The sequence below is a fragment of the Emydura macquarii genome, unplaced genomic scaffold (genome assembly GCF_026122565.2).
Source record: "Emydura macquarii macquarii isolate MOO-44397 ecotype Brisbane River unplaced genomic scaffold, CSIRO-AGI_Emac_v2 contig_3517, whole genome shotgun sequence".
Taxonomy (NCBI): domain Eukaryota; kingdom Metazoa; phylum Chordata; order Testudines; family Chelidae; genus Emydura; species Emydura macquarii.
The window spans coordinates 6,916,293-6,988,076 of record NW_027133654.1 but is presented as its reverse complement, the minus strand read 5'-3'; the positions used below and the strand labels follow the sequence as shown (position 1 = coordinate 6,988,076).

Here is a 71,784-nt window from a genome sequence, read left to right as displayed (position 1 = left end):
GAAGACACCTTAAAGGGACCAGATTTTCAGAGGGTGGGCACTAAGCACGTTCTGAAAACGAGACTCCTGTATTATATCTCAAGTCGTCTATCCAAAAAAGGAGGCACCCAAAATCACTAGTCACTCTTGAAAGTCTTAAGAAAATCTGAAACATTTGTCCTCATAGCATTCCTTGTAATATAGAATTAGCATCATCCCTCTTCTGAAGGAGGGAATGAAGGCCTTGTCTATGTTACAAGGGCTACAGTGGCATAGCTGTGGTACCGCACCTATGCCTCTGTAACCCTGTAGTGTAGACACGTCCTACAGTGATGGAAGTGGGTTTTCCGTTGCTATAGGAACACCACCTCTCCGAGCAGAGTAGCTATCAACCTAGGCCACATTCACACCAGAGGGTGAGGTTGGCATAGCTATGGCAGTTGGATTTGACTACTGCACACCCCTGAAGGTCATAGCTATGTCAATCTAAAAATTTTTAGCGTAGACCAAGCCTAAGACATTGAGCAAATACCTGTCTCGCCTGAAGTCACACAAAAAGGCAGTGGCAGAGCTGGGAATAGAACTGAGGTCTCCTGATGGCTAGTCCTGGGCCTGCCCCAAGACCAGCCATCTTCCTTTGTTGTACATGGGCCTTTCAGTTAACTCTTCTTTTAGATGCACATTTATCCTACTTCCTCACAGATCAGTTGTTCTCAGTGTTGTTAGTTAGATAAATTCACAAATGCAGAGTCAGGAAGCTGATGTTATATAAAAATGCTAATTAAGCAAAAAAAAAAAGTGAGGGCCATATTACTTTACATTTTCTGCATTGACGCCTTGCGTTCCTCATTTTGGGTCATTGACCCACTTGTGGGCCTCAAATCTGTCTGAGAGCTCTGATTACACAGACTAGATAAACATGTGTGCTGCTGTAACCATTTTCAGGAAGACCTACTCCTTCCTTTCTTTGTAATCTGTTATCTTCTAAAGGAGATTGTCAGGAGGTACTTCAAAGTCCTTTGAAAATGGCTAGCGTTCTATCTGAATTAGAGAAGATACAGTTCTCCCTCCCCAGGATGTCAACAACTGCTAAATGCATAGGCATTTGGTGCCTTCTTATCATAGGTTTGAGCAACCATAACAAGCCCAGAGACCTCACCCCTCTGCTATCATAAACCAATTGATATCATTGCTCAGCAATATACACCCAGATCGGTTGTCTTCTTTTTTTTTTTAACCCATGCAGATTGATTGTTGCAGATTGACAAAAAGATAACAGTTTTCTCAGAGATGAGGAATAGCACAGTGTGCTAGGCTTGTAATTTAAAATATGAAAAGGCCGTGTCCAAGCTCAAAGGTGCAAGAAAGGGATACAGGACGGAGCACCAAAATCCTGAAAGCCACACAGTTGGGGCAAAATGCCATTGCAAATTAAAAATAAATTTAAAAATAACCCGTATCACTGGGAGAGAGAGAGCAGCCTTTGGAATTAAAAGATGACCTGGGAAGGCTTAAGAGTTCATTTGTTTCAGCCACTGTGTAAGAGAGATGCGATAAGAGTGATGGACTACAAGAAGAATTGCAGTAAAACTGTGTAGTCATTTTACGTAAATTTAACCTCTTCTGAATTGTCAGAGTGTAGATACCCATCAAAACCACAGCTAACAGAGGCAACCTTGCATATATACCCAGGACTCATGCCATTAATAGCTTTAAACAGGCAACTGAACTTAAAATCACTTTTCTATCTGATAATGTTTTATCCACCATTGTTAAAAATAGCACCTGTGATGACTATTGGTGAAAGAAGGGTTAAAAAAAAAAAAAAAACTCACTGAAGATAGTATATAGATCATGGTCTGGAGACTTTAAGCAGATATATTGGGTTGTTTTCTATGGGAATGCAAATTTTAAAAATTATTGTGCAGTATTATTTATGCAGAGAAGTGTAGATTGGGACTATGCTTGCTGAGAGCCTGAGCTTTCCTCAGATAAGGGATACCAACACATTTTGAGATAATGTGCATGAGGTAGCTACTTAAATCAGCTCCTTTATGTAAATTAACATTTATGTACAGAATTTGCATGTTACGATCTACAAGGGATGTTAGGGCAGGGGGTGGATTTGCTGCAGATCACTCCAAGAAGCACAAGAAATTTGAGGAACAGGAAAGGGCCAGCATACCTCCCTAGGAATGAGACTACAGGGGGAAAAGCTGTCTCATCCTGTTTTCTATTCACTGTAAGATACATCTTGAGATAGTGTGTGTGTGAGGGGGGAAGGGTTAACAAGGCACCTAATGAGTTAATTCTCTGTACATACACATGTCCACACAAGGTAAATGGAAATCTATGGGTCCAATTGTGATCTCACTTTACACTATTTTTATACACGTAAAATTCCACTAACTACAATGGATTTATTCCTTATTTACATGAAATAAGCGACAACAGAATCAGGTCCGATGTTGGTTAGACATGCCAGGGAATAGGCAACGGTTGTTCCTAATTGCACCTGTGTTTAATTGAGCAGGAGTAGGTCTACCAAGAAGAGCAGTTTGCAAGTTCAGAGTGAGATTTGTGCTGTCTTCTGCAAGCAGGGAAACCTGGCACTCCCACACCCTTGAAAACCATTTCTCTGCTGAATAAAAAAAACTAAGGCAATCCAAGTTGGGGCTTCGTGCCTTTTTAATACACAACATTGCTTTATTTCTTCCATTAAAATACACTGGAGAAATAAATTATCAGCACTGAAAACTGATCTATATCAGATGGTAAAATCCATTAAATCACACAACTGATTTTTTTGAAGTTTTTTTGCTCAGTTTATACCAGTGAGGGGCGAGCTGAAGTAAACGTGTAATAAACAACCATAATCACATTATGCCTCCATTCTTTTCACTGGCTGCTATATCTAAGTTGACCCTATTAGCTTATAAAGGGTTGCTATTAACCGGAATTCTAGTCACTATTTTTTATTATATAAGAGTAGATTCTGGGCCTACATTTGCCCCCGAGTCCCCCTTGCCAATTTTCTTGGCTTTACAATTACATGTTCCTGGCTGTTTTTTCCTCCTCATCTTGCTGCCCAAAAGGCCAACACAAACAGGAGAAATTGAGAGAGGCCTCTTTCATGCAAACACTTACGTACATGAGTTGTCCCACTGAGTGCAACAGGACCACTTGCATATGTGCAGTTACATGCAGTGTTGGTGCAGGCTGGGGGCAGAACTGACTATGCATAAGGGACCTGATTCAAAAGTCCACTGAAATCAATGTCAAGGCTCCCATTGACTCCAACCAGCTTTAGAGTAAGCCCAAGGTGCTGTCCAATGCACTAAGTAAACACACACACACACATTTTTAAAGGTAAAAGTGTATTTTCTCCCTCAGGAAGATAGGTCACAACTTTTTTTTTTTTTTAAACACTTAGGTTTGATATAACAAAAAAAAGTTCCTCTTTCGGGAACTTCTACCCATCACGATGTGACAGATTTTAGCATTACTGGAAAACCTTATTTACAATGGACTTACTTCAGTGCGTTATTATCAGCCTCGCTTGCCACCTCACCCAGATGAAGGGGCCTTTTGATCCTAACAGAATGCATGTGTAGGAAGTTACCATTGTGCAAAGTACACTCAGATCTGCTTAATCCACCCTTGGTGTTGTCCAGATGTCTGGGTACATAAAAAAAACAGTTTATATAGCAGCACAATGTACAAACCACTGGGCTGAAAATCTGAAGTTGTTTTTATCTAAATAATGTTTACATTTGCAAAGGAATTTGGAGAAGTAGTTAGAGCTTGAGTATTTGGATAAGGCAGGCTTTTTCTGAAAATCAATATGCAAATAGCACAATGGTTTCCTCTACAGGGAGTCAATGTTACAACATAGCATCAGCCCAGGGCCTCATCTCATTTCAAAGACTTATATGTTTCAGATTACTTGTGTAAACAAAGGGAAACCCATTCCTCAGAGCTATAGGCAGGGACAAATGCACTTAAGCAGCAGGTACTTGCTAGAAATTAATCCTGCTGACAGTTCAGACTACTGTCCTGTATTTTCACTGTGCAGATCGCTAAGGTAAACACTCCTTCTATCATTCTTCATTTGTCATTATATTCATAAAAGGAACTGGAAGGAGACAATATAAATATTTTATTCTCGACAGAGGAAACTGGCTATAGGAAAAATAGCATATTAATATTCTGTCTTCTCTGCTTCACACTGTATGTATATTTAGATGGTTTGAAACAGTTGCATATATAAAAAAATCTTCTAGGAGAGGGGGTTAAGGAGTAAAAGGGAGGAAGTCTGAGTTGTATCTTAACTTGCAGCACATGATCAGTAGATAACTAAAAACAAGGGAATTCTTTATAGCCTGAGTGTCAGACTAGTATACCCTTACTGACATTGAAGAGAACCTTACACCACCATTGACTTCAGTGAGACTACTTGGGCTGCTTAAGATTACATTCACCTGGTGAGGAGGAGTGACTGGTTTGTTAGTTTGCAGGGCAATGTTTGTTTGTAGGCCGAATGAGGATCTCTATCTTAGGACATCAATAGTCCAACAGTTTATATGAAGTGGCCAGGCTGACTCCGACTGAATCGGAGAAGAGTGGGAAAGGTAAAAAGCTACAGAGGCCTAAATTGTGAGTGGGATTTTCAAAAGGGCTGAGCATTGGCATTATGCAATGAGGGGAAAACAACACGACAATGCTCAGCACTTCTGACAATCCCAGTCCCACTGCCTATCTTTTCCCTTCTGTAACATAATGGCCGTGCATATAGGGTCAACAGGAGAGCTTAGGCTTCCTCAACCATGGGATATTGTTCTGGGAAGGAGGACTACCGGGACAAGATGGGGATCACCTGACCAAGGGGAAGAGCATCTTCACACACCGACTTAGCAACCTAGTAAGGAGGGCTTTAAACGAGGTTCAAAGGGGGCAGATGACAAAAGCCCTTGGGTAGGTATAAAAAAAAAGGTGGCCTTAACCAAGGGCTAGATTTTGGGGGGACATTAAAAATTGCAATAGGGTTGTAGGGCCAACAAAAGGGAAAACAGTGGGGGAAGCTGCTCAACATCTTAATGTCCATACACAAATGCAAGGAGTATGGGGAATGACAAGGATAAATTAGAAGTATTAATATATAAGATAAATTATGACTTAATTTGCATCGAGACTTTGTGGGATAGATGTCATGACTGGCATATTGGTATGGAGGGATATGGCTTGTTCCAGGAAGGGCAGGCAGGACAAAAAGGGAAGAGATGTTGCATTATACTTCAAGAATATATACACTTGTTCTGAGGTACAGAAGGAGGTGACAGGCAGACCAGTTGAAAAGTCTCTGGATGAAATATAAGGAGGAAAAAACAGTGAATGGTGCTATAGACCACCAAATCAAAAGGAGGAGGTGGATGAGGTATTTCTAGAACACACAGAAATATCTAAAACACAACACCTGGTAGTAATGGGGGATTTTAACTACCCAGACATCTGTTGGAAAAGTAATAGAGCAAAACGCAAAGTTTCCAGTAAGTTCTTGGAATGTATTGGGAACAATCTTTTGTTTCAGGAGGTGGAGAAAGTAACCGAGGGGCAGCCATTTTAGACTTGATTCTGACTAACAGAGAGGAATTGGTAGTTAATCTGAAGATTGAAGGCAATTTGAGTGAAAGTGATCAGAGTAAGAACAGCAGATTAAGGACAATGGACTTTTTTTAAAAAAGGCTTTAACCAACTCAGAGAATTGATAGATAAGGTCTCATGGGAAGAATATCTAAGAGGAAAAGGAGTTCAGGAGATCTGACAGTTTCACAAAGAGAGACAATATTTATAAAGGCACAACAGCAAACTATCCCAATGTACAGAAAAGATAGGAAGAATAGTATGAGGCCAATAGGCCTCCATCAGGAGCTCTTTAATGACCTGAAAATCAAAAAGGAATCCTACAAAAAATGGAAACGTGGGCAAATTGCTAAGGAGGAGTACAAAAGACTAGCACAAGCAGGTAGGGACAAAATCAGAAAGGCTAAGGCACAAAATGTGTTCACCTAGTAAGGGACATACAAGGAATAAGGAGGTTCTATAGACTAGGAGCAAAAGAGAGATAAAGGAAAGTCAAGATCCTCTATTTCGGTGGTTCTCGACCTTTGCAAACTACTGTACCCCTTCAGGAGTCTGATTTGTCTTGTGTAGTTTTACCTCACTTAAAAACTACTTGTTTACAAAATCAGACATAAAAATACAAAAGTGTCACAGCACACTCTAACTGAAAATTGACTTACTTTCTCATTTTTACCATATAACTATAAAATAAATCAATTGGAATATCAATATTGTACTTAAATTTCAGTGTACAGTATATAGAACAGTATAAACAAGTCATTGTCTGTATGAAATTTTAGTTTGTACTGACTTCGCTAGTGCTTTTTATGTAGCCTGTGGTAAAACTAGGCAAATATCTAGATGAGTTGATGTACCCCCTGGAACAATGGTTCCCAACCTAGGAGCACAGCTTCCTTGGGGAACACCAAAGATTACAGGGGTCCGTGAGGCTTCAGTAATATCAAGGTCATTTAGCTCTCCGAGCTCCACACCAGGAGCAGCAGAAGAGCAGCCCCCTCCAGCTTTGTGCCAGCCAGGAGCCTGGCCAGAGCAGAGCAGAGCAGCCCCGCCAGTGCCAGCCACCTCCATTACCCCCAATCCATGAGGGATAGGACGAGGCAGGGCCACACAGTGATGGCTATGCCAGGGAAGACAGCTTCTTACTCACATAAACGTAATTTATTATTTATTATTAATGTAATTTAGTGTTATTGTTATATTATATGTGTTTATAGGGGCTATATGTGTTTATGGCTGGTGAGGGGGCAGGATGAGGAATTTGGGGGGGGGGGGAGGAGTGTGTTTTACCTAGTATTAACTAGTGGGGCTTTCACTCAAAAAGCTTGGGAACTACTGCCCTGGGAGACCTCTGCGTACCTGCAGCAGTACACATATCCCTGGTTGAGAACCACTGCTCTATTTAGTGGGGAAGGAGAGCTAACAACAGAGGACCTCAAGAAGGCTGAGGTGTTTAATGCCTATTTAGCTTCAGTCTTCACTAAAAAGTTAAATTGTGACCAGACACCTAACACAATTACTATTGACAACAAAAGGGAAGCTCACCAGCAAAAACAGGAAAAGGATGGGTTACAGAATATTTAGGTAAGTTAGCTGTATTCAAGTTGGCAGGGCCTGATGAAATTACCCTAGGATACTTAAGGAATTAGCTGAAACAATCTCAGAACAATTAAAATATATCTTTGAGAATTTATAGAGGACGGGTGAGATCCCAAGACATTGGAGAAGGACAAACATAGTATCTATGGAAGAGTCAACCTAACTTGGATACCTGGTAAAATACTTGAACAAATTATGAAACAATCAATTTGTAAATACTTAAAGAATAATAAGGTTATAAGGAATAGCCATCATGGATTTGCAAATCATTCCAAACCAACTTAATTTCCTTCTTTGATAGGGTTACCAGTCTAGTGGGTAGGGAGAAGCTGGAGCCTGATATATCTTGATTTTAGTAAGGCTTTTAACACAGTCCCACATAACATTCTCATAAGCAAACTAGGGAAACAACCTAGGGAAATTACTATAAAGTGGGTGCAAAACCGATGAAAAGACCATAGTCAAAGTAGTTATCAATAATTCATGGTCAAACTAAAGGAAATGCATCTAATGGGATCACACAGGGGCCTGTCATGAGTCTGGTACAATTCAATATTTTCATTAATGACTTGGAAAACAGGGTGGAGAGTACATTTATAAAATTTGCAGGTGACACCAAATGAGCTAGCACTTTAGAGGACAGGATTAGAATTCAAAATGACCATAACAAATAGGAGAACTGGTCTAAAAATCAACAAGATGAAATTCAATAAAGACAAATGCAAGGTACTCCACCCATGAAAGAAAAATTAAATGCACAACTACAAAATGGGGAATAACTGGGTAGGCAGTAGTACTGTTGAAAAGGAGCTGAGGTTATAGTGGATCATAGATTGAATATGAGTCAACAGTGTTATGTAGTTGCAAAAATGTCTAATATTCTGGGATATATTTAACAGGAGTGTCATGTGTCAGGTAATTGTCTCCGCTCTCCTCTGCGCTGGTGAGGCCTTAACTGGAGTACTGTGTGCAGGTCTGACTGCCACGGTTTAGGAAGGATGTGGAGAAATTGGAGAGTCCAGAGCAGATCAACACAAATGATAAAAGGTTTAAAAACACTGACCTATGAGAAAAGGTTAAGAAATCTGGCCCTCTTTAGTCTTGAGAAAAGATGACTGAGGCAGCACCTGATAAGTCTTCAAATATGTTAAGGGCTGTAATAAAGAGGACAGTGATCAATTGTACTCTATGTCCACTGAAGTAATAGGCTTAGTCTGCAGCAAGGGAGATTTAGGTCAGATATTAGAAAAAAACTTTCTGAATAGAAGGATCATTAAGCTCTGGAATAGGTTTCCAAAGGAGTTGTACAATCCCCACCACTGGAGACTTTTAAGAACAGGTTAGACAAATACATGTCAAGGATAGTCTAGTTTTACTTGGTCCTGCCTTAGCAGAGGCCTCTCAAGGCCCCTTCCCCTCACCCCCGCCCCCACATATCTATGATTCTATGATCAGAGCAATAGATGGAGGAGGCTAAGTTCAAAGTTTCATAGCTGTCTGACTTATCTCATGCTCCTCCTTTCTGTTTCTTATAGACACCTGATATCTCTTGCAGTAGACTTAGATTGTAAGCTCTTTGGGGTAAGGACTGTATTTTCATTGTATGCAGGTATGGCACCCAGCACACTGGGACCATCTCACTTCTTGACTCTGGCCTCTACACACTACCTCAACCCAAATATTAAATGACAAACACAGAGCTGTCACTGACTCCTGTTGTAGCCTTGGCCAAGGAACTTCACCTCTCTCTTGACAGATGGGGAAACAAAGGGGATAAAACACACTTGAGGAGGCACAGGATCTTGAAAGTATTAGTTAACGTTTGTAAAGAGCTTTGCAGATGAAAAGCACTATTACAAAGGTTAAGTATTATTAAGAAAAAGAGTACTGATTATGGACTACCAAAATAGCTTACCGTTGATCCATCTATAATCAAGTGAAATGAGAAAGTGAATCCAGTCTATGCTCTCTTCTTTCATATGTGTGGGATCATTATTCATGTTGGGAGAGGCCTGTGCCGTAGCAAAGGGATCAAATTTAAAAATATAGATGTATTGGGATTCCATGTTCCACTTAGGCTCCTTATAGAGATAATCAGAGAACTGTGGCTCATAGGTAACATCCAAAACTTCACGAGTTCTGAACTGGGTGCAGGAAGAAGGGGGCTGGAAAGGGCTCCGCTGTTCTTGCTCAGACCCATCTCTAAATTCAGTTAATTAAAAAAAAATCTTGCTTATTATTTGTTAAGCACCAGCAACATACTTGACATTAATCTATGAAATATGTCCCTCAGGACATGAAAGTAGCCTTGTGCTGAATGTTATGTAAGACACAATGCTATGACAAGGAGAGGCTTTGAGCATAAAATGGTTGGTAAAACAGACAGGCAAATACACAGATCAGAATTTATTTTCAAATACCTCATTTATATCATTCTCACATGAAACATTTTTTGCAGTATAGTCTACACTTCGAAACAGAAGAAGAGAATTTCATAAGGCACATGAGATTATAGACTACATGGAGACATCTCCCCTCCCTTGCACTTGTAAAATACTGGTGATTTTAAAAGTTTCTAAATCTAGACTCTGTGTAGCCCCATGTATATCAGTATCCATGAAATTATTAGACCTTATTACACGTACACCTAGCAAAGGGCTATAACAAGTCTTATATACATCACATTTTCAGAAACAGTCACAGCTGGCTACATTTAAAGGCTATGCTACTCCAGATTTTATGAAACAGGCTACTTATAAAAATATAACTTTCAGCTTTCAGTATGGTATGATACAGAGCATCAAGATCTTATGGAACCAATCCAGTTATTTTTGCAATGGGTGCTGTTCACTTTCACCCCCTCTTCCAAAATCCACATTTTAGATCAACTGTGTTCATTTTACAGAAAAGTAAAACATAAAAGAAAAATCTAGCTTTGTCATCTTCAAATTGTCAGTATGATTCCATATATTTGAAATCATGTCAGAGCTATTACATTGAGGAATATCAAGACTCAGATGTTAATTTCACAAACATTAAACATTAGTCATTATGGACCAGATGCAACTAAGTTAAAATACATCCTCGCAATTCTATGTTATGGAAACTGATTTTCCAGACTGCCATAGTGCAGAAGCCAACATACTTTTTATTGAACAGGTCTCATGGACTTCAGTAAAAGGTTTCCACTGCATTTCTGAAATTCAGCTGTGGAATGTTATGCACTCTGCACTTATTTTGTTTTAACAAAGGAAAATGTTGCTTACGGCACTTAAGCCAATATATCCCAGAATGCATTTACATAATGTCATTTTCTCTAAGTAGGCCAGGAGGTAAATTGTGGCCAACTTTATCAATTCAAATGGCTTCCATAATTTATCCTTATAATCAGACATCCATTTTGTTATGATGAGAAAGGAATTGTGAACAGTTAAAATTCCAATTTAATTGAAGACTCTGAACAAAGGTTCAGGAAAATTAAAGCCAGAACATAACTGATCTTGAGGTACACAGAACAAAGCAAGCTGGGGCCATAAAAAAGTCAGACAATACAAACTAAGGCTTTTCAGTCATTGTGCAGACATTGGGCCTTGGAGTTAACTACTGCAGCTTGCAAATAGTCAAATTAACCTGCTGATAACCAGCTGAATTCTAATCTGCTTCGTTTGAGGATTTGTTAAACCAGGAATTTGTCTCATATTTGATGCTACAATAGACAAATCACTAAATGATATTGTAGACACACTTCACTTTAATTTGTTCAAGTTATCAAGGAAAGAATCATCTATTAAATTTCATTGGTTGCTTCAACACAATTCTGAGCCTAAAATCTAAAAACAAGATTAAGCCACCAACAACTGCTTCCTTTGGAAACTAATACGAATTTTGTTCAAAACAGCATCAGAAACAGGACACAGCAGTATCTCTTTTCTGGAGTCTGGTTATGGCACATCATCTGCCTTTTTATAGGCCTTTCATTTAACTGGCACCATGAAAATCTCTCTCCAAAGAGGAACATTCTGAAGTTCATATTTGTAGGCTTAAGACAGATACATTTTGTGTGGTGTTATATGGACACTTGCTGCATCCCTTTTAAAAAAAATCAGCATTTACATTCTTTTCAGTTGATATAAATGAACTGTCATGGTGTCTGTATAAATACAAAGGCACCCACAACTATTCAAAATGTAACAAAGTAGGACTTTGTAATGTTCATTGGGCATGCATATTACTGCATGTGAAAGAGACAGAAAAAGCGGGGGAGAAGGATTTCCAAGTCAGGAGGCTACAAATGAGATGTAATTACATCAGTTACTTAACGTGTTAGGAAGTCTAACAATGTGCTGGAGGTATATGCATGACCTTTCAAGCAGAAACATCTAGGGGCAGACACCACCTCTTGCTCCACATTCTTAAAGTTACCTCTGATCTGGTTGGGAGAAGGAGATGGGGTGGAGGGGGAGAGGAGTAAGTTTTTAAAGCTAAAAGGTCATTTTGGAGGCACAGTGTTATTTTTTAAAAATTGTCCATCTACAGAGCTCTCTATTTCCATAGTCTTTTGTTTCTTCTAAATAGCCCTATCAGTAAAGGCCTCGGTTTTGTTCCTCCCTCTTTTATATACATTATGATACAGGCAGTCAAATCCTTTGTACAATTTCTAACTTCACAAATATGTCTTTCTTGATGAGAGACTAGCCAGGAAACTCTGACATCAGACAGGCGAACGCTGAAAGTCCTTAACCTGATTTACAGGAATTGCCTATCCACGTGTCTCCCTCAAAAGACAAGGGAAAATTTGAGATTTCTAATAGCAACATATACAGACTTATGTATCTACGCTATACATTTGGAGGATACAGAGAGAGATTTAAGCTAATATAGCTTCTATTTGATTTCATTAGAGCAACATTTAGGTCCCTGCAAATACTATACAAAACAACAGTACTTTTTCCACCAAGATTTGGAGAGGTTTTTCATTTTGTCTGGAGTCCTGCACTTTGATTTCTTTGGTTGGTGCTGGGTATCCGAGTACTGAATGCCAGCGACAATGGCCGCATCAAAGACCTCTTTGAGATTTTTCTGAGTCAAAGCTGAGCACGCGATGTAAGACGCAGCTTTTATTTCCTCAGCACAGAGCTTTGCGGCCTCTTCTCCAACAGGCTTTTCTTTGCATTTGTCCAGCTCAATGAGAACTTTGACATCCTCTCGGAGATCCGACTGTGTCCCAACTAGAATAATAGGAGCTTTGGGGCAGTGGCATCGGATTTCAGGAACCCATTTTTCACTCACATTTTGGAAGGAGGAAGGGCTCACAACACTGAAGCACAGCAAGAAGATGTCTGTGTTGGTGTAGCACAGCGGTCTAAGCTTGTCAAATTCATCCTGTGCAAAGCAAAGCAAAGCAAAATTACTGATTTTTTAAAATTAAAAAGGTACCACTCTTATGAGTTCCTCACTACTTCTCATTAGAGAGCTTTGAAGGACTTAAGGAAAGGATCAAGTGTTACTGTTGCCCTCACATAGACACAAAGGTAACTTGTGTACAACAGAACATGATGCTTTCCTAGTAGAAGCCATAAATATGCCAAATTTGAACTTCATCCTGCAACACGGAAATCAATGGAAATTTTGCCATCAACTTCAATGGACACAGGATCAAATGATATCTTCTTAGGGTATTTCAGATTCTCTAACTAACACAGCTGCTTTCTTTTGAATGCATTAAGTCTTACTTCAGGGTTTGTGTCTATGCCCTTCTGTCCGATCTCAGCAGATCGAGATGGTGGAGTGGAGGCTAAGGTCCATAGGTGATGAGCATGCAGTGAATAGGGGGGTAAGAGGGAGGGCGTAAATTCACCTTTAACAGAGATTAAATCCTGGATCAACTCAAATTAAAATGCCCACACAACCACAATGCTGACCACCCTGACATCCATATGCTGAGATGCAGACAAGAGCACAGGGACAACCCAGCTGCAAGTGCTCCTACACAAGAATCATTATAAATAAATGAAGGCTTAATAGCATCCTACTAGAAATTAAAATAAAAGATGACCTCTCTACTATTTTGTGTTCATATTTCTTACTGCCATCTCATTTAATGACTTACAATACACAGGCTTACCATGCCAATGGCATAATATAAAGCTTCTCTTTACTTTTCATTCCTCTCTACACCACATCAACCACCTCCAAACCTGCATTGTTATATCTTTTTCCCCTCTCTCTCTCTTCCCCTTCTTTTAAATAAAGATCTACAATGCAAGAGTTTGGTTTTTAGCTTGAGGAATCAACTATCATAATGCAGATCAGTGATTTTTAACCTGTGGTCACGGACCCATGTCTAAGATTTCCAAAGGGGTCCACAGTGCCATTCAAAAATTTTTAGGAATCTTCAAATGAAAAAAAGATTGAAAACCACTGACATAGATGAACGTCTAAAAGGTAATAGAAGAATTTGCCATCCTGGCATTCTCAATCATCACAGCAGCTCAAAGAACTGTAAGTGAAGAATGCAAAACGAGGCAAGGATTAACTAGGCATAGCCTGATTTTATGCTGACAGCAGGATAAAAGTACAGTAACACTAACAGCCTAAACAGGTAGGATTTGGCTCAGCCATTATGACATTTTAATTAAAATTCACCATGCTCTCATGGGGTCTTAATTTAAGAAGTGCAAAGAGCAAATAAAGTCAACAATGCCTCTCTAGTACCAATATTTTACTGCTGAATTGCAAGTTACATGTTAATTTGTCAGTGTTTAAGATTTTACTTGAAAGTTTCTGAAGAGTCTAGGATACGCAGTTGTTTAAATCCCATTAAAAGTCTCAGAAGTCCCATTCCACTTGAATAAACGTCTTTCAGTGGTAACGCAAAGGTAGACAACAGGTTATAAAACAAGAGTCAAGAATGCAGGCTTCATTAGTTCTCTTGATTCTCAGATTAAGCCTCTCAGGAAGCAAGACAGAAATGCAGGACTTTCACCATTTAGCTTAAAAGAAATCCTGTCTTTACAAAGTTCCTGTGCAGCTCAGAGGCCAATTAAAAAAATAAATAAATAAAAGGCCTCTCTCCATGTAATTGCATGTTCTTGCAAGGCATTATGAAATTTTGCAGGACTGGATTCAATGGTTTCGAAAACCAAAACCAGATCTTAAGGGAGATTTCTGAAAAGTGGATCATGATCCTTTATATCATAAGTACAGTCTGAAGACATTCTTTGTCTCACTGACAGATCCAGGGACTGCAGAGCTGCACCTTTTGGCTCACAACACCAAATCCTCAATACTTCTGTCTGTTTTTACCTACTAATTTAAATGCTAATACCAATCTGAAACTGTCTCACACATACACAACAAAGATGTAATTTGATTAAGCATCCTTTACTCAGAAGGATTTTCCTCACTTTACTGGTTTTCACCCAAGCCATTCCTTTTAAAGGAGAGCAGATTCTGTGGTCATCTCACAAAGGAGTGTTTACACTCCTGAACTAGTGGCAATAACCGAAGCAAAAAGTTACTTGACTTTTCAAGTCTTCCTGAAACCAATGTTTTTGCCATTCCATGGGGCCCCATCACCAAGGATATGGTTACAATTACATCTGGTACGCTCTACTTCTGAATTCACATCTCAGCTGAAGCTGACAGCCTGTTGCCATGCCCCTCTGCCTCCCATCAGGGTATTTACATTATGGGACAACCCCACTGACCTACCTCATATTATTGTTCAAAGGAGGCTGTTCTGTAGTCTTTTAACCTGGATTAGGAGAACTGCAAAAAGCATAGGCAAAAGGCAGTGCTGGCATTGCACAGGGTTTAAGCCAGTAGTGAACTGAGCCCTTTGAGTTCACATTTTTGTTATAATGCCCAGTTACAACACTGCTCATTAGGATAATCTGTTTTGTCTACTGATGCCATCATACTCTTCTCGCACTGCTTCCACAAATGCTTGGCTCCCTCAAATAGTATTGCATTATATGGCTGGATGTATATTCCAGATGCTTATGTAAGGAATGTGAGTTTTCATAACTTCATGGGCGTAGAAAACTGGGAGCTTAGGTTGGCTTTAGCCCTCCCCACAAAAATGTAGGGAGTGTCTTAATAATGGAAGCACTGAGTTTAGAACAGAAGCTTGTTTATCTTACCTTAGTAAGAGTAGGCAAATTTAGTCGTGGTACAAAACTACTGATGAAATGGATATTCAATAGGGGTTGTGGTTTTTTGGTTTTTTTTGTTATTAATTCTAGCTTCCCCCCAAATAAAAAGAGTTGTCCACACCCCTGCACATGCCTTAGGAGCTGTGCTCAAAACATACAGAACCCCCCTCTAACTCCTTAAACCTACAGATAATGAAAAAATGGAATTAAGTCAGTGGCAACAAGTCTGAGAGAGAAATTCATCCTTACAGTGAAGTTAGCAGGCAGTCTGAACCAATAGCACAACACTCCTCAACCAATCTCATATAGTAGGTTAAGAATTACTTACTATGATGGCAATTTAATAAGATGATCAAACACTGGGTATCCTTTTAAATCCATAAAGTCTTTAGAAGGACTATTTTGGGTGACACTTCTCCCATCCCCCTGTCACTTAAATGAAATAAGGAGCTTCACTGACCTGACCAGCCGTGTCACAGAGCTGAAGTCTTACGGGTCTGCCATCCACAGACACAACAGCTTAAAGAAGGAGGGGGGAAAAAAAGTGTAATGAGTTCGACTTTACACATTTTTCATTTAAAAAAAAAAAAAAAAGAAAAGAAATATGCCTTCCCTCAACATTTGTTTTCCCTTCAATTAATTTAGATTTAATGACTTGAAGAACTGGAACCAAGTCTGTCAGTAACATTTAGGGCTTTCCAACTCATTTCACTTCAGCTGATGAAGCAGCAAATCACTGAACTAAAAAAACTCTTTGATGACACAAAAAGAGAGTGATCCCAAACTATTATGTTACTTCTCCTGCTACAGAGGATTTGTTTTCTTGTCACGTTTGTTTTCAAAGCTCTGGGTCCAAAAAACCCTTCCCAGTTTTAAATCACCGGGAAGACAATGCAAATATTTGTGTTTTCCCTTGGGAAGCTCCTCTTCTTGCACTACTGGAAAATCTGACTATAGAGTTTGCCATTAAAAACAAGCTCGCTTGATATGCAACCATGTGCAAACACTGGCTACGGCGGTTTCTTTTCTAAGAGAGATCAGCCTCGTTATTTCTTTCTCACTATTTAAATGTAAAATGCTTTTAGCCACAGCGTAGGTTTCATTTATTATTTTGTCACTAGGCTTCACAGTACTGGTTTACAATAATACAGAAAAGTCATGCCATCCAATCCATCTTCCAGCACTGAGAATGATTACATTACCTTTAAAGCCAGAACTCTAGCCGTTAATAATACATAGAATACACTCCAAAAGGGACCATTTGGATCAGTTTTATGAAGACTAAAAAACCGAGTATTGAAGCTGGACAGCCAGATTTGTGTCAGGAAGCTTAAAGTCTCCAACCCAGCTGAGCTCACACCACTTAAGGGAAGAGGGACTAGAGAGCAGTTTCACATACATTTAATACCCACATATGGCCCTATAGTCTTATTAAAACTTTCAGAGAGTGACAAAGATATGTACATTAAAAGAATTCACAAGGCAGGCTGCAGTTTCAAGAGACCCATCCCTCTCTGCAGCCACCTTTCAACACAGGTCTCTAAAAAATGGAGAGGAGGCAATCAGGGCTTTACTTTTCCCCTCCTCTGATCCCAACTAAAGGAGGGTGGGCTCTGACACTAATATTTCCAATAGGATCTAACCTACAGTCCTTTAAAAAAAAAACACACACACACCACACAAGCAAAGCCCTATCCTGGTTCAGGATGAACACAGCTGTAAAACATGAGCGCTGCACAAGTAGAGCTTAGAAAGCAAGGTCCACCACATGCTAACAACATGGGCCAACATACATTCATCACTGGGAAGAAGGGGTGATGGGTGGTCCTGATGTTTGCCCCGAGTGTGGGGGGTACCTGTGCCTGGCCCTTGGCAGCTCCCTTCCCCACTTCTGGGGAGAGGGTGGGAATTCCCTCTTTCAGCAGTGCCAGGGCATTTCCACGCAGCTCCCTCTAGCGGGAGGGCCCAGAGGGGTATTTCCCTTTCCTCTGACAGTTCACCTCCGGGGGGAGGATGGGAGACCTCCAAGCAGGTCCCTAGTGTTGGGGGGGGGGGGTGTCCCCTGGGGAATCCCTCCTTCCACCTGCCCCACGCTCGTCCCGCGGCGGCCCCTTACCCGAGAAGTTGTCGAAGGCGGTGGGGATGTACTCCGTGGGGTACCCGTTCGTGGTGTAACTCACCACCAGGCTGGTCTTGCCCACAGCCCCGTCCCCCACCAGGACACACTTGATGCTGCGGCGCGGCTCGGCTCCCGCCCCGGCCCGGCATCTACTGCCCAGGGCGGCTCCCAGCGCCGCCGCCCGGCTGCTGCGGACCCTGCGCGGGGGCACCGGGGGCACCTCGCAGCCGCCAGCCAGCGGCTTGCTGATGTAGCCCGCCTCCCCCTCCTGCTGCGGCGGCATCCGCCTGGCACCGGCGATGGGCGAGCCCTGGAGAGCGGGGGCCAGAGCCACGGGGCCCGGGGTGCGAGGGGCTCAGCGCCCGGCCTGGGTGTGTGTGTGGGGGGGTCCCTCGTTCCTTCACCGCCCGCCGCGCAGCTCCTTCGGCGGGGAGCCGAGTTCCCCCTCGCCGGTCTCCGCCGGCTCCGGATCCTCCCGCCAGCAGCCGGTGCGGGGCGCCCGGGGCTGCTCCTGCTGCTCCGAGCCAGCGCGGTGCCCCCAGAGCCGCTTCCCCGATTGCCCAGCGAGAGGCTGGAGGGGCCGGACAGCAGGCAGCGGCGGGATGCAAGGAGCGCGATCCCGGCCTCCCTCGGGTACCGGGGGGCAGCGGCAGCCGGAGCCCTGTGCGCGCTGACTCGCCTCGCCGGCGCACACTGAGCGCACAGCAGCAGCAGCAACAGCAGCAAGCCCGGCTCCTCTGGCTGCCACCCCAGGATACGATTCACCGGCCGCCGGCGGCGAGGGGAGGAGCCCGGCGCTCGGGGCTGCCCGGCAGGCGGCGCTACAGCGCTCCCAGCCGCCCCTCGCTCGCCCGCCCTCCGCGGCGGCCCCTGGAGAAGAAAGGAGCCCGCCCGCCCGCAGGCAGGAGCCGCCGCGGAGACGGGCAGTGCTGTGCCGCCTCTCATTGGCCAGTTCGCCTCCCCGGCGAACGCTGAAACAATCCGCCCCGCGACGATTGGCTGGAAGCGGCCGTCATCTCTCTCCGCCTGCCCTGTCCCCACCCAGGCTGGCCCGTCAGCTGCGTGTCTCTCCTCCCCAGTTCCCCACCGCTTGCCAGTAAAAGTGATCTTCTTCCTCCTCCTCCTCCTCCTCCTGTCTCCGCCACTCACTGCTTTGCCCTCTTCCCCCGGCTCCGTGGTCATCTCCCCCAGTCCCTCTTTGCTCTCCTCCCGCTCTCATCTCCCTGCTCTCGGTGATCTTGTCTCGCCGACCAGGCCATTTTCCGTAGTCTGTCTTTTTCTATCTGTGCCTTCTCCAGCTCCCTCCTCCCCATGGATCCCCTTCTCTCTATCTTGTCCCCTCCCCCCCCCCCCAACACTGTGACTCCCATTTTTTCTCCTTATTCCACGCTGTTCCTTTCCCCCACCACCATCCACAAGGCTCAGCTGTAATGTTTGTAAAACTGTCTAATCTGGTCAAAGCTCTGCTTGCTTCACGGGGAAACAACATTTCCGGAACAAATGTATCAGTATTAATGAGACAAAACATGAGAAGAGATTTATTCCAGCACAGCTAAAGGCTACATAAAAGGAACTGCATTATTTGATTCCTCCATCAACGTTTCTCTGTCTCTGGTTATATTTAGGATACTGGGTTGGTTGCAGAACATGGCAATGTCAGAAACAATAGAACTAATATAACTTTTTTTTTTTTTTTTACTGTGGAAGTTCTCTTAATTTTATTTGTGCATATACAATAGAAGAGCATGGGAGTAATGACTACTTAATATGCTTCCACCTGCTAACCGGTGAAAGGAATAAACTGGGACATTTGAGTTTTAACACCTTTAAAAGTGTCACCAAATCACAGGCTCCCCCTGTGGTTACAATATGATCTTTAAAGTGTTAATCTGTGTCTAGACAAGGCACTGAGTGATGTTTCAAATGAGAAAAGCACCATTTTTTCTAATCTAGACATATACTTTGTTACTATTTCAGGTCAAATTTGGGCAGTATGGAGGAAGAGATCACAGAACAAGAGATGTGTTCCCAATAGTATATTAAGTGACATCTGTCATGTGGGTAGTTCTTTCTCTCACCCTCTCCCTGGGTGGAGAGTTGTGTGTACGATGTGGTGTTTTGTTAGGGTAGAGTTTTGTTTTTAAATGTACACATTGCTATAAGTTTATGTTAGAGAATACAAGGTTAAAGAAATGCATCTTGCACTTAGAGCAGAAGGTGAGGTTCATGATGGTTTTTAGTTTCGGGGGAGTTCATTCTACAGTCTTAGGCCAGCCCCCCAAGAAATTTCTATCTCCTGCACTGATGAGCAGTATTTATCCTTATAATAGAAATGTCCAGCGTGCCTGAGGAGCAGAGTTGTCAGCCATAGTCTTTCTCCCAGTTTTTAAGCTCTTCCCCCTTATGCTTCTCTGCTCTTCCCCCTTATGCTGGGTTTCTGCTTCCAAACACCACATGCTAAGCATCTCCAACATTAAAAACTTAAACATTCCATCCTGGAGAAATAGAAAGCGAAACAAACTAAACAGACAAATGTAGATTCACTCCGGGCTTAGGAAAGCAGACAAAGAGAGAACTATAATTAGATTTCAATAATCTAGGTAAAATATTATTTGCAATAATTTTATTGCAAAATTTATTTTAATTTTGCCAGTGTTCCTTAAAGTAAACCACCCCAGGTGCTGTTTCAAATGGAGCAGGGTTTGATACCAAAAGGTGATATGAGGTAAGTAGCACAGATTTGATCATTTTGGCCAACATACCATGACACGTATTCATGACAGTGGATGAATTCCCATCATTTGTCGATGCAGCTAGCAATGCACCAGTTGTGGGCAAATGAACAAACGCTAAAATCTTTAATGCCAGGATAGGATATGACCTGGCTGAGGTCACTGATGACACCTATTAGATGTCCCTGTCTTATCTCCCATGACAAATGACAAAGTTGTGTCCCATATCAATACTATTATGAGATGTTATCAACAGTGAGGGCGAACAATCAGAGGCACGGAAAAGCTCCTGTGTATGGGAAATGAGACACTGGTTGATATACTCTCAGAGGAAAAACAGATGACACCAACTATTTTATTTGTGCTGAAAATAATTAAAGATTGATGTAAAAGCACTTAATGAAAATACTGTATACTCTGAGCAAAAATGCCATGACCACATTTTTAAACACCTTCAGCAGAGAAATACGGTCTATGTACTGAGCTAAAGGATCCAGTTAGCCAACCATAATTGCTTGTATTGTTCCCATACTTCAGAGCAGCAGCTATGTGAATTCATAGCTGCATGGCTGCGTTATATTGTAATACTCCCTGTTGAATAAAGTAGCCTTTTGTTAAAGGGGATGATCAAGCTGACTGTTGTGCAGTTGGGGAGTACAGGTTAAATCATTTGTATCATGATAGCAAATCAAAAAGTGTCAGTGATAGAGGTTACAATTGTGCTAAAGGGACATTAATGTGTAGGGTTTGTTAAGGAATATATAAATAGTTTGTTTCATGAAATTGAAACATCTGTCCCACAGCAATTGAATTACAATTACTTCACATATATTAAAATCTAGTTGTTTAAAAATACTGATTTGTGCTGTAAACAGGTTTAAATCCACTTAAGTCAGTGGAGTTGCACTCTTCTGCATTCTTCTGGCCCAATATCAGCTGGTACGAAGAAAAGCATTCACCCTATCTTAAGCCCTTGCACTAGTCAAATATTATTCTTTGAGAAAATGACAGAGAGAGGAAATTATTTCATCAAGACATGAAATAGGTCATTGTTATTTCCAAGCTTATCATTTTCCCTGAGACATCGAAATATGAGCTTGATGTTGGCCTTGCAGAACAAAAGATTATTTTTCCCCATAGAGTCTTTAGAGCTGAAAATGAGAGAGGCAAGGGAATGATACAGCACTCTGCTGTGATACACTGTTGTCTGTTTTAATGAAGATTCTGATTTGGGGAGCTTTCACCCAGCTCCTGTTCTTTGTGAGAGGAGCCACTGCTGTTTTGGAGAGATCCATCTCCATTACAGCCCCACTTCTTTTACGAAGGAGAAGACCTTTGTGGCTGTGCTCAGCTGGACCAGGGCTGTGGGGAGGGGACGAAAGGAGCAAGAGATGTGGGGCTGTCTGGGCCAGGAGAGGGAGTAAAAATGGGGCAGATATAGAGGGGGCAGATATAGAGAAGGGCCCTTACATTTCTTATTTTCCACCACACTGGTATGTTTTGAGGGTTTAATTGTATTTGTTCAGCACTTTTGTATTCTGCAATGAAAGATGCTATAGAAATGTAAACTCTTATTACTGTTACTATTAATTAGTATTGTATTAATTGTATTATTAATTAGTAATTAAGAACCAGGAAAAGATATTTAAAAAGAACCTTTCCACCTGCCAAAGCATTTATTTCCTAAAGCTTGTTCTAGGTTTGGAAAAATATTTCCAGTAATAGATACACATTTTCTACATAATATTCCCAAATAAAACATGATGTTAAACTGGAGTTAAGGTAAGAAAACATTAGCAGTAATTTAAGGGTAAAATGTTTCACAAGCATTAATTATCCTAAAAACAAGCACTGCAAACCTAGGAAATTCAGAGTTAATCAAGGTACCCAAACAACCTTAATCTTAGCCCTGCAGTAACTCCATGGGGAAAACCATCATGAAAAAAACCTAATCTCACTTAAAAAAAAACACCACAGTTTCCTCTAGTCTGGGGCCACAAATACCAAGGCAGGGCTGCCAAGTGTCATGCAACTCATGTGTCATGCATAAACTTGGGAGCCCTGTAAACCGCAGTGCCGCACCCCATCTGGATAGTCCAGTCCTGCATCTCTCTGGGCTACGAGATGGGAACCAAATAGTTCCTCCAGGCCGCAGGCAAGAGCTTCAGTTCCTTCAGCTGGCAGCTAGAGGCTCTTGTGAAGCCTGGCATCAGGCAGCCAAGTGGCCTCTCTGCCTCTCCTCTGGCTGGCATTGACAACAGCACCACCAGGTGGCCAACTGGCTGGGTAGGGACAGAAAGTGATGGGCTCAGTACTGACCAGCAATAATCTTGTTAGGAACCATGATAATGGTCTAGGTTTTACTGAATACAAGAACAACCAATAAATACATAAAGTCCCATATAACTTGTTGCTACATAAGTTCTGGCTGCAGGGCACCAGTAATATATTAAACTTCCCTTTCATTTTGTTGACTTGGTTTCATAACGTGCAACTCTTTTTAATATTGTATTTCTGTCTGTGGGTTCCTGCATCCCACATATTTCCCAAGCAAATGTGTGGAGAAACCATAAATGGCAGCATGAACTAGGAAATAAATCAAAGAAATAAGCTGGAGAGTTGTTCTGAGGTGAGAAATTACTGGGGCAGTTTTGTTTTGGTACTGTGTGCAGTCTGTTATTGGAGAAAATGGGAATCACAGATGAGAAGCTTACAGAGGAATGACATGTAGATTTGAATGCAAATCTCTGGGGGAAGCAAATTTCAGAATAACTGAAGATGAAAACAGATATATATGCTACATGTGAGGTCACTCATCACCACATACCGCAGAGCAGCTTATATAGGAACCCCTGCTAGTTGCTGCAACCCTGCCAATCCTCCAGGTAACTGGCCTCCTCTTCAGTCCTATTAGAACAGCTGTAAAATTCCCAATCCACACTCCTAGCTGTTCCCAATATAAGAGCCCTCTTTCTACTAATTGATATAATGGGGGTATAGGAAAGAACCGAGGCCGTAGCCCCCTTCTGACTCCTTTCAGCTTGACATGTGGTTTCTCAACCAAACCATTCCCAGTGCTTGTCGTCTGCTGTAGCACTTCAGTGGTAAAAGCCCCCTGCCTAGCACCCAGATCTCACAACATCCCTGATCGCCTGAGTGCTAAAAGCATCCTTCTTGACCCTCACTCAGCTACTTTAACTCTCCTCATACCCCAACAGGCTGCAGCCTTTGGGCAGCCCCCCCTCAGCTGAGCCCCCAGGCATTTTATTGCTGCTTTGCTTCATGTGAATCTCAACTGAATTCTCCATAGCAATCATGTCTCTCCCAGCACAGACCAGTCTTAGATTTCAATCCACATTTTCCCATGAAACCTTTCAGCCCATTCTTTATTATCATTATTTGCATTTCTAAAGCACAAGTGACTGTAGTATCTGGGCACTATCAAAGCCAGTGTCTTTCCTCTCTAGAAATCTGCTTTGCTAGGCTCTGCAAAATGCATTCATGTATTTGGATTCTAGCAGTTAAGACAAGAATGTGACTTGTTTTCATTTTGATTATCTAAATACATACCACATACGTGGTGGTGACGCCTCTGGGTTAAATTGCAGTCACATACTAGCTAGCATTTACCATGTACCTTTAACCATCAGACCTGCACTCTGTCCACCTATCCAACTCCTGCTGCCATGCCAAACCATGGAGCAGCTTCAAACAGTCACCAATTTTTAAAGCAACTTGCCAGAAAAATGTTTCCTTCTTTCCCCCAAATGACAGTCCTGGACTAGGAGCATATTTAAGGGTAAGCAATATCTCACAACCCTGATGAAAACTTTATAGCACTGGGAGGGAGAGAGATTCCCAGTCATTCAATGGGTCACACAGAACTTGCTTTTTGGCCTGGAAGGTCCTGAGAAGCTAGATCTAACAAATGGGGAGAATTTGATAAATGAAGTCATTTTGCTGGTTTTTATAAGCTCCCTCTGAGCCCTTTACATGGGGCTGGATTTAAGAATAAGAGCTTGATTTGCAAAGGAACCATCGGGGTGGGCCGTGGTAGAACTTGGCCTGGTGTTTGGGAAGGAGTGAGTTGGGGCAACGGCAGTGGCAGCCAGGAACCGGTGGAGTGGAAAGAGGGTAGCCATGGCAGGGGACAAAGGCAGGCCTGATGCAATTTAGAAACTGCTGTCCTCTCCCACTCCTCCATGCTCTATCCCCATGGACTCGCTAACCAGCTCGCCCTTCCCCCATCCAATTTTGCTTTTCACATGCAAAGACCAAACCTGAACTGTCAATCCAGTTGGCTATTTTCAGAAGAAAGGAAACAAAAAAGAACGAATATAAAGTTTGCCACAGAGAGTGAGCAAGCAGTGCATATCACTGGCGCACACACACTCTCTAAGAGCAACAGTCATCTTGGACAGCCTCACCGCCCTGGGTGAAGAAGGCCTATGAACGCTTACAGAAATCTTCACGTCCACACGTAAAAGCGGCTAACTGTGAAATGTTCAAATGCCAATGTGGATGAGATTAACAGCTGGATTAACCACTACTGCCTTTCTGCTGTTGCCTTGGATGCCTCATGGTGGCTTCTCAGGAGTTCCAACAGACTTTCTTGTTGGGTAAGAAGCATGAGCTAGGTGTTCTGCTTGGACTCTGTGTTGCAACAACAGTTTGAAAACTGTTCCAGATCAAGTGGACTTATGGGAATCCCTTTGTAAAAGCAGGTCCAAGGTAGGGGAAGGGAAAGAGACCAGTCTCTGCACTTCAGGGACTCCCCCTGCACCCCTAGCATTGCTTCCCCAGAGCGCCATAGAGTCAGGTCAGGAGTGCCAGGAAGAGCCTTTCAAGAACTGACTCTTTGGCACAGAAGGACCAGGAACTCCACCTGGTGCAGAGCTATATTCTCATCAACATAGGACAATCTACACACAGCCCTTCTTCTCTCTCTTTCTCCATCCTTGTGCCTCATGTACCTCCAAGGTCTTGTCCCTGCTTTTTAACATTCACTGAATCTCTGCCTCACAGAACCTTCTTCCTCCTTTTCTACCCAGACACCCCCTCCCTCCTACACACACACACACCCTCCACTCTCCTCATACTCCCTGCTGTCCCATTTGCCTCCAGTCTTCATAGATGATATTTCCTTTTTAAAAATTTTTAATATCTATTCCCTTTCCATATTAACAGTTAAATCTCACACTTTCATAGTTTACTTGGTAGGTTTGCCTATATATTATTTAACATTTTAAAAGTCCCCCATACCCTGACAACTAAACCAATCAGCAATTGTGAATTAAGAGCCAGATTCACCACTGCTGTTCTGGTGATTCATAGCAGCTGTAAACCCAGTTTAACTGGTCACTATGCTCTGGCTGCTTTGTGCTGCTCCTATAGTGGTGGAGAGCAGTTAAAGTATACGAGTGAGTATGGTCCTAAAACATTTTATTTTAATGCTTTAAAGTTGATACAACATATCTCAAGTTATTAGAAACATCATATAGTTACAAGCCTCTTTGGGTTTCTTGTTTAATGCTAATGTATGACATTTTTATCATTCTTTTTAAAAGAGGAAATTCCCGTACAATAAACTTGGTTAAGATAGAGTTAAAACAGAAGACATAACAATAATTTAGGTTAAAATACATTACAGGGATATTATAAGTATCCCCAAAACAAATATAATACTCTTTGGAAATTCAGGGTTAAGGTTAAACTTGAATGAAATCCAAACAAGTTGGAAATGCCCAGTTAAGGCACCCACCAAACCTTAACTCTGCCCTGTAGTGGCATCATGTGAGAAGTAAAAAACAAAACGAATATTGTTTTTTAAAAATCAGTTGAATTTAAACTGGGACCACAAATATATTAATCATGATTGTATGGTGTCACCAAAGGGCAGAGTAAGGCTGTTTGGGTGCCTTAACTGTTTTAGGTAAGTGCTGGGAAAGGCAAGAAGGAATATGAGGGACGGAGAAGTAATCAGATACACTGGGAGGACATGCATACCTCCCAGAGATGGCTCCAGGAATGTCTCCCAGATTCAAGGGGGTGGAAGTGCTTTTACCAGCAGAAACAGAGGGGGAAGAGGGAGTAAGCGGGAATGAGTGAGTCATGAATACCAAAGTATCTTATATTGGGCAACCAAAAATTGAGGCACCTCAAATGAGTATCCTCATCCATAAGAGACAATTTTATTCACAAGGGTGGAATTTCATTTCATGTTTATGAAGACATTGGAAGATGAAAAGTTCCTGAACTAGGACCAGAACCAGAGCCTCTCTCTAAAATGAGCTGACAAGAGATAAAGACAGAGAGACAGGTCCTCAGCTGGTATATATGGACATTGCTCCATGGACTGCAATGGAACTATGTTGATTTGCAACAACTAATGATTTAGTTCATGCAATTTTTGGTGATTATTAACTCTAAAAAATTATGATCTCTTACAGGTTTTTCTTTATTGGAGCGTGTTGGTGTCAGACATGGAAGAATCCCCTGGCATCTTCTGAAAAATATTTCCATTTCCACATTTTAAAATCTTTTCTAAAAGTAGCTGCAAGGCTTTTCTTTGGTGTGGATTAAAGGTATTGGACCAAGCTGGCACAAGTGTCAGTTGTATTGAAAATGAACAGGCTGTGTTCCCTGCTAGTGGCCCTACTTACAGCACACAGACATACAACAACACTACTTCTGCATCCAGTTTCATGGAAGCTTAACGGAGATAAAAAAGCCAAGACTGAGTCTTTTCTGTACATTGAAACAAAGGCAGGAGGGCAAAGGAGAAATAAAAAAGTCTTCTATTAAGAGCAAATAACTTAAACCCAACTGTACCCTCCTGTTCAATATAAACATGTATTTGATACCTAGAAATGATGGTGCATAGCACCTTGTAAATACCTACCATACATTTCAAGTCACATCAGCTCTTAGAAAAAGCTCCTCTCTGTCTTTTTTTCCTTACTGCCCTTGTTGCTTGGAGTTCTCTCTCAAAAGCTCTGCTATGTCTACACTATAGCCTATGTCGACATAACTTATGTTGCTCAGGGGTGTGAAAAAAACCACCCTCCTGAGTGAAATAAGTTACACTGACATAAGTGCTTGTGCACACAGCGCTGTGTTAGCGGGAGAGCGTCTCCTGCTGACTAGCTTCTGCCTCTCATGGAGGTGGTTTTATTATGCTGAAGGGAGAGTTCTCTCCCATCAGCATAGAGCATCTTCACCAGACGCGCTGCAGTGGCACAGCTACGTCGTTGCTGTGTTGTACATATAGACATGGCCTAGGTCATCTTACTCTCTCATTCAGACACCACCTGAAGTGTCATTTTGTCCACATTGCCCCAAGAAGTACATGCAAATGTAATACAATTAAATATATGAGTTATTCCCTCCTTTGGGTTTCCTGGTGTATCTTGTGTTTTGTGGGCTTGATTCTCATTTACACTAAGGTCCCTTTTCATTGCTCTGAAGGGACCTTAAAGTGGTGTGACTAGCCACTTTAAATCCACTTTTGTAGCCACTTTAAAGCCCCTTTACACTCCTAGAGCAGTGTAAAGGGGCCTTAGTGTAAATGAGAATCAGTCCGCATGTATCTGTCTATTGCAATATAAGTTCTTTGTGTCTGGCGCTGTTTTTATTTTTTTTATTTTAATCAAAATAGCTATTTTAGCAGACTGTGCTGTGCTTTACGCAAGAAATTTTGATGCCCCTATTATCCAATGGGAGGCAATGTGTCCATTGGCTAGAGGCTCCCAAACTGGTACGTGAGCTTAATGTTTCATCAAGTCACTTCACAACCCATTAATAAAGTGGTACATAAACCAATAAAGTTTGGGAAGCAATGTAAAGCAAATTATTGTTAAGCAATTATTTAATATTGCTTTCAAATTACCTTCTACCTCTCCCCTCCCACCAGTTCTCCGTACCAGAGACAATCATAGGAAAGAATGTAATACAAAATGCGGGGGTTGAAAATAAAAATACAACAGTTAACTAAAGTAGTTTTCATAAGCCAGTCATCTACTGGTTCCAAAGCCCAGAATCTGTTGAATATAAATAGATTAATTAAAATGCATTACAGCTGCCTTCCCTAGTAAAAGTACAGCCATCGGCAGCAGAGGATTAATAAACAGTTGGCTGTGCTAGTATGATAACCAAGCAAGTACCCAGACACTCTGAGGCATGAATCGCGTCCTCTACCAGGACCTGCTGCAAATCAGCAGAGAAGCCACATCATGGAAAATTGAGATAAATATCAGGGGAAGAAATTTCTTATCAAAAGTTTGTGTAAATAGAAGAATTTTGTAATGAAAGGGGCAGAGGAGTTTTCATTGGGGGGAGGGGAGTCAAAAAGTTTTGGATGTCTGTTTTAAAGTGCTGATGTTTTTCATAAAAGGGCTCATTTGAAATGCATGGAGCAAGGGTTTCAAAAGGGTTTTTGTTTGTTTCATTTTACTTTACTGTGCTGTGTTTGCAAGAATACCGCCTGGTTTATTCCATTCTACTGTCAGCAGTGAAAATATGGCCTATTAAAACAGTGTGGAACACAGCTGTGTTAATTAGTTTGATTTGGTATGGAATAGGACTCAGGGGAGAGACAGAACTCAAGATCTAGGGCCTTGTGGAGTCTTATGTTCTCTTTAGTGGTTTCTCAAACTTCCTAACTCCTGCTTCTTAAAAAAGCAGCCTGCCACAATTGCTTTCATGATCAGCTTTCACTTTGCTGTTGCTTTTACTGTTTTCATTACTGCTAATTAACAGAGCTAGAGAGGATGAAGCCTAGATTTCTTTATTGTTTTTAGCAGTTTGGATAACAGAAGAAAAACTGCTCTCGTCAGCCTGCACAGGACAAGGAACAGCCTCAGCAAGGATAAGAACAACAGAGATGGGCCCAGTGCTTAATTTGTAATGAAAGAGGTGCCGGGGCTCAAGCAATTTTTTTACGTTCACAGCTGATGCAGCAAGCCCAGAGGTGCCAGGGCCATGGACTGTCAAGCCAAGAGGTGCTGGGACTCAGCCCTGGCAAGCCTTGGCACAAATTAAGCACCGGATGGGCCAAAGCCAAATTCCACGTCCTTGTTCAGATCCATGTTTGCAGTTCAGACCTCTCTCTCTAATGGGCCAGATCTGTACATGAGATGTGCATGCCCTAAACTCCAGGAAGGTTCAGATTGTATCCCAACACACACACCATTGCTAGCACCAGCAAGAGTTGCACGGGTGGTAGCAACAGTGGAAAAACTTACGAAGAAAAGGTTAATGTAAGCATAAAGCCCACAGACTGGAGCTATGTGGGTGTACTCAGAGTTCCATTGACTTCTCCAGGGCTCTCTGTAGGCCCGGTGATCCTCCTAAGCAGAGTTCATTTCTGGGTCAGGGCCTAAATCACCACCCAGCGGCCATAAAAGAGGCACCTAGGATTTTACTTGGAAAAGACAAAGAAATTCTATAAGAGATCAAACCATGTCTCTCTGATAACAGAAGTCTGACATTCTTTATAAAAAACACTCAAAATACAAATGCATAACTTAATTTCTATAAAGAACTTGCAATACAATCAAAATTAAAACCACAGACTTATTGTATATAATGCCATCGACACTATGGTGAGGAGAATGGTATAAAAGCCTAGAGAGATTGACTTGCAGCTGAAACACTGATCAGACAGTTATCCAAGACACGAACATAGATGATGGAATGTTTATGATGCTGAACTGCTGTCTATTACTTCAGCATAAAAACCTAAAGCAATACGTTCAGCTCCCAGTGACTTTGGGCAGTCTCCGCTGTACAAATTGTACACAAATACCTGAATTTTGGATTGTTAGGGGCACCGAAGTCCAAAGGATAGTCCAGTGGTTAGGGCACTAGTCTAGGCCTTAGGAGACCCAGATTTATCTCCCTGTTCTCCTACAGATGTCCTAGTGGGCAAGTCACTGAGCCTCCCTTTGTCTCATTTTCCGAGCTGCAGAAGGCAAATAATAGTATTTCCATATCTCACATTAAAGACTGTGATGTGATCAGATACTATGTAATGAGGGCCATATAAGTACCTAAGATAGAAGTCCAAAGCATTTCAACTAGTGTAATAGGAGGGAGCGTTTCTGTGTCTAAGACCAATTCTGGTTGATCCCTGGTCACTTTGGAAAAATATTTTCATAATACAAGTAATTGAACATTGTAAAATGCTAGAAGAGATTGTCATTCGGTTGTATTCACCTGTTGTCTCTTTCATTTTAGATTGTAAGCTCTTTGGGGCAGAAATCCTCTCTTTGTTATATGTTTGTACGGTGCCTAGCACAACTGGTCGCATGTGCTACTCCAATACAAATGAATACTATTCCTAATAATAATAATAAATAATAATGTGGACTCCAACACAGGATTCGTTGCATGACTATAATGATGATAATGGCCAGCTGACACCAGGAAATAGAGAGCTGGTTATAGACTCAAGAAACAAGGGGAAAAATTAAAATAAAACAAGAAACCATTGATACAAAATACAAGTAAGTTAGGTCCAAAGCACCACTCCCTATCCTCAGAAAAAACAAACACATGACCTTGGAGGCAATTGAGCAGAAATAGAAAAGAAAAAAATGTCAATATCTAGAGACATCTGACCTATACAGAGTCATTTTGCTGTGCTTTATGTTTCCTTAGCATTTTGCAAATCTGGGACTTGATTCATACAGAGAAGTGCAGATAGCATGGAATCTGCATTTTTAAGGGCAAGCTACATGAAACACACAACTCAAAAAGAAGACAGAAAGGGAACAAACAACTGAATTTTAAAAAGGAACTTATTTTGGCTGATATTTTGCATTTTTTATAACACAACGGAATAAGAGAATGAAAAAAGTCACAGTGGAGAGCATCATAGCAAGTGGATAAGGATGCAAAGAGAACTGAAGGATGAAAACAATGCAACAGATAAGTAAAGAAGAAAAGTGTTCATTTCATGGGCTATTCTGTGCTTATTGGACTATTGTTTGGACGCTCTTTTGACCTGCTATTAGACAGCTGCAAGAAAACACTATAGGGCTTGTCTACACTAAAAAAAAATGACCCATTGTTGACAACAGCGATGGGTGGAGCTGAACTGGTGCTGAATGTGATTTGTTCATGCCTCCACTTGCAGCTAAGTTGTATTCAACACCAGTGCAGTTGCACCAATTGCAGGCATGTGTTGTGAACAACGGATCATATTTACATTGTAGAAAAGGCTAAAGAGGACCTTTTGTTCAGAACAGAGTACTACCCTTGTTCAGCCTCCCCTGACTGTTTCCAAGGTATGCGTTGCTAGATACTTTAAAGTCCACCCATCCTGGATCCCGCACTACACATCTTTATCAGAAATGTGTCAAGGCAAAAATGACACTCACTCTATCCATAATATTTTTGGGAGGGGAGAAGTGGGTTTGTTTTGCTTGTTTTTACTTTTTTTTTTTTTTTTAAGATGCTGCTATTAACCTATTATTCTCATATTGTTAGTAAATGGATCTCCTTGTACATCAATTCCTATCTTTGTCCCAACAATAGTAAAAAGTTTTTTGTTTGTTTTTTGTATAAAAAGTACCTATATTACATTGTAGAGCTCCGTACTTCTTCTTCTAAGATTCTATATTTGATTTGCACAGTTTGCAACTCAGATCAGTTTTTTCCTAACTGCTAACCCTGCAAACTCAACCTGCAACCTGCAAAATCAAGCTGTGTTCTTTCTACTTTTCACATTAACCAACAGCATTAAAGATTCTGCAGTCAAAACTTAGCTAACAATTTTGTAGAGGCATAGTAGCATCCCTATGCCTTTGCCCTACCTGCATTAGCTCTGCAGCTCTAATAATAGTTAAAACATCTTTTGTCAATAAATTGAGCCGATGTAACTTGAATGCATCTATGCATAACAGATGATACAATTTCTTTATGCTGTAAGGACCTCATTTTGCAAACCCTTAAGCACATGCTTCACTGTAAGCACATGTGTTTTCAGGATCAAGGCCTAACTTCCCTAACTACTACTACACTTAAAACGAAAACACTTTTGCACTTCTTGTGCCTCAAAAGCTAGCTGACAATAATGAATGGACCTGTCTAAGCAAGATTTATTCATACTTTTTCCTTTGCACTACACTAAGACAAACAGCAGTAACATGAAAGGTGCTTAAAGATCAAAGACTTTCTTAAAACCTATTCCCTGCACCAAAGTCCAATAATTGATGAGGGTTTTTGTGGATTTGTTGCAATGGAGTCATCAGTGTCACTGGTTTAAATATCAGTCATCAGCTGCTATGGGAGCTCACAGAAAAGTAACAACTACCGGAATATGAAAATATTCCTTTGACAACAGCCATTGAACAGTTAATGACTTTTTAAAAATTTTTTTTAAAGCTTTAGTCATCCTTAGCTTCATGCTTGGTTATCAGTCCACAAACTGATCATTAACTACATGTAATGAATGACTGATTGCTAAAGAATTTCTGTTTAATGCTATATATTTTCAGATGGCTTTAATATCTATCACCATTACACATACAACCTATTGAATCCCATTTAAGAATTAGAGCCTAAGCAAGGATGAACTTGTAGGTTATCTGCCTATGAACATGCTGCTCAGAGCTGATAAACTGTCTGTAGCAGTATCCTGCATTCTAGTTTAACTCTTCACAATTTAACTACTAATGGACTGGAATAATGTGACTACAGGTCATAGTGGGTGCAAGCTTGAGGTCCTTAATAACAATTCCCAATTAAGTCAATGGGAGTTTGCCTGAATCAACCTGAGTCAGGATCTCATGATTTATCCCATATTCCTTTGGAGCATATTTCAATAGTTGCCTCTGTCACACTGACTGGATTGGGGGGGAGCATTTATGACATGGCTTGACATCAGCATGTCAAAATCATAATAATTCATGTGAGATATGTCATGTCAGGTACTGTTAGAAAGGCTATAATGTGCTAAGTAAGATGATAATGTTTATGTTCATGTGTTATATGGGTAATGGAAATTATGGATATGTTTGAGATATCTGTATTTCAAATTGTGCTGTCTGGGACACACCCCAGACAGGATGGGTGCAGAACAATAGCCTGCTTAATGGCCCATTAAGGCATTCCCAGGTGCCAGATGATATATAAGGCAGAAGCCTTGGAATACATTTTCTCATCAATCCTGTTCAGCTTCAGCCACCTATCTACCTCTGGATCAAGTCATCTGCAACTGAAGCCGTGAAACAAAGGACTGAGACCCATCCAGGTACTGGATGTATACCAGAGGGACTATACAAACCTGCAAACTCCACAATTCTTCTAGAAACCTGATGTATATGGACTTTCAAATCATTTGTATGTATCTGATTGATTTAATCCTTTAACATTTTTCTTATCGTTTGTTCCTTTCTTTTTATAATAAACCTTTAGTTTTAGTTACTAAAGGACTAGCTGGCAGTGTGGTATTTTGGGTAAGATTCAAACTTGTACTGAACTGGTACTGTGGCTGACCCTTCAGGGTCAGAGGGAACCTTTTTAGTAAAGAGCATAGAGTTTAAATAATTGGTCTCTTTACTGAACCTAGTGGCTGATTGGGAGCCAGAGACTGAAATGCAGTAAAGGGGGCTGTGTGTATTTGTATACTGGCTTCTTGATAACCAGTGTGGAGGATCAGAAGCACGGTTTGTGGCTGGTTGGGAAGTCTGGCTTCAGTGCCACCCACCAGCACTGGGAAAATCTGCTCTCCTTTTGCAGCCTGCCCTGACCTTGGCATTTTCAGGTGGCTACCCTAGGCATGGAAGGGTCACAGCCTCCCCCCCCCCTTTTCTTTTAAAGTAACTAATTAATAACAACCCCAGAGCTCAATATTGCCGCAATGACAATCAAATGTCATGTACATTTTCTTCACCAATTTAAAAAAGCCTGTAGCCGGAATATGCCAATGAGGATTCACTTTGCCTGTTTATAGACATCTGCTAATAAAAGATAGGACTAGATTTTAAAAAATAAACTCTCCTGACTCTCTATTGTGTGCTTAGTCAGAAGAGCATCCTTCCCCTCTGACTTAAGATGCACAAGACTTACGGAGCAGACACTGACTCAAAGGAGTGCTGAGATGAAACTATATTTACAGGATATACATATTTCCTAGGTGCCCTGCTGCCTTGCTAATGTGATTAGAAGCATGAATTGTAGAAAGCACCCAGTATTCTAGGGTCTGATCCTTTCATGGAAGACACTGGGAGTTTGATGGCTAATTTCCATGGAAGCAAGCCTAGAAACATACTTTGCAAGTGGCAGCTGTACTGAGAAGCACAAATATAAGAGAATATATATTTATTTACACAGCATGTGCTCTTTTGAAATTGATCTCTGCCTTGTGACTGTGCATAAAATAAAAGCTGTGGATTCAATCCTCATCACAAGACATTTCAAGCATGCAGAGAACTTCTAGTTTGTCCTGGTTAGGAAATGTTGTTATGAGCTGGATGAAATCTCATGGGTTGAATTAAAACCTCTTCAAATGGATGTATAAACACACCCTTCACTTAAGATAGTTGTGAGACAGTTAAGGGGCCACACCTACAACTAGGCCTAATAGGGTATGTCTGCACTGCAACTAGACATCCACAGCTCACTGGTGCCAGCTGACTTGGGCTCGCCTGTAAGGACAGCATGACCCTGGGAAAAGCTAGAGAGAGAGCTTTTATGTTGGGTATTATGTTGACTAAGGAAGCTTAGGAAAGTAAGCTAAGCAACTGCTCCTTTTGTTCTGGGGTCTTCCTACCTTTGGAGAAGCAGGACGTGGTAAATAAAGAAGATTGCAAAGAAAATACCAGACTCCATCAATTTCTGCTTCCAACAGGCACACCCAACTTTGACCAGCTACTCAAGTCAAAATGGGGTAACACTGTTTTCCCATCAAAAATGCCAATTAATCAAAAGCATTACGGGAAAGGATTGATTTTTGAAGGATTTCTCAACTCAAAGCTTTGGAATTGTCAAGACAGGATATTTTGAGATTTCTCAGTTCAAAATAACTTTTTGTTTTGAAATTTTAACTAATTAGAGTAAAAAAAAAAAAAGGGGGGGGGTGAGGCTTACTGGTTGAAATAAAAAAAACTTCTTTTTGGGTTGTCAGTTTGCAAAAATTTGAGATGTCTCAAAATGGGAAAAATATCAACAAGAAGCTCTTTTGAAATTTTGACTATTTTCTCACCATGGGAAAAATGTTTCCCACCCAGCTCTACTTCTAGCCTGCCTTTTGGAGGGGAGTTATTTTATCTGATGAAGTGTCTGCTGACTGTCTGCTTCCTAAGCAGGATTATTTTACAAGGGCAAGCTACACCAATACAGCCAAGTTTAAATCAATATTACAATGGCCACACACAAAGCTGCACCAGTTTACTAAATCTGATTAATATCACACCTTTAGCTAAACTGGTGCAAGTTATAAATTTAGACAAGGCCTAAATCAACATGACTCTAATCGTGAGGCCATTGAAGTCAATAGGAAACTTCTAGTCAACTTCACTGAGAGCAGGATCAGGTCCTAGCTAAGAAAATTGCCAAGGACAGACAACTTCAAAAAAAAAAAAAACCACAAAAAACAAAAGAAACCCACAACAACCACCACCAAGCAGTAAGCAGATGTTATCTAAATGAATGAGAAAGGATGGGAAAATCAGAATGAAGTCACAGTATACAGAGTCCAGATGTGTAAATTAAATGAACGCCCATTAAGCAGGGTACCTGTTTCATAGTTGTGTGTATAGCTGGGTTGTCTTATTAGTCAAGGAGAAAGTGAGTGCGTCAGCAAAATCTAATACAGGGGTGGGCAAACGTTTTGGCCTGAGGGCCGCATCTGCATATAGAAATTGTATGGCGAGCCACACAGAGGGGCAGGGAGGAAGGGGCTGGGAGCGGCTCCAGTCAGGGTGTCGCTGGCCCATGTGGTGGGAAAGGAGTGGGGGGCAAGAGGAGAGGCTGGAAGGGGAGCAGCAGCCACCATGCTGCATAGCTTGTTCCGCAACCTTTCCACAGACCACCGGTTGAGCTGGAGGGCCTGATTAAAAGCTCAAATGGGCTGTATGCAGCCCACTTCATATCTAATATGTCATTGTGTTCATAGCTTTCCAGTAGAGAACAGCTTGATAAACTTTTGCAGCACGCTAAAAAAAAAAAAAGAAAGTGAGACACTAGAAGAAAAAGAAGTAGCAATTCTTGTTTAAGTCCTAATTTAATTTCATAGTGAGTAGAAATAATATCTCTATACACTGAAAGCATCAAGTTACTGGTATCCATTTCCATTATAAAACACTGAAGAAAATCTGGTAATATAGTCAGGGAAGGACTGTGCTCTAGTTGGACATATTGGCAGCTTAGAATCAGATCGCAACACTGCAGTCAGTAAAACTACAGATCTACTTGTACCTATACTGACCAAGGTTACAATACTTACCTTTTACTGTGTACTTAATTGTTTTCAGTAGGGCCCTGTTAACTTTAGATTTTTCCTACCACATAGTGAGAGACTGTTTTCTCAGACTGAGGCTGGGGAGAGACTAGAAAAGGTTGGCTGATATAGCTATACTGACAAAACCTCCTAGCATAGACACAGCGTATACCAGCAAAAGCAGTGTTTTTTCTAGTGGAGCTTATGCCAGTTTCCAGAGCACAATAAATTATACTGCCAAAAGCACTTTTAGGCCAGCATAACTGGATCTACACTGGGTTTCTGTTGTAATTTAAAAAAAAGGTGACATTACTGTACCAGCAAAAGCTTCTAGCATAGGGCTAGCCTGGAAAGTAATCATGATGTATCATTGCTCTTGTTAATGATTCAGACAGACAAGGCTGCCCTCTGCTGCATGGACTAGACAAGTGCTTCAGTTTCAGTTAGCCCAGAGGTCCCTATACTGGCATCTGTGCATTGTCTGTGAAGCCCTTTCTGCTCGTCCAGGGATAGCTGACTGGTCTTGTAGTGGTGGCTTTCCTCCCTTCCAGCTAAAAGAGAAAAAATATTTGGGAGAAGATGAAATGAAGATCAAAAGTGGACAGTCTGATTAACGTTTTTCACAAAGGACAAAACACTTCTCACTCATTGTGCAGATAAAAATACATCAATCCTCTCCTTTTCAGTGTAAGAAATTGCAGTAGTTGCCACTGGCTAGTTATGTGATTGCAGATGGGATGGGAGGTGTCATGAGACAATCTCTATTAGGGTACAGAGTTGCACCAGCATTAGCAACAGTCTGAAATTTGGGGGGTAATCTAGTATAGACAAGACCTAAAATGCTGAAGCACTATTTTTTATCACTGTTCTGACACGGTTTGGCCCTGATCACAGTCACCAGGAAAACTGTGTTAGAAACACATTTGTCCATAACTGAGCATAAAGCAAACTCCAAAGGTTATGTGGCCCTTAAGTGATAAATCTCATAGTATTTTCTTAGGCCTTGACTCAGCAAAGCATGTGCTTAAGTCCCACCGACTTCAGTGGGAATTAAGCATGGGTTTAAGATGAGGTATATGTCTGAGCACCTGGCCGCCTTGGGGCCAAAGCCAGAAAAAAATGCCACAAAGTAATCTCACAAGAAAGCTTCTGATGTTTTATTATTGGAATATCAAACTAGGAGACAAATGCAAGGATGTCCCCAGTTCAAGTTCAAATTGCCACTTAAATTTTACCTTCGGCGCTATTTTATTTGTTGCTAATAGCTCAGTCAATAAAGGAGATGCCAGTTTCCCTGCAAGCTGTCCTCTGTCCTGTCAGGTCGCTCATATACAATACCACTCACAGCTCAGCTATCACACTTCCACATTCCATTAAGAGTTACTCATACTTCCATTGAAGTTAAGGGGATTTTTGCCATTGACTTCAATGTGAGCAACAGAAGTCACCCACATACAGCAGATGGAACCTAGGAAAAGCAGCAACACCCCTCCATATCTACAGCATTATTATTAATGCTTGGAACAATGTCGTAGAAGTATGAACTTCACAGTTGTCAGCTCCAAGTGATTACAGGGACATGGAATTATTAGTGGGAACAGTACCCAGAGCCTTCAGCTGCAGACCAAGTGTTCCTACTACTTGAGCAAGGAGCTATATCTTATATATACACAAGATATTTCAGCAGATCTGACATTCCTTCTAAAAGGGGGCAGCAGTACACATTAGCAAGTGTACTGTACACTTTCCAGCAGGGTGGCAGTGGATTGTAGTTTTTATTCCATTACTTATTCATAGACTAGTAGATTTTAAGGCCAGAAGGGACTATTTATGATCATCTGGTTTGACTGCATATCTCAGGGCTTAGAATTCCCCCCCCATTTCTCCATCAAACCTCTTCCTTCTGGTTGAGTTAACAAAGAATCTAACACACCCTTAGGTAAATTGTTCCACTGGTTAATTAGCCTCCCTGTAGAAATATTGCCCTATGTTTCCTGCCTGAATTTGTCTAGTTTCAGCTTCTACTCATTCAATCTTACATCATTATCTGCTAGATTATAGAGCCCTATAATAGGGTATGCTACTCACTGCTGGGACACCTTTTGGTTTATGTGGAGAGTGGCACTCAACCACTCTGCCACCCCCTCTTTCAGTTGCTCACCCCATTGCCTCTCTCTCTGGTCTGGACTCTGGTTACACCCTTTCTTGCTTGGCCTTCTGGCCTAATCACTAAAGTTTTCTCCTTCTGGTATCAAAGTTCCACTAGACAAACCATCTCAGGCAGTCTTCAAATCTAGTGCCTTGACTGTGCTACTTCTCCAGTGACGGATATGGGTTCAGTACTACAGATTACAGCCAAGGACTGCACAACCTCTAACCTTACTCCTCTTTTGCTGGGCTGCTGCCTACACTCCCTCCCAAAGGCTTTCTTCTCCACCCTTCTGGGCAACAGTTCCCTCAAGGCCTGGATCCCAGGACATCTATCTTTCAGGGGGTTTTGTCTTTTTCCCCCACCCTAACCCCAGAGAGTGATTGCTAACTTTCACACTACAATCACCTCTTGCTTACTGATTCTTGGATTTATACTTGCTCAGCCTGCCTCTGCCCAGGTGGGCTTAATCATCAATTAGATCCTATCAGTCCTGCCTCACCTCCAGGTGCAGCCTGCTACGTGGTTAGTTGGCCCTTTTTTCTTCCTAAGGCATTGTGTGGGGGTAGACACCCCATTACAAGTCCTCTGCTATAAGACATTTCCCCATAAGTCTTTTGGGAGAATTGCTCCCAAGTGAGAAGAAGCTTCTTTGCATCCTATGTACTCCTCTGAACTCAGGGAACCATGATTCTAAGCATCTGTTACTTTGGTCATGCAAGGTAGAAAGGCTCCTCACTTCTCTCCTCCATGTCCCTCCCGCACCACCTGTGTGGTCTTGTAAAGGCTAGTGACAATCTAGCCCAAAGGTAGAGTTAAAAACAAACATATGAAAGTCAGGCTGTTAGAATGCTGCACTACCAGAACCCCTAAATATCAGAAAGTCTGAATTACCCTGCAAGGTGACTGTCCTCAAAACTGACCCAAACCACCATTTTCCCTGTCTCATTTCCAAAGGCATGCCACACATCCACCCTGTCCTATGTACTGGCCAGTAAAATACAAACTCACTAACTAAGCCACTATTATTATAATTTACTGGCTGAAAGTCAGGTCCCAAGAAACTTTTCTCTCCACACACAACTTCTTGTTTGATTATTCTAGTTGTATTTATTTTTCTCACCAAAGTTCTAAATAACACATTAGCCTCCTTTAAGTGTTTATGAAAGTAGCACTATAACCTCCAGATGAATTAATTTAGTCCTCTCTAGAATTTACATTCCTGTCACTTATTCACTTATTTGATCAACTTAATTGCTTAGAGGAAGAGTTAATTGGAAAATTAAATGCATTTACCCTCTCCACAGAGGGTACAGGAAAACAATGATACAGTGTTGGTCAGCACAATAGGCAGTGGTCTCAGTGCACCAATGGCTTAACCATTTTCACGTTTTTTGTTTTTTCCTGCAAGGAGAGTTTTGAGGAAGAATTTGAAGGTTGATAATGAAGTAGATTTGCAGATGTTTACAGGGAGCTTCTCCCAAGCATGAGGGGCAGCATGAGAGAAAGCACAAAGGTGATTATTTGAAAATGTAACCAGTAGGCAAGGGAGATTAGCATCCAGGTCCAATCGGAGGCAAGCACCAACAGATGGGCAGTGAATGAGAGATGATAGATAGGGTGGGGATAGGCCACAAAGGGCAGTGAAAGTGAAGATAAGCAGCTACGGCTGATGCAATAGAGAAGGGGTGGAGGGCAATAGAGGATTCAAAGAGATGGGGGTGATGCAGTCAAAGCAACAGACTAGGAAAATGATCTTTGCAGCAGTTTTATGAATGCATATGTGTGGAGCAAGGTTCTTGCAGTAATCAAGACACGAGACAATTAGAGCCTGGGAGAGAGTTTTAGTTGTGTGGATGGATCGGACAGGCCATATCTTAGAAATGTTATGCAGAAAGAAGTGGCAAGATTTAGATTACTAAAGAATTAGATGGCAGCTGAGCTGGGGTTTGGAGGCTCTGAATTTTGAATGTAGGCATCTAAATCCCTTTGTGGATCAAGCTCTTAGTTTCTAAACTAGTTTAGTTAAATTAATACAATTTTCTCATGCAGGCAAGACCTTAGGAGAATTAGTTTGGCTGTGTAACAAGGCAGCCAGGGAAACATAGGGATGTTCTGGGGTGAATGGTTATTTAAATGGTAACAGACTATAAGCAAAAAGGAGTGTTTCTTCACAGCAGGAGAGTGGCTATTGGGTGAGAAGATACTAGACAGCACCTAGGTCCTGTTTGTCTATTCACTTGCACCATTTAGATAGGAGCAAATAAACTGTGATTCCACAACTGTTAATAGAAAGAAATCTAGTTCAGCTGTGCTAATTGAATAAGATTAGCTGCTTAGGAGACTGACATTGTGTCTAAATGATCAGGAGGATGTGTGACACCTCAGCTTCACTATCCAGAGTATAAATAAGGGTCACAAGCCAAAAAAGGAGAAGGAACAGTAGGGGTAGGTCTATATTTCTCTGTAGATCACATTCAGGGGATTTAATACACTTTCATTTCAAAACTTTAGTTAATTCATGTTCACTTCTCTGAGTGTCTCCTTCTAGACGAGTCCTCAGGCATTTTACCTATTGTGCTGTCTAGCCCCTTTCAGAGATGGGTTACCCAAATGCCTGAATCCTGCTTACCCTCCAAACTGCACTGTTGTTGCTACTTCCTGTGAAGTGGCACTGATGATGAATTATGGGTCCTAGTTTTCCTACTGTAGATGAAGCCTAGGGGAAGGATTTTGCTGAAACGAGTGAGGCTACACTTAATATTTAGGTCACCATAGCTAAGCAGCTCAGGGACATGAACAATCCACACTCTTTAGCACCGTAGCTATGCGATCCTAATCCCCAGTGTAGATGTAGCTAGGTCAACAGAAGAATGCTTCTGTTATCTTAGCTACTGTCACTCGGGGAGGTGGTGGTCCTATACTGATAGAAAAATCCCTTCTTTTGACATAGGTTTCGATGACACTATGTGACTACACTAGTATAGCTACAGCTGTAAGCTAAGCCAGCATTCCTACAGCTGTAAGATAAGCAGTATGTTCTCTGTAGTGTAGACATACCCTGTGTCACACTACACTAGAGGTGCCACACAAATGTACGCTTAATTTGCTCATGTAGTTGCTGCAGTTTTGCATGCAGATCAGGTATTTGCGAAGAGTTAATTTTAAAAAGGCAGAAAAGCAGTGGTTCTGGAAGTGGTTCTGCATCATTTCCCAGACTACTGCACTGGGCAGCACAGAATGAGAAGGAGGTGAACATCCCGCAGTGCTGAAGGAACAGGTCCAAGACTATTTAGAAAGATTGGACATACACAAGTCCATGGGGCCAGATGCAATGCACCAGAGAGTGCTAAGGGAGCTGGCTGATGTGATTTCAGAGCCATTGGCTATTATCTTTGAAAGCTTGTGGCAATTGGGGGAGGTCCCTGATGACTGGAAAAAAGCAAATATAGTGCCTATCTTCAAGAAAGGGAGGAAAGAGGATCCAGGGAACTACAGACCGGTCAGCCTCATCTCAATCCCTGGAAAAATCATGGAGCAGGTCCTCAAGGAATCCATTTTAAGGCACTTGGAAGAGAGAAAGGTGATCAGGAACAGTCAACATGGATTCACCAAGGGAAAGTCATGCCCCTCTATTCGGCACTGGTGAGGCCGCATTTGGAGTATTGTGTCCAGTTTTGGGCCCCCCACTACAAGAAGGATGTGGACAAGTTGGAGAGAGTCCAGCGGAGGGCAACAAAAATGATTAGGGGGCTGGAGCACAAGACTTATGAGGAGAGGCTGAAGGAACTAGGCTTGTTTAGTCTACAGAAGAGAAGAATGAGGGGGGATTTGATACCAGCCTTTAACTACCTGAAAGGGGGTTCCAGGGATGATGGAGCTAGGCTGTTCTCAGTGGTGGCAGATGACAGAACAAGAAGCAACGGTCTCAAGTTGCAATGGGGGAGGTCTAGGTTGGACATTAGGAAAAAGTTTTTCACTAGGAGGGTGGTGAAGCACTGGAATGGGTTACCTAGGGAGGTGGTGGAATCTCCATCTTTAGAGGTTTTTAAGCTGCGGCTTGACAAAACCCTCGCTGGGATTATTTAGCTGAGGTTAGTCCTGCATTGAGCAAGGGGTTGGACTAGATGACCTCCTGAGGTCCCTTCCAACTGTATGATTCTATGATTCTATCATTTCTTCCCAGTGAGTTTTGCTGAATGCAACAGAAATTTACTAACCCCCAGTCCAGCCAAGCACTTCAACACAATAAACTCTGAGCCCACAAGTAGTCCTATAGACTTCAATGGGATTACTTCTGTGCTTAAATTTAAGCACTTGCTTAAGTGCTTTGCTAGATGGAGGCTTGAAAGTTTAATTATTACAAAAGGGGCCGTCCTCTATCTTTGATCATTATGCAAAACTCCCATTGTCATCAGTTACGTTTCCCCTGCAGATAGAGAGTAGTGTATGGCCCTAATATTTTTAGGCCTGATTTATAGACTGTAAATTAAACAATTTATTTGGCCATCTTCACAGAATGAGCTTAGCACTCCTGCTGTAAACTCTGTTACCATGGAATGGGAAGACAAACAGCCCTGCCAAAAGGGAATTTGAGGTAACAAAATGCAGGCACTGTTTACTCATAGGAGGCACATTTTGTGAGGGAAGAAATCAAACCCGTGAAACAGGAGGAATGTCTCTGGAAACTGTTATTCAAATACTCTTCTAAGAAATTCATTTTGTGGGAATCAGGACAATTAAAATTCACTTTCCCATCGCCTCCCACTCCCATCTGTTTCCAGGCTCAAACGATTATTGCAGAAATACGGTTCCAGCTCTCCAGTTACTTTTTAATCAAGCGAAACACGCTCTTTTCCAGCCAATCTGATGTCAAAATCGACAAAAAACGTAACAAGAGAAGCCCTTGTTCTGCCTTCATAAAGTGTAAAAGGTTTTAAACTGTAATAAAAATGCAGCCTGAGCTAAAACTTGCCAGATCTGGCTGCAAACTGGTGACAATTTTAGATATACTAGAGATGAGCCTAAGCTGCAAAGTTCAGAACCAGATCTGAACGTTGCCAAAGTTCGGCAGTATTTGAAGCAAGGGTTTGGTTTGGTCTATTATAAAGCTAGAGACCAGCTGGGAAGTTTGGATCTAGGCTGTGTAAGAAATTTGGAGGAGTTGGTACGCATATCTGACTTCACTCTAGGCCCAACTGCACTCCCTTGTGAACCCCATGGGAGTTTTGGCATTGACTTAAATAGGAGCAGATTTTACAGTTTTGGGATGGTGGAGGGAGGGAGAATGTTTTCCATATAGAGTGTGCACTTGTAGGGGCAGATGGCCAAATCCTGAACAGTGAGGTTATGTTGTTAATAATTTGGGGCATTTTTAAAGAGCCTTTCATCTAAGGATCTCAAATAACTTTATAAAAAACATTGGTGAATTTAGGCTTACAACTCCCCGGGATGTAGTTAAGTATTTTATTATTCCCACATTACAGATGAGGCAAGAGCTTGAGCTTCACTGTAACATTTTACCATGTCTGAACATGACTGCCATCAATTGCAAGGCCAGATTAAGGCAGAAGTACTATAGGCCTATACTTGGGCCTCTAGATCCTGGGATTACATGACGAGATTATAATCTCAGTTTTCATTAAACTATTTATCTTTTTAGCTTTCATGGTTGCAAAGAAAATTGCGAAAACATGAACTGAATGTAACCAAACTGCCTGAGTGTGCAGACAGCCTGAAACAATAGCTCCAAGAGATGCAGCCTGCCTCATTGACTTAACTATGGAATGCCAATACCACCTCAGGACTCATGTGTGGTCCTCATCGATGAAACCCCAGGCTAGCTTTGCTGGGATAGTTTTGGTAGGGTCTCTACACAAACATTCCTCTTCTCAAGTGAGTGGGGCTTGAGTCCTGCGTCCTCCATGAAAGACTCCAGTCTGGCTGAAGATGGAATGGGGAGAGGCCTAGCCCACAGAAAAGCAGTGACACATCCCTCACCAGCCCAGCAGGCAGCTTTTGTTTGGGTGGCCCTTGCCTCTTCCATCCCAAATAGAGGTAGGATCACAGCATGGGGAAAAGGTCACAGCATGGGGGGGGGGGCTCAGATTGCTTTTGTCTGGTCCCGATCTATCATGTTTTCTGGCATGAAGGTGAATGCAGTTCAGTAAACAATGCAGCCCATGATCCCTGATGGCGCCTGCTCTCTGCTGTGCCCAGTGGAGCTCGACCATAACAGAGAATCTTGTTCAGAACGTGATCCTGTAATTAAAGGCTGTATCATGCCACCTGCTCAGTGCGGGGCACGTTAAAGATGCCCAGGCAAAGGTTCCTTAAACATTCAGAAGTATTCAGACTGTGTTTGGGTGCAGCGCATTCTAGAGAGAGATCTCAGCTGCAGTATTTGGATCTGGATCAGAATTGACTCAAGGTTAAGGGAGAGTCTGACCCACTGTTGTAAGGCCCATTTCTAATTAGACGTATGAATCACATTACTTATATAAATGTGTCTGTAAAAAGGTAAATACATTTTAATAAAACCATTAGGAAAAGAAACACCGGGAAATGGGTTTCTATGTGGCTTGCAAGGTAAATATTATTACATTAGTACTAAGGCTTTTCAATACAGGTAAGTACTGAAATTAATTGGAATACATGAACCAGCACAATAGCAAAGAGTGTGACCAGAGCTGTATTTTAAAAGCCTTCTTGTAGGCAAGCCAGATTCTAGGTTTTAGATTTTAATTAAGAAAACTTCATTGGGAATTGAGAGAGCTACTTATATTTTTCAGTAAAAATGTATATTATGAGTTGCATGGCATGGGCATGTTAGTGTACGTGAAAGTTGAGCCATCTGGCAAGCACAGAAATTTCAAGTATAAAATACAGCATATAGTTAAAGGTCTGTATGACTCTATTGTTTTAATCTTAGCAATTGATCTATCTACGTTCTTATAGCATAATATTAATATGTAATATTTAAATGACTAGAAGCTTCATATATATTACATATGTGCAACTAGTGAGCATCATAGTCAGAACTAGAGGACTGAGCACAGGACTGTGATCCAGGAATGAAAAAATTCTAATCCTTGTTCTGCCCCTGAGACCTGGGGTGAATCACAACCTCTGCGTGTTCAGGGTTTTTTAAGGATTAATTAGATTGTTTTTGGTTTTAGACTCATGTAATAAAGGGCAGAATTTGGCTCAAAGTGTCAAGTATTTGCCTAAGACCCCAGTGAGCCATGGATTTAAGCAGAATTAGAATTAGGATGCTTCTGACTCACAGTCTTTCTATAGACCACACAGCCTTCTTAGAACATTTATTTAAATAATTACACTAATCTTATTTATGTGGATGGTCAATGTATCAGTCTCAAAAACACCTACACCATTGTTTAGTAAAACATGGTACCTGCTTATTAGTCCACACATTAAAAATAAAAACTCAACCCCACTGAATATGGAAACCCTGGAGAATTAGTAGGGGAAGCGTTTCCATGGTAGAAATCATGGTTCTCTTGAATCAATAGGAGTTGCCCTTGATTTCAGTGGGACTAGGATACCACCCGACGAAATCTTTTTCCTATTAGAGAGTCCACAGAACTAAATGGCTGGAGAACTTCTGTCCTAAACAGTGCAACTGTACCGTTCACCATCTTGCCCCACCACTTCATTCTTAAGCTCCTTCAGAACTCTTGGTTGTATATCATGTATATATGTGATATACATGGTGGCTTATTGCTCTATTTTACCAGTGTGTTTCCTCTCTTCTGACAATTCAGTCTATAGCAATGCTTCACTTTTATTTAATCTAAAGTAGCACTGGGGTAGCAGACATCTCACCAACATCCTCTGTGATTAAGACTGATACAAAGAAATCATTTAGCTTCTCAGTAAAGTTTTTATCTTTCTAAATGGCTCTCTTTACACCCTAGTAGTCCTGTGGATTCATCAATTTTCTGGCAGAGTTCCGGCTTCTGACATACATTAAAAATGTGTCTTTTTATTCTTCGTTTGCTCTTTGCCTTTCTCATTTCCATGTTATCCCCTATTGTTTATGGTTTCTATTGGTTTCACTGGGGCTGGAGTATCATTTTCTGACAGACACCTATTCAAATAACCTCTTGAAACTTATTTAATCATACTAGGTTTTATTTTCCTGCTTCCTTTTTGGTTTAAGGGTTGTGTTTGCCTTCTAAAACTCTGTTATGGAATGTTTAAAAAGTAACAATTTTACTTCCCTTTATTTTGACTTTAGAGCAGCTTTCCCATTTTTTTTTAAATCTCCCTTTTCAATATTTAGTGTCATGGTCCTACATTTTCTTCCCAGAGGATGTTGAATGTAATTACGTTGTGGTCATTATTATTTAGTGATTCAACTAGTTACTTCTTGAATCCAAGCTTGTGTGTGACTTAGAACTAAATTGAGAATAGCATCTACTCAATTCTAGAATTAGATGTTTCAGGTAGCAATCATTTAAGGTATTGAGAAGTTGTTTCTCTAAACTGTATCCTGTTGTGTCAATTGCCTAGTCCGTATGCACATTACTGTACTGAACTGAACTGACACATTACTTCATTGCCGTTTTCATCTCTCCCAAAAGTGTGCCCTCGAGCCTTATCCAAAGTCCGCTGAAATCACTGGTAGTCTTGCTATCGACTTCAACAAGCTTTGGATAAGTTCCTCAATAGCCTTTTCTCGATCAGGAGGCTGGTAGTATAACCCTACTACTATATTTCTATTCATATAATTACGAATTTGGGTCCATACAAATTCTATTGTATGGTCCTCTCCACTCAGAAATGTTACAGCATTAAATTATATGAAACACATCAACTCCCATGAGTAAAAGTATCTTGAATGTATGCAGTTCACAATTTCAACAAAGCAGCTAAAGAAGTTATCAAATTTTACATGCAGTGTCCTCTCAAAATGAAAACATTACAAAAGAAATTTGATTATCTCCACCTCAAACCACCAAAATTTGCAAAATTGGTATTACTTCATCTGAACACTTAACCCAGATCCAAATACTAAACTAAAAGCTGAATACTCTCCCTACCTGCATGCACTTTTAGGAAAAGAAAAGTGCCACCTAATATTACTGTAAGCAAATCTGAAATTTATTTACTAAAAAGGGACTTTCAAAATACTTTTATTTTGGATCATAGCTAGTCAATGTATAAAGCATGTGTTCAATTTAATTTACACATCACTTTTCTCAGCCATAATTTATTTTGCCCTACATAAACTCTCAGCCATGACTTAACCAGAATCGCAAGTTACAAAATACCAATATTACATACAGCGGTTTAGACAGCCCAAAATCCACATGCAAAAATTAGTCTGGATTTGTAGCAGCCAAGTGAACACAAGATTTGGTCACCAAAATGAATGAAATCCTGGATTCTCTGGTCTGCTAAAGTCACTGGCCAGATTCTGCCTCTTCTATCCAGGTGCTTCCCAACCTCTGGCATAAAGAGGAGGGAGCATGTCACAGGCAAGCTGGGGTCATGTCAGAGGCAGGAGAGGACATGGCAGAGCTGAGGTACACCCAATCCTCTGTTGGCAGTAAGGAATGTTACACCGGCAGCACCAACAGCATAAATTAGAAGAGGACACCCTTCCTACTCTCTTATCTGGGAGACCTAAATCAGGGTGCTGCAACCTAGCTCCTTACAGCAACTCCTCACTTGCAGGGAAGAATCAGAACCTCAAAATTTAGTCTCACATATTACTCTTCTTGAACTGCAACAATTCAAATGAGCTTTAAGTCAATGATTCTGTATTCCTAAATGAAAGTGCTATGTTCTGGAATGGGAAAAAAAAAGAGAGATACAGAATATATACCATTTTAAAAAAATAACCATAAAAGATGCTCTTTGGTTCTCTTTTATAACCATTTTGAAATGTTTCCCAAACTCATTAAGGCTGAAGCATCTAACATGCCCTGCTGTATGTTTCAAAGAACTTATATATATAAAAAAAAAAACCACACCAAACTACCCTTGTTAGATTCTGGTTTTCAGGGTAATCCCATGAAATAACCTCAGAACATGCATTTAATAACGATATATGCTTGAGCAGTAACTCTCACTGTCCTAATTTGGCATAAAATACAATTATTTTAGTGGCCTTCAATTGCTTTCAACTAACTTATATCATGGAACTGGTTCTTACACTGTAAAAATGCACTCTATGTTTTTCATGTGATTTGACCAGCAAAATAATTGTATAGTGACCGCAGAAATAACCTTGAATGTGAATGCCTGGGGTGGGAGGATGCCTTGCAGAGGTTGGAGGCTCCAGAGCTATCCAAGAGTAACCAGCATGGAAATGAGCCATTAGAGAGATGGATATGTAGGAAAATGCAGAAATGGGTAGGATCGCTATAATCCACTCTTCAAGTGCTTTTACTAATTCAATGTTTTGTTAGGCACCTTATAGAAGCATGTCATATCACCCCAAATTGCTAAATCTCATTTAAGAGAGACAAGTTCAAAGGTGCACAAGTACGATTCTCAATTATTCCAGTTAAGAGCCGATTAAGATTCTAATACAAAATTATTTGTAACAAGAATATTGTTTTCTCATGCTTAAGATGATGTAAGGCTACAAGAGGAAGCCCAGATAATTCAGAAGACAGGACAACAGTCTGTGTCCAAAGTTGCAAGTTGTTTTCAGAGACCTATATAGAATGACATAGTAGTCACATATCAGATCCGAGTGAACTAGCAGCTACATAAAATCCTCATGAAACTGGTACTCCATTTGGCAGTCTCAGTAGTGAAACCAAATCTCATTTCTTACTGTGGTCCCTTCTACAACAGGGATAAAAGGCACTATCTGTGATGTGGATAAAGGATTCAAATTTTCAGTGTAATCAAGCTCACACAGATGACGGTTTGGTATTTTTGTTTGCTAGGGAGGGAAGGTAGTAAAAAGACTGAAACGGGTAATTTTGTATAATGAATTACTACACCAGAGAAAGCAATGTTAACAAAGTAACAGTCATAGGTATGTGTTTTTAAGAAGAACTGTATAAGCATCATTCTCTTTATCAAAAATGTTTCTTCCTGTCTCCACCATCCATGCCCTTGCACAAGCAAAGCTGGAATGTCGTCTCCTAATCATACAGTACTTCAATGACGACTTTCCTCCATCCTGCACAACTCAGTCTCATTTATGTTGAGACAAGAAACCCTCTTTTTGCTATGGTTTCTACAGCTAGATAGGGGATGGTGATGTAGTTATACCCACACCTCAATAACCTAGCTATGTGTATTGACCAGCTTCTGCTCCGACTGAAGTCAACAGGAAAACAAAGTGAAAACATAACATTAAAACATTCTTGCAGTTAGAAAGAACACCTAAGATTATTATAACAGTTGATAGAACATTTCTTTATTTAACTAGGTAAGGAAATGTTTTCTTTTTAAGTATCTTTAATCTGAGAATCTCTCTTTGACCTCAATATGTGCTCTCTCTGTAGTGCTGATTGCCTGTCTTGTTATCAAAAAAATCTCTGCTTTAAGATTACCAAAACGTGAATTCTGCAAATCCATTTGTTTTTCCATAGAGTTGAGTCATGTTTGGAAAGCAGATGAACTTTACAAAGAACCATACTCACAGAGTGCTTCAGTAAACCTAGCAATTATACTCCTTCAGGAATATATTAATTTTCTTTGAATCACACAATTTGAAATGTGATTAGGTTATTTTTTTTTACTGCTACGTATAGTACAAGTATTTAGATATTTCACTAACATTTTATATGGCCCAAACCAGAATGTAAAACTCACAACAGAGGCCATTAATGGGGAAAGGAGACATGCAATATAAAATTATGGGATCCCAATGCTTTCTCTCTAATTATTTGATTTTTCTTTCCCTTCCTGGTCTTCAGATTTGGTTCATGAGTCTTTAGCTAAAACAAATTTGCAGGTGGAGTTTTGCAGCTTTCAGGGATTTGGAAAAGATTTACAAGATATATATTCATAGACAACATTATTGGTAAGCACTTTGTAGACTTTTGAAGAGAACACGTGGGTTTCATTTTACACTACAGAGGTTGTACTTTCAGGATTTACACGAATCAGTCTTGAAGTACTTCTCAGATCCTGTAGTTGCTTTGCTGGCTTTCCAACTCCTTCCTCAAACCTTTTCTCCACAACAGGAAGGACAGTTTCATAAAGAAAGGATGCATTTTGCCTGATGAATGCTTTCTTCTCAGGGTCCTGCTCACACCGTAAACTGTAATCAACATGCTGGACAGCCACAAGGATGATCTCAACTAAACTTTCCAGTAGAACCATGTGCAGTTCTGGGAAGTACAGCTTTAGTGCTTCCTCCAAGAAGGCCATAGTCTGCTTGGTGAAAGCCACCACAGTATAGCTAAGATTCACCCAGCAGTCATCCCCAGTGTATTGGTCAAAACTGCTCACCCCACAGCTCCTCATCTCTTCTTTGAGTTTCCCCAGAGCCTCTGGGGTCATCAAGTTCATCCTTCTCCACATCTCTTCAGAGTTGCGATGCTTGGTGGCCTCGATGATGATATCCTTATAGCTCTGCAACGCTCCTTTAATATCCTTCACCAGCAGGGTATGAATGATGAAGGTAAGGTCCAGTCCAATCTCACTGAGCTGCTTGCAGTGTTCTTTTGCTACCTTCAATAATAAAATGTATTAATATTTATCTGGATATCACCTTATAAACTAGTCAGTCACCAAATCACCCTTAAAAGTATCAGCCCTATTTTATAGATATGAAAAATAAGGCATAGACTAAAGGTGTCTTAAAAAGAAAAACAGACTGATTTTATTAATCTTATTTTTTTAATATCAGAAATGCAGATCTTTTCTGCCACAGAACACTACGGACAACTAGAGAAATGACAGGATTCTGTCAGAAGAGCCTGAAAGCTGACAATTATTACTTAACTGATTTTTATTATATTTTTTTAAAATGTTTTTGTTATTCCAACAACAAATTCAATATTCCAATAAACTCTTTGGAAAAATAGAGTATTGAAACTTTAACAAATAAATCCTACCCCTTTAATTAAAGTGTAAAGTGCTGACAGACTTTTGCAATTTCCAATCAGTTTTTGGGCAAAATATGGGAAGCTTGAACTTGGCATTCCTATTCAGAATCAGTTTAAAAAAAAAAAAAAAAAAAAACCTCAAGAAAAACTCTTGCACACATCACAAAGAAGCAAAAAGGAACACAAACCCATTTCCCCCCCACAAGACACCTTTCAAGTGATCAGACTAAAGCCACAGAAGCAATCAGTAACTGAACAAGGATTAGAAACCAGAAGTTACTGGTTCCTTCCAGCGATGTGGTCAATTCACCAGACCACACTACTTTCCTTACACACTTACCTTCACACACTCAGCTGCAGTGGACAAGCTCTCTTTACTGTCAAAAACCTGCTTGCTAAAGGCATCTACAAACATCCTCATAGCAGAGCGGGCCCACACAATGAAGGCAGAGTAGCATCCACTGTTGCCAGCAAAGTCTGTCTCAAACTCCCTGGCAGTCTCCAGCAGGCTGGTAAAAAAGACATGGCAAAGTTTGTGGATGTAGAGCAGAGTGGCACCCTCAATGCGCAGTTGACGGATGGCCGTGTGTACCGCAGCTGCCCGGTTCTTCAAGAAAAGCTCACATGCCTTGGTGGACTGACCCAAACGAATGAGCTGAGACACAGCCCGGCGAGTGGCCCTTGGACCACCTCGTAATGACCGATCGGGAGACAGCTCAAACACCAATACATCGGTGAGCTGCCTGACTCTCTCATCTACCTTGGCTCGTAGCTCCCTCACTGGCTGGCTCACGGGCTTGTCTCCCAAATACTCATTCAGCTTATCCAACAGGTCCACTGCCCCCTCAAAATCTCTCTGGGCAATGCAGACATCTAAGTCTTCAGGCAACTCCTGGATCCACTCCAGGGACAGATCTACTGTCTCTTCCTCAGGTGGGGGGTCCTTTTCATGTTCTTGGTCAAAGGGATTGGTGGCCTCAGGAGGTGGCAGAGCAGCCCGTGGCGGGGCCTCCTGCTCCAGCCTCAGCTTCTCACTGAGGGCGCGGTTGCGCTTGGTCTCCTCCAGCACCTCCAGCCACTCCTTCTTGATCTTGGCGTTCTCGGCCTGGAAGATGCGGCTCTCGGGAAACATGAGCAGCTTGAACATGTCCTTCATGGGCGGGTTGTCTTTGACGTTGATCACGGCCAGCCCGTCCAGCGGGTAAAGGGCATCGTAGCGGTAGGTGCCGCGCCGGTTGGGCAGCCAGGCGGCCACCAACAGGCAGTCGTTCATGAGGAAAGCGTGCACCCGCTGGACATGCGCCATGTGGTCGGCGTCGTACTCCACCAGGTCCCCGTTGTAGACCAGGTACTTGCCGGGGCTCTCAGGGAGCAGGTCCCGGCAGCCCTCCACCTTCTCCAGCAGGGTGGTGAGCGTGCGCTGCCGCCCTTCCTCGCTGGCGGCGGCCTCCTTGGCCGAGAGGGGCAGGAAGGGGTTGCTGTGGGGGTCGGCGGCGGCGCGGCGGGCGCCCAGGGCGGGGTCGTCGCGGTCGGCCTGCAGCAGCAGGGCCTGGGTGACGGCCTCCATGATGCCCTTCTGCTCGGTGAGGATGTGGCTGAGCTGGTACATCTCGCTCTCCAGGTAGCTGATCTCGCGCGCCGTCTCGATGAACTGGCGGTAGTTCTGGTAGACGTTGCGCTTGAGGCTCTGCGCCGTCTCCTCGCTCAGCGCCTGGATGCGCTGCCGGTGCTCCTGCAGGTCCCGGTCGCCGTCCGACTGCTGCGACAGCTGCTTCACGTACTCGCCCGCCGCGAAGCCCCCCGACTCCAGCTGCCGCCGCAGCCGGCTCCCGCCGACGCCCTCGCCCAGCGGCAGCGCCATCGCTCCCGGGGAGGCCGCGAGTGTCAGCAACACCTCGACCGCGGAAGACGGCGACGGCGGCTGCTGCTACTACTGCGCCTGCGCGGGGCACAACAAGCCGCATGCGCCAGGACCGCGACCCACCTACTTCCGGGTATCGCCCCGTGCCCGCGCGCCTGGAGAGCGACGCGATTTCAGTTGAACGCTGTACGATGCTTGCGTCAGAGGCAGGCAAGCCGTAATGCGCTTGGCGCTGATTTACGACACCCCTGTAGACGTCTAGTAGGCGTGCGACGGACAGAGCGGAAGTGGAGTGTGGAACGCTGTTGGCGCACGCGCCAGAGGAAGAAAGCTGGGTAGAATACGCATGTGCAGGGAAAGGGGCAACGGGGGGGCGCAGCGCGCTCACTGCCTAGCTGTCTATTGCGCGTGCGCCGGAATTTCAGTCCGGGCGGGGGCGGTTGCCGGTTGGTTGCCTGTGCCCGAGCCAAGTGTTTGCAGTTCCCGCCCGCGCCGTGACTGCGCTCGGGGACGGTCCTGGGAGCTGCTCCTCGAGCGGCGGGATGGACGGAGACTTCCTGCTGGCGCTGCGGTTGCAGGCGCAGTGGGAGGAAGAGGAGGCCGCGGCAGCGGCCTGCAGCGAGTCGCCGCCGGGCTCCTCCGCGCCGCCGCGGCCGCTCTCCGTGGTGGACGAGGCCTGGGAGCTGCTGGACCCGAGCCCCGACGTGCGCGGCCTCTTCGTGCAGTTCAACGAGACGCTCTTCTGGGGGAAGCTGGCCGCCGTGGCGGTGACGTGGAGCCCGCGCATGACGCTGTACGGTAACGGCCGCGGGCGGCGGTTACAACCGGCCGCATCGAGCGCTCCCGACCCGCGCCGCCGGGGAGCTGGATCCAGCGGGCCCCGGTTAAAGCGCAGCGAGGTCGCTGCTGCCGGGCCGGGCCGGGCCGGGCCGGGGATCTGGGTCGGGGGCTGGGATCGCAGCTCCGGGGACCTCGCTGGCAAAGCGGTGCAAAGTACAACCCCGTTACCGACCTGCCCCCGGAGGCGGGGAGCGATGTGGGGAGAAACCAGCCGCGCCTCTGCCAAGCGAGCGGGTCACCCAGCCCGCCGAGAACGAAGCGGGACCTGGGTCCGCAGCGCCCGGCCATGGGCCGTCCGGTGACGGGGGGCGCGGTCAGGTGCTGGGCTCTCCCGGTTCTCTGGTCTCTAGCCGCCCTCCGATTTCTGACTTCGCCGGGAATGGTTCGGTCTTATCACCTCTGCCCTGTGCGCTGACACCGTCTGTCACACACCCGCGTGGCCGGGCACTTACCCACTGAGAACCCCCCTTGGTTTCACATGCCGGGAGCGTTGTTTCCCACTAGAGTAAACCTGGCGGGACATTATAACAAGAGATACAGCGAGTGCTGTTAGGCTGCGTGTAACTCGGGGTCTGGAGGACCGCCTGTTACACTTACTATAACATGTAGCCATTCGGTTTTGTTGTCACCGGGTATGTTTGCTTTGAAAGACTTCAGTGAAAGGGAAATGAAAGCCTAGCAGTATGTTCATGTGTTTCTAGGACTGTTTTAGAAGAAACATATTTTCACAGCCTTGAATTGTGAAGAACAAGTTCTGAGACTTCTGTAAAGCTCTTAAATCCTCAGGGGGACTAACTCTGAATTGGGTGTTTCTGAAAGACATTTAGAAAATTAGTTCCATTTTTGTTTGTATAGACTAACAAGAGTTGTCATTTCCTAGATTGTGCTGGAAAATGATTGGTTCAACTCTGGATAATGCTGGCTTTTTGAACTGTGTATTTTTCTTTGGATAGCTGTTAAATTCTTGGTTTACTTGGCAATCTTAAGAGGACCACTATTTGTATGTTTAATTCTCAGTTCTGTCCCACCAGCTACAAAAACAAATAAGTCTACATTCTGCTTTTTCTTTTTTAGATGTGCTGGAGTGTGCAGCTATGAAGGAAGAGGTGGGATGTGTTCCATCCGCCTTAGTGAGCCTCTCTTAAAGCTAAGACCAAGAAAAGATCTTGTAGAGGTATTTTAAGACAGTTCACCTATGTATAAATTTACTGTAAGTCTCCTGAAGTGTATCCTATCTTAAAGTTTGCACTAGAAGTCTTAATGCACGATGTCATCTAGATTATAAAATAGTCTTTGCTTTATTTGAGGAGAAATTTGTGTTCCTTACTTATTGATAATTATGTAAATATGCAAAATTAAGGATATCTGTCAGTCACAACTTTTCTGAACCGTGACACCCTTATGAGTGAGGCCCAAAGTTATCCACCACCCATCTTACTCCCAAACATAGGAAAAATATTTTGGGGGTTTTTAAAATACCCCTTTCCTCAATGTTAAAAATATAAGCTAAGCTTTGGAATGCAGAATAAAATCATTTCAATTCCATCTCCTGGCTGAGCATCCCAGTAACACAAAAACTGAGATGCAGAGAGTTTGATCATACATGTTAAGCTTCAAGCTGTTCCTTCGTTCTCTGCCAGTTCTGCTGTGAGCTGATTGGAAATGAAGGCTTTACAAGATTCCTATTGTGAAGTGCTCAGTGAGCCGAAATCTTGTAAAACCTGCATCTCATTGCTGGCTCACAAGCATCACTTTTCTCCTGAGGACATTTTTTTTTTTAAAAAGCCTAATTACTGTGAATAATGACATTCAAAATTAGCCAATGTCTTTTGGGCAACATGGTGAGAATATGTAGATTTTGCAGTTTGGAGAAAGGATGATTTTTTTTTTTAGCAGAGATATTATTGTATTCTTATGATCCATACTTAGGTTGCAAATTCCACAGAAAAGGTCTGTATCAAGATGTATATAAAGTAGTAAAGACAAAACAAGCTATTAGCTTTAAAATAATATGTATTTTGGAAAACATCTAGCAATTACATGATTTTTGTTTCAGACACTCTTACATGAAATGATTCATGCCCTATTATTTGTCACTAATAATGACAAAGATCATGAATCTCATGGGCCAGAGTTTTGCAAACACATGCGTCGCATCAATCGCCTGACTGGAGCCAATGTTACAGTAAGTGGTTTTTACTTAACAAAATACAATCTAGCAAACAAACTATTTTCTATTCAGGTGCTATGTAACTGGGTATTTCAAATACAGTATGTAAATATATTGGCATTCCATGGTAGCCAGTCCATAACTAGTATAGACAGCTTTGGGTAGAGTTATGTACCAGCTGCTCTAGTTATTGGGGGTGGAGAGGAATAGATAATTTTAAAGAGTTACATATTCCCAAACAGGTTTCACTGTATTCTCCTCAACCTGCCAGATTTGACCCAACAATTTTCCTTTAGCTGAATCAGCAGATAATGTAAAATTCAAGAAGATTCTGTACTTCGCTTATAACTTAAAACAAAGATGCGGAGAGGGGAGTTGATTTATTCCTCAGTCTAGGTGCAGAATAAAGCTTCATGAAAGGAAGCTAAGTATTGATCCTCATTGCTTAATATCTCTTAATGCACAGAGTGCTCGTTAATATTTAAAGGTTACTGGTATGCAAGATTGTGCTGACTATATAAAGTTTTTTTTATTGGGGTAGGGAGGAAAAAGATTGATATTTACTTTGAAAGTGGTTTCTATGTATACAGTAGACTAACTCCTCCAGCAGATAAACTCTGTGCTGTTTTCCTCCTGGTTCTTTGAGGATTTTCCCCATGACCAGCAGCAGCAATTAGTTAAAGAATGCTAGCACACCTCAAACATATAGAGATGATTAATATGAAATGGAAATGAATCTTGTCTTTGTTTTGTTTTATGCTTAGATCTATCACAATTTTCATGATGAAGTGGATTCTTATCGCCAACACTGGTGGCGATGTAATGGCCCATGTCAGAGTAGAAAACCCTACTTTGGATATGTGAAACGTGCAATGAATAGGGCACCCTCTGCGCGAGACTTCTGGTGGTCTGACCACCAACAGAGTTGTGGAGGCACATTCTCAAAAGTAAAGGAGCCAGAGAGCTATTCTAAAGGCAAGAAAACCCAGCTGGCAAAGCTTTCAAACTCTGAGCCATCTGATGACAAAGGTACGTGATTCTTTCACTTCTCTTCAAACTCACTCCTATACAATATTCCAACGAATGCAAATAGATCAAATGCTGGAGAGATTTAGCATTAACATTTTTTGTAATGTTGGACTTTGTTCACATGGCTTCTTAATGCTGATGTATCATTAAAGTTATAGCCTAGTTAATGGTCTGTGCAACAGTATGTGGTATCAATTTTTTTGCTCTAAAATATAAAGGATCAAATAAAACTGATTTCTGGATAGAGCATAGGTAAATCTTACTATTAGTGAATCATAATTAGAATCATAATGCTTGTCTGTTCAAAGGGACATAGTTTATGAAATTGTCATTCCATTGGTATTAAGTTTCCTGCTTGAAATCCTGAGATGAAAGGAGTTATGCAGCCATGGCCCTGTATATTTCAAGGATGCAAAACTTGGAGCAGAATCTTCACCCTGTAGAACCCTGCTATACAATACTATTAAGTTTCTTGTCCTTATGATTATGACAGCCTAGTAAGCAGTGTTATCTTTCTGAATCTGTAACCAGCCAGAAATAATACAAGTGGAATAAACCACCTTATTTATCAAACTGGGTTGCTAATTCCTGTAACCTGGAAATGAGTCTAAAATGTCAATATTCACTATTTCACAGGTAATGACTTTAGTAGAAACCTTCACAATCCCCACCTCTCTCCCCAGCTGCCAAATGGTACAACTGTCCTCTGTCCAGTTTCCAAAATCTCCAACATTTTCTCACCAGCCCCACATGACAACTTCTGATGCATTTCTTCATATCCATATGAAAATGTACAATACATTGAAAACTGAAATATGGTGGCAGCATAAAATTGAGTACAAAAAACACAAAAGCTACTGCATTGAGCCTATTTATTTCCTACTTACATTAATTGAAAAGCTTTTTATTTAAACGAAGCTTTTGCAAAATGTTTTGTCTGCCACACCAGAGTTTGGGGAATCTTACCACAGACCTTAGCTCCAACCTGCTGTGGAATAGCTCAGGCTGGTATTCAAGTCCTATTTTAACTTCTTAACTAAACAACTTGCTGTTTGAACAGACTTGGTACTGAGCAAATGTAGTAGATTTGAACAAAGTTATTAATCGCTCATCTTTTACAGGAAGGATACATGGAGGTGATATACGAAGCCTAATTCCCTTTAGTGGAAAAGGATATCAGCTTGGAGGAGCAGGCCTTTGGTCCTCTGAGAGATGCACAAGTTCCAGCAACAGTATTATGGGCAGAGAAATACCCAGGCCACAACTTTATTCAGAAGCTGGAACCGCAAGACTAGTTCCTAAAAATGAACTAAAATTTGAACCAAACACATTCAACACCAGCTCTTCCCATCCAGTTTTTACTGCTAGCACCAATCATAAAAACAGCTTTGCTTTGAACCACAAGTCTCATAAAATATCTGTTGCTAATACGAAAGCTTACAGGAATGTTGATGGGTCACCTGTTAAAATTCCTCCTGTTAATGGAGGAAAATTGAACCAAAGTCCTACCAATGCCAAAGATTTTTTCCCACCTTTTAACGAGACACCAAAACGAACTTCCTTTGAACATGCTGAAACAACTCCAAGAGCCAGGGTTTCATCCCAGGGAAATAACAGCTTTGAAAGTGCTGGTATACCACAGAAACGGCCAAAAATGGAAGACAAATCTGCCTTTGCAAACTACTTTATAAAGAGAGAGAGTACTGCTGGCACGTGTAGAACTAGCATGCCTATAAAAAGCAATGCTGAACCAACGGTTTCCTCTGCAAGTTATAGTTCTGCTGTTGGTCAGGATAAAAGAGTTAGCTGTCCTGTTTGCCAGACGGAGGTTTTGGAAACCAAAATAAATGAACACCTAGATTCTTGTCTGACATAAGAACCTTTGAAATGCAATCGCACAATTAAGTGCTAATAATAGTTTAAAATCTTCAAATTATATTGCTCAGGATTTGTCCAGTCATGATTGTTGTCATGTGCCTGTACATTGGCCTCCATTGTTCAAGTTGGAAACTTCCCTATATGCAAAGTGGAGACTGAATTTCAGAGTGGAAGGAAGGCAATTCTGATTTTAAAAAAAAATTTTTGGGTGGAGTTGCATGCTAAGATCTGGTTTAGTTACTCTCATAGTGCTTGTGTCCCAAAGAGCATAAGGGTATATGTACGCTACAGAGGCTACATCAGCATATGTACGTGCCAGCATAGGCGACAGAAGGAGTTCTGCTGGTGTAGGAACACTACCTCCCTGAATGAAACTAGCTATGCCAACAGAAGTCATCTTCTGTCCATATAGCTGTGGTCTATGCTGATGGTTTAGTTGGTGTAAGCGTGCCCCTAGGAGGTGTGGTTTTTCTGCACCCTAACCAACATAGGTATGTCAGTATAAATTCAAGTGTAGACCAGGCCAAATAGACTCCTGATTTTAGTAAATGCAGTTGTGGTTGGGCTACATTTTTACTGCAAAACTAAGTATTACCAGGGGAGGAGGCATATTTACTAGATTCTGAAATCTTACATGAGTTCTAAAAGCAATTTAACATTTTAACCATGCTGTTTTGTCTTTTTATTCTTCAACTTACCCCAGCCACCTTTAAATTGAAGTTCTAAACTGTCCTCTTCCACAGGCACTGATATCAATTTAACATTTTACCACAATGAAAGTGCGTTAACTAGTGAGCATTTTTTATATTAGCACAACACCAAGTACTGTGTTTAAGCCATAGTTACACATTCTCCAGAGATCAGTTTCACCCAAAACTTTTTAAAGGTCTGGTAGGAGTCAGGGTGGGGTTAGACTCAAATTATGGCTAGGTTGTGTGTGATTCCCCTGCTCGTGTACACAAACTTGCTTTAGCTCTCATCAGTTCATACCCACCGGTTTCAGCCATATCTGCTGCTACCCCTGTTACTGCAGCTACACTGCTATTTATATTTGCACTAGCTTGATGAGTGCGACTATGTATACACAAGCGGAGAATCACACCCTTAGCTTGCAGTGTAGAGCTAGTTTAAGTCTTCAGCAAAAACGGGCAGCAGGTTTTACATCTATTTTTGTATAATCTTAGACTAAGTGAAGGAATGGGTAGAAAATTAGCGATATGGATGGATTTTAGATACTTAACACTGCTTGATGCATTAGATGGAGCATTAGGCTATAGACTTAAGGAACTATTAACGATACATATTAGGTTTTGAAACGTTTGTCTTTAAGAGGAACAAGAGCAGAGGAATTTAAATGTCCTTATAGTGTTAAGGCATAAGGTTAATTTTCATGTGGGCCTTTTTTTAATGTGCATGGTTAGCGTGCGGGCAGTAAGTGCTAGCTCATAGTTCAACAATCTCCACTTCTCTCCTCGCACTGGCCTTGCTGCATATATTGACACTTCAGTGGCTTTCACCCTTTAATTCCCAGAATGCATCATCTGTATTTCTGTATATTTAAGCCCTAAAGGCTAAAACCACTAAAAGTAAAAATAGCGCTGAATAAGGTACCAAAAGTGGAAGACATTGTCAGATCACTAGTCCTGCCACAGAATTCTAGCTGAAGGCCTGAATTTAAATGCAGATTTCCATTTGACTTCACATTCCAAAAGAGGGTGATTGCCATCAGTGGCAGAGCTTTGCTTTGCTTCCTTGCTTGCCAGCCTAATTAATAGCTTCAGTCAGTATATGCTAACAGCATTACATGTTATGAATACCAAGTGAGATGTATAAAGCCTACTGAAAAGTTCTGTTGGTGCGCCAATGATATTTGACTGATTTGGAGGTGACTTGAGCAATACTGTGGAATACTAGGTTAAACAGTAAAACATTTTGTACACTAGGTTGCTTTTTGTACTGCTCATAGTCATATAGGATGGCTATGATGCAGACAAAAGTGTAAGTACAGGTTGTCTTGTTATAAATGTAAACTGGTTTACAGTTGACTTCCTCAGAGATGAGGAATAAGCAGATCAAAAAGTTATGGACTTCGACCAGTGCTAATATCTGGTTTCAAAGAATATGAAAAAAAAAATCCCTAAGAATGCATAGAATGTACCTGTTTTTGCTGAAACTGCATTTTAAAGTACTGACATTACAGAAATGTTTTAATAATCTTAAAAATGTTTTGCATATTCTGAATAAATGATGGTAAACCTTGCATTGCTACTTAGTCTAGTTTTCATGTGGCTGTCAATTACCATCCTATTTGGTCATCTTTAGGCATATTTGTACAATAGGAGTCACTCCAACATGTGCACAACCTTCCACACAAACCCAAACCTTGCTGTGGAATGATATAGTATAGAGCTTATTAAAAATAGGCTGCACTGACTTCGATGGTCTCCATCTTTTTCTTAATCCAGAGTTATAGGGATTGTTTTGAATGCTTTGCCATCAATAAGTTAAATATGATCATACAAATACCGATCTTAGAACTTGATATGACCTGTTCTTTATCATACTTCCATCTAAACAAAACTGGTATGTATTTTGTTGTACAAATGCCTCCACAAAACAATGTATAGTGAAAGAAAACAACATTCCTGACTTAGGACATTATCAACTTGAAATCATAGTCATCTTTTAAACATTTAATAATTTCAAGTATATTCCTATCCATTTAAAGTTCTATTTGTGTAATTTTACAATCATATCTTCCTCTCTCAATATTTTGTTCTGGTAAAGACCCACAGAAACAGGAGAAAGTTACATTACATTTGACATTTTCTATAGTGGCAAAGTAAATACATTGAACGCAGTTTTTTTTCTAAGCTGTTTAGTAGTGTTAGACAGTAGCTGTTCAGTTATCAGTAACAACAAATTTAACAAGTGTGATTTAAGTATTACTGGAGTCCACTTTCTTTAGGTAATCAAAGAATACCAGTTATTTGGGGGATGTTTATTTGATAGAATTTAGAGAAATGCACGTCTTTGACAGTGTCAAAGCATTGTGAGAAGTCTTTTTTGGTTGGCCTGTGTCTCCTCCAAAAAAACAAACAAACAAAACTTGATCTTCTAAAGGATTTGGCAATTATACACAGCATTTGGATCAAATATGGCTTTCTGCCCATGCAAATCTGTATGATTAAGTATAATGATAGCCAGGCATTTCTTGTGCAATAATTACATAGGATATTTTCAAAGACCTATAGGGGCAGACTCTGTAGTTATTTGATATTGGAAGGTATTAGCATGTCTGTAAACTCTCTTTTTAGCGTTTTGCTGTGTGTGCTTCTTGTAGGTTATTTTTGCACTTATTTGTGATTCAACTTTATGTATGAAGAATATAGTATCTAACAAAGTTACAGCACCTTCAGTACAGAATGAATTTTGATAAGTTACGTATCAGTTAAAATAAATCTGCTGGTATCAGACCCCTTTTTGCCCCAAGTTCTCAGCTCAGCTGTGGACTACCTATGCAAACTGGCCAAGAAGTGCTCTTAGCTGATACGCTGTATTAAGGTATGGTATAAAATATGAGCTTAAGGATGAAACAAATAAATATCAACTAAATTAATACATTTAGGAGAAATGTATGAATAAAAGATACCAGACATACATGTTGCCTTGTTACTCACAAGTAGCCCTACAAATTTGAGAGGGAAAAAGTCTTATTCTGTGGTGGGTTATTGGATTTTTTTTTATATGAAAGCATGAAGACCTAAATTCATAGTATTTATCTTCTGGCCAGCAACATAAATGTGGATGGAGTGACACCTGCCTAGCCCTTTCTGGAAGGGGTTTGTTCCTTTTATAGAAATGCTCACTAGGCATAAGTACTTTTCAATGGGCAAGGGTGAATAAATAGATTTCATATCTCAGCTAGTAAGTTTTCATAACACTTTCTGAATGGGTGCTTTATAATCCTGATGGAAGTAAATTTGTCTGAGAGATCCCATTTCCAGATGCATACATTCATAAACACCTTTAAAAATACACTACAGTTCTACTGTGCCTTATGTAAGGACATCAATAATCAGCTTTAGAAATGTACAAAAACTTCTCAGGTCAGATGCACTTTTTTTAAAAATCACAGATGCTAACAATGCTCTGTGTGTCAGGTTAGACTATCTGATCACCTAGAAATGCAAGTTAATAGTGTTGACTCATCCCTAGCTGTGGGAGATAAGTGTCCGAGGAATTAGTTTAAGGTGAATGTAGAGTATGGCAAGGTATACACTACACACTTACATCAGTATCACTACACCTGTCGGGGGTGAAAAATCCACACGTGAGAGGCTTAGTTTATACCAACCTAATCTCCAATGTAGACAGGGCAATGTCTGCAGGAGAGCTTCTCCCATCAACATAGCTATCACCTCTCATGGAGGTGGATTAACTATGCTGATGGGAGCAGCAATCCTGTCAGCATAGTAGCATCTTTACGAAAAGTGCTACAGCAGCCCAGCTGCAGTTTTAAGTGTAGACATGCCCTGGGGCTCTTTACATCCAAGTGGTATTATGGCTTTTATCCATGGACTACTGTATTTTAACCCTGGTGGTAAGATATTTTTGCCAAGTTCTAACACAGATGGAGCCATTTAACTGTGTATATTAAGTAAAGAGACAAAGTGGGTGAGGTAATATCTTTTATTGGACCAACATCTGTTGGTGAAAAAGACAAGCTTTTGAGCTTACACGGAGTTCTTCAGGCCTGGGAAACAATTGGTGTCACAGCTAAATACAAGGTGGAACAGATTGTTTAGTGTAAGTAGTTCACACACATTTCAAGGTGGATTGGCTGGTTAACTCCCTTCCAGTCATTGGAGGAAATGGGGAGGTGGGAGTTGTCAGTGGGTTGTAATAAATAATTGTATTGATTGTTGTAATAAGTGACTTCCTTTATGCTAAACTCTGTTCTACCTTCTATTTAGCTGTGACACTGGGGGCAAGTCTACACTGCAAAGTTAAGTCAGCTATGCTGATGTACAGTCAGCACAGTAATTAAATCACTTTTGCATGTCCTCACGATGCACCTTGTGTTGGCAGGGCGCATCCTCACCAGGAGCGCTTGCACTGATTTAACAGTCAATGTGGGGGCATAATGGGACTGTTTCTGAAAGGCAGCAACAGTCAATGTAAGCAACTGACACTGCATTGACAACTACATCAACCTAAATGCTACGCCTCTCACAGAGGTGGAATTATTAAGCCAGTGTAGTGAGTGAGCTACATTAGGAGCTACCTTTTAGGATAGACACTTACAGAGTGAGGTCAACATGAGCTGCCTTATGTCGACCTAACTCTGTAGTATAGACTAAACCTAAGTTTCTCAGACCTGAAGAAAAGCTCTGTGTAAGTGTGAAAGCTTGTCTTTCACCAGCAGAAGTTGGTTCAATAAAAGATATTACCTCACCCACCTTGTCTCTCTAATATCCTGGCACCAACATAGCTACACCAACTCTGCCTATAATAAGTAGGTTAGCCAGGCCACCTAGCTTGATGTGTACCTGCAAGAGAACACCTGTATTTGCATACACAACCTAACAAACCATCTACAATTCTCTACCACCATCAGCACCAAGGGACAGAATTACAGCATTCTGGGGGCGGGGAAAGGCAGTTTAAGTGTGGATGCGGCCAGCAATATGTGGCAGCAAATTACTGTAGCAACACTTGACCTCCACTGAAACATTAGGCTCCTTTCAATCTGGCAGCAGGACAGGCTGGAACAAACTGCTTGACTGTACTGATAGAAGGCATAGCAATAAACAAGTGGAGCAATGCTGATGCTGCAGAATCTATCAGATGCTTGTCACATAAAAAATACTAGCCCCAGTTCACCTCTTTGTCACTCCCGTCTACTCTAGACTACTTAGTTTGCTAGCTGGGTTTAAATAAAAACATAAGGAAATTACAGCAAGCACACAAGGCAGTAGTCTGTAAATGAGCTGAGTTGAAGTGCTTACTGTACCAGTGCTTTGCAACCCATGCTGGGTCCACTTGAGTTAGAGATCTCTTGAAGCCTTCAACCTGTGATCCCCAGTCTTGGAATCTGCCTCTCCTGGGAACCCCACTGCTGCTATGATGGCTTAACCTACTGTGCCCAAGAGCCCAGCTTGAAAGTGCTAGAGGTAAATGACAAGCATTAGTGATGGGTAGGTGGGACAAAAGAGAGGACTTGAGCATTGATACTATTTAGCATAGCATAAGAAAACATTGTAAAATAAAGCATCAGTATCTCTACACCCCCACCCCCAAAGCTTAGCAGCATCAGGCTAACTACGTAGAAGATGGGAGACTGCCACTCAGTCCAGGCTATTCGTGTCCTTCAACAGGGCACTAGATGGCACTCTTCACAATTACATTTGAACATCTATTTCCTCCCCTCTAACCTACTTTGGAAAGAAACAGGAATCAGAGTTGCAATGGACTGGTAAATAGTTATTTCACTTCATGGAAAAAAAAATCCAGATTTCAGGTCAGTCAGGGAGAAGACAGACTAGACTGTAAATCAGCCACAAGAAGCAACAGGGGGGCTGTGATATTAAAATGAGCCAATATGGCTACAGTGAAAACCAAGTTTAGCACAGCTTTCTGTGCTGTCTGACCCTGTTGACCAGGTTGTAGAGGGCACTTGCCACAGAAATAAGCTCTATTTGCTTCATTAAATCCTCTTAGTAGTTGCTGGTACAGCAAATGTATCCAGAATGCATCGTTTCATCATGCCACAAATACTAAGGATAGCACGTAGTGTAGGGAGATTTCTGGAATTCGATGTCACAGTCTGGCATCAGCCCAACTTCATCAGAGAAGGGAGAGGGATTTGCATGGAGATCTAGGTACTTCTACATAGCTTGATCATTGCAATGGCATTGGGGCGTTGGTCAAGGCGGGGAATAAGATTAGCCCCGTAGACTCAGGCAACATGAGTTTTCAGTTTGAGAACTGAAAAAAAAGGAAAGTCTGGGCCCTGGATCTTTTCTCCTTCTCTTTTAAATGGCTGTGAGGATAGGTTGCTTTTAGGGGAGAGCTTCGGGTTTTATAAAGATACAAACAGTAAGCAAAGATCATTCCTCCTCCTCCTCTCTCCATCCTTGCTGGCCCCTGCCATTTGCAATACAGCTTTGCCTCTCTTCCTTCTCTGCAGTCTGGGACTTGTCATCTTATACTCCTGCGAGAAGGAAAAAATCAGAAAGCAAAACATTTGGCTTCCCCACCCTCAAACTCAAAGACTGTAGAGGAAGAATATGAGTCTTCATCTTCTGCCTTTTAAAACTGCACTATAAGGTATCCATTTGCTATTAAACCACCTTCCCCTAAGTGACTTGCTCATGAGTATACAGAAAGCCTGTGGCACAGCATGGACTAGAACACAGATATCCTGAGACAGAGTTCAGTGTTTTAATCATGGCCAAAAAAGAACAAACCTCTTTAATTTCATCTCATGGTCTAGAAGATGCTCACACACATCTTGTGGTCCAAGATGCTGATATCCTGTTTACAGGAAATATGAGAAACAGATATTTAAAATTAAATTTTTCCTAGGGCATTCAGAAAACAGCAGAATTCCAACACTTGTTAGATTCCTGGCTTCTAACTCAGTTATGGCTAGACCTTTTCCCTAGTCAACAGACTTAATAAATGTTAGTGTAATGCCTTGGAAAGGAAGAAAAACTTCAAGGGGGCTTGGAAGAAAATCTAGACAACTTTTCAGAGACCAAGACCTTCATTTTACCACATGTGCAAAGAAAAATCCAGAAACGAACCATTTTGTGATAATTCTTTCAAGAGCTTCTGTTACTTATAAACCCATACTTAGGGTACAGAATGAATGCGTGCTGTAGAGCCACACTGAGCCCCCAAGGAACCCAACCCCCATAGCTCCCGGGGATTGCATTGGGTGATTCAGCTACTTAGCACTCCCCATGATAAGACCAACACAAGGTTCTTCCCTTCCCTCAGAGATTGAGCACATGGCCATCTAGTGGTAGCAGGCTCTACCAGGCATGGAAGAAAGGGCTGAGATCTGCCCATAACATTAGTCTTTTGCATGGTGAATTGTGCTAACCCCTGGGGCCACTGCAGGCTGACACAGCTTCTGTATCATTCTACTAACCTCACTAGTTACCCTTACGTGGCTGCATAACCATCTGCTGTTTCCACCCAATAGCTCTACGTCACCCATGAACAACACCATGTCTTGCCAATTGTGCACCCAGCCCTGAGGTGGAGCTGAGGGAAGCTTTATTTATTTTGTTCAAGTGAAGAGTGAGAACACCGCCCACTAGAGGAAAAAAATAAGTAAATCAACTGGGGGGGGGGAGGGGAATGAATGCAGGTAGTTAATAGCTGTTTCAATGGTATTTTGAAAAAATTAGTTTTTAATCTATTACCTTGAGTCCAGTTGTTTTCACCTGTCTGATATGCACTTAGGTACATTCTTGATTTGCTGTATTAGTGCTGGTGCCCTGCCTTATTGGCAGCAGTATTGCAGCGTGCCGCCAACATGCACAGTGCGGTCAGCTCAGACACAAGACAAATTCCCTGTGCCACAGCTCTCGTCAGCTGACTCAGACTAATACGACACGCTTGGCTAGCACAACGAGGGGGATGGTATAGCCCTGGCCAGAGAGATGGCCGGATAGACAATCCAAGGAATAACACTTCAAGGGTAAGACGGCCTGATGACATCAGATCTGATGAGATCACATAAGGAGGCTTTAGAGAAGAAGGTGGCTTTAATAAGAGATTTGAAAAGGAGAAAAATTGCTTGACAACAGAGGGCAGGGAGGCTCTTCCAAGCAGCGTGAAAGGCATTATAGGGAGCACTGAAGAAGCAGGGAGCCAAATTAATATCTATATTAAGGTTTCTCAGACTAAGAGCTTGTCTGCTCTAGAACATTTTGCCTCTAACTACACCAGTATGGTTAAAAGCCCCACAGCGTGGGTGCATTTATACTGGTATGAAAAAGTGCTTATAGTGGTATAGCTTATTCTGGTTTGGGAAGCAAACTAAGCTATATGGGTGTAAGGTAACTTTACAGAGGTATACATTCATCTAGACTAGGGCTTATACGGGTATTACTGTATCGGTTCAAAAACAAATTCCATGTTCCAACAGCCAGTTATAGCAGTATAGCTTTTCCAGTGTAAAGCAGACCTTACACCACCATTCATGGCCTAAAATACATAGGAATATTTGATTTTTTCTGTCCTTTTCATTACCCCCCAAGACATTTTTAGTAGAGAACAGTAGGAAATTTTTTTTAAAAAATTAAAGGATTAATTTATTCTCAACACAACCACCAGAGGGACCCAGTTCCTTGGTCTCATTGCTGCTGACTTGTTTCCATGTAGGAATTGGCAAAAACAGAAACATTTACTAAGTATTTTATATACAATAGACCATTTGGTCAGTCTTTGCTGAGGCATAAGTGCATATGATTAAGAAAAAAAACCCATCCTTGTTTCTCTTTTGGACTTGTCTGAGCCTCCTTATTTGTACCAGTTAAGATATGCATCATACACTAAAGTCAAGATCAAGAGTTTAGCTGTAATATTAGGCGGCTGGATGTGTGTCTTTTTCTTCACCTACCATTTCATCTAAAGTAGCATTGACCTCTCCTTTTCATTTTCGTGTTGTTACAATTTTTTAAAACCATTGTCCTAGGGTAAAAGTTTCATCACTGCCTACGTGATTTAAGAGCCTAAAAAGTGAAACTGAAGATTTTATGCTTAGTCTTTATTATGAGATGCTTTTGTTTATTCCAACTAAATACATAGCCAAGAGCTTGGTGACATTTCTGAGTGTTTTTACAACAGTATCTCCCCAAAATGTCCCTACGCTGCACAATTACATTTTTACTGAACATGTGTCCAAAGCGATGTTAAATGTGTATGGCAGGGGAAAAGCCTTAGCGCAGGCTATTTGCAAAGAATGGAAAACAGCCAAAGTTGTGCAATGATAAAACACACAAAACTACTCTTCAACCCTGTTATATAAATGCTTTTTTAATGCTCTTTCCCGGAACGTTATGCATTGTGGTTTGCTCAAGCCTGTGTGATTTGAATCAGCCTTTCTAAAAGGGAAACCTACCTTACCCAGTATTCGTATCTAGGTGCCTGCTACTCACAGGAAGTCAAGAAATAAGCAACATTTGAAGTTTCAAACTTTCCTAGTTAAAAGGGACACAGTCAACCTGAAATCTAGTCCACTGGAAAAAAAAAAAAAAAAGTTAAAAAGTAGGTTCACAGTTACTACCCTTGATCCTGAGCCACCCTCAACCAATTTTTGTGATTTTTACAATCACATTTTCCTTTTGACAATATTTCTCTCCTCTTTGACGTGCGAGTGTTGCCAAATGTGCAAAGTAAAATTAAAACTAGACACAACTGAAGATAGAGAATTCTTCTGTATCGCCTTTCAGTTACCATAATCGTAGGTGCTGCTTGTAGGAGTGGGTTTAAAAAAAAAAAAAAAGCCTGATAGAAATGCAATTTAAGCTGACAGTGCCCTTTATGGGCTCCATCCAACCCCCACTGAAGACTCATGATGCAAAGGAGCTGAATCTCATTAAAAGATTCCTGTATTCTAATCTGACCTTCTCAATAGTTCCCATCATGCCTCATCTTATAGCAGTACCTGTATTAGGGTATTGTAGCAATCTTTTAATGTGTTGAACATCTCTAATATACTAATGCAAGTAAATTAATTCACAGGTGAACTGACAACCCAATAACCTGCCTGCCAGGTCTAGGACTCAGATGATGCTGAACAAAAGGTGATCTTCCTTACATGTACTGAAATACCAGCACACAGCTTGCCATCATAATGTTAGGATATCAGCTCACCACCTTTGCATTTTCTTGCTTTTGTGGATGTAAGTCAGATCTTTGTATTTTAACTATATGTTGGATATATTTCTATTTAAAAACTAGCACAAAAATAGAAATCACACCTGGCCTTAGCCAACAGTAGCGACTTTTATAGACAGGTTCAAAAAGGAACACTAGATCAAAGTCCTGAACTTCAGGGGAACTGAGATCTAGATCTTCATTTCTCCCCTCAGGCCCTACTTGAAAGGAAGGATGATCTTATGGTTAAGGCATTGGACTGGAGAAATGGATTCACAATTGCCAGCTGCACTGCAGATTTCCTGTGACATGCAGGGAAGTCACTTAGTCCATCTGTAAAAAGGGGATACTGCCACTTCCTTTCTCCCACTCAGTTGCCTGTATAGATTATAGTCTCTTCATGTTAAGGATTCTCCCTCTAGATATTTGTAGAGATATTTGTATCTAGTTGTGACCTGTCCATGCCTAGGGTAGCCACCTGAAAATGCCAAGATCAGGGTAGGCTGTAAAAGGAGAGCAGATTCTCCTAGCACTGGTGGGTGACACTGAAGTCAGACTTCCCAACCAGCCATAAACAGTGCTTCTGATTCCCCACACTGGTTATCAAGAAGCCAAAATACAAATATACACAGCCCCCTTTACTGCATTCCAGACTCTGGCCCCCAATCAGCCACTAGGTCCAGTAAAGAGATCAGTTATTTAAAACTCTATGCTCTTTACCAAAAAGGTTTCTCCTGACCCCAAAGGGTCAGCCACAGTACCAGATCAATATAAGTTTAGATCTTACCCAAAATACCACGCTGCCAGCCAATCCTTTAGTAACTGAAACTAAAGGTTCATTATAAAAAGAAAAACTGTAAGAGAAGTGTTAAAGGATTAAAGCAATCAGACACATATAACTGATTTGAAAGTCCATGTATATCAGGTTTCTAATAGAATTGTGGAGTTTGCAGGCTTGTATAGTCCCTCTGGTATACATCCAGTACCTGGATGGGTCTCAGTCCTTTGTTTCACAGCTTCAGTTCAGTTGTAGATGAGTTGATCCAGAGGTAGATGGTAGACTGAAGACAAAATGGACATGGTGCAGCTGTCTTTTATGTCCTTTGGCCTTTGCCATGCTGCTTGTGGAAATAGACAGGAATAAAATGGAGTCCAGAGTCACATGAGTAAGTCCTGGTGACTCATCGGGTATATCCCTGGCTTCTCCTCCTGAGCCCCCTGTACCTGTGAATTTCTTAATGAGCCA

General features: G+C 41.6%; 3 protein-coding genes across 4 annotated transcripts; 1 reads left to right on the top strand and 2 right to left on the bottom strand.

Annotated features, from left to right (window-relative positions):
• Positions 1-9,606: 9,606 nt before the first annotated feature.
• On the bottom strand, positions 9,607-18,396 carry RHOU (ras homolog family member U). The gene is made up of 3 exons (XM_067535821.1): positions 17,488-18,396; positions 15,832-15,890; positions 9,607-12,597 (listed from the first exon to the last, which is right to left on the bottom strand). Exons 1-3 carry the CDS (start codon positions 17,771-17,773, stop codon positions 12,142-12,144), a joined length of 801 nt encoding a protein of 266 aa, XP_067391922.1. The 5' UTR covers positions 17,774-18,396; the 3' UTR covers positions 9,607-12,141.
• A 28,441-nt stretch (positions 18,397-46,837) lies between these two features.
• On the bottom strand, positions 46,838-53,905 carry EXOC8 (exocyst complex component 8). Its single transcript, XM_067535973.1, has 2 exons — positions 52,202-53,905; positions 46,838-51,484 (listed from the first exon to the last, which is right to left on the bottom strand). Exons 1-2 carry the CDS (start codon positions 53,720-53,722, stop codon positions 50,876-50,878), a joined length of 2,130 nt encoding a protein of 709 aa, XP_067392074.1. The 5' UTR covers positions 53,723-53,905; the 3' UTR covers positions 46,838-50,875.
• A 72-nt stretch (positions 53,906-53,977) lies between these two features.
• Positions 53,978-61,899, top strand: SPRTN (SprT-like N-terminal domain). Of its 2 annotated transcripts, XM_067535975.1 has the most exons (6): positions 53,978-54,515; positions 55,637-55,736; positions 56,619-56,747; positions 57,497-57,761; positions 58,680-58,769; positions 58,883-61,899. In XM_067535975.1, exons 1-6 carry the CDS (start codon positions 54,265-54,267, stop codon positions 59,635-59,637), a joined length of 1,590 nt encoding a protein of 529 aa, XP_067392076.1. In that variant the 5' UTR covers positions 53,978-54,264; the 3' UTR covers positions 59,638-61,899. The 2 variants fall into 2 exon arrangements, with proteins under 2 accessions (XP_067392076.1, XP_067392075.1); XM_067535974.1 differs by lacking the exon at positions 58,680-58,769.
• Positions 61,900-71,784: the final 9,885 nt, after the last annotated feature.

Bases quoted from the DNA above. Each gene is read 5' to 3' on its own strand.
- RHOU (XM_067535821.1), bottom strand. From the start codon at position 17,773: ATGCCGCCGCAGCAGGAGGGGGAGGCGGGCTACATCAGCAAGCCGCTG. The intron at 15,891-17,487 runs GTAAGGGGCCGC...TCCTTCTTTAAG, and splicing joins CGCCTTCGACAACTTCTCGG to CTGTTGTGTCTGTGGATGGC. The intron at 12,598-15,831 runs GTCAGTGAAGCT...TGCTTTGCACAG, and splicing joins TCTGTGACACGGCTGGTCAG to GATGAATTTGACAAGCTTAG.
- EXOC8 (XM_067535973.1), bottom strand. From the start codon at position 53,722: ATGGCGCTGCCGCTGGGCGAGGGCGTCGGCGGGAGCCGGCTGCGGCGG. The intron at 51,485-52,201 runs GTAAGTGTGTAA...TTATTATTGAAG, and splicing joins CTGCAGCTGAGTGTGTGAAG to GTAGCAAAAGAACACTGCAA.
- SPRTN (XM_067535975.1), top strand. From the start codon at position 54,265: ATGGACGGAGACTTCCTGCTGGCGCTGCGGTTGCAGGCGCAGTGGGAG. The intron at 55,737-56,618 runs GTATTTTAAGAC...TTTTTGTTTCAG, and splicing joins CAAGAAAAGATCTTGTAGAG to ACACTCTTACATGAAATGAT. The intron at 58,770-58,882 runs GTATTCAAGTCC...CATCTTTTACAG, and splicing joins CTGTGGAATAGCTCAGGCTG to GAAGGATACATGGAGGTGAT.